Raw genomic sequence first — 68,447 nt, 5'->3', positions numbered from 1 at the left:
ATTAATGTTACGGTAAATTTCCACTAGGGGTGGGTAATACCCCAAAAAAAACTCAAAAATGTATTCCAATCCGATACCAAGTAATACAAGTGCCAGAGTCACCAATATCAATAGCAATACCTGTACTTTTTACTATTAAAAGCAGCTTATTTAGGGATAGCCATGTACTGTAATTTATTAATAGGCAAATTCTGAATACATTATGGGCACTGCTAATTTGACAAACATTAGGCTTTTTACTATGCTGTGGTAATTAATCACATGCCTGTTAAAGCACAAGACAGTTTTTAAACAAATGCTTATTGTGTGAATTCTCTGAACTAATGAGTGTTTAAACGTGGCACAAATGTATTCTTTGTGGTACCAATTATATCAACGCTAGCATTGATACTCAAAACAAGATTTAGTATCAGCAGTATGGCCATCTCTAATCTCCAGGGAATTCAATTGAGTCAATCCACTGCCGCCAATAACAAGTTGTGTGTGAGAGAGAACAAATAACCAGAAAAGGGACAGACAAAAACCCTCCAAAGTGAGGGTCTAGCTGGGATTAGGATTTGGGCTCAGGGTTAATATCAGGATTAGGATTTAGAATTAGGGTTAGGGACAGAATTAGGGACAATCAATAAATGTCCCCACAAGTATAATAATAATACAAACGTGTGTGCAGAGACATAGAGAGAGAGAATTTCATCAGGTGTTATAATACAAGTCTATTCACTCCCTCCTTTCTCTCTCTCTCTCCCTCTCTCTCTTACGCACACACACACACACACACACACACACACACACACACACACACACACACACAAAAGCCCTAATTACAGACATGAATCTCTGAGCTACTCCACAGTAGGAGTAATTAAAGCAGGACTCTCCTCCCGGGAGGGAGGGCGACAGACAGAGAGACAGAGTGAGAGACGCAGTCGTAACACACTCTCAGTGATGTAAGTGAGGAGCGAGGTGCGTTTTGATCATACGCACCGGTGGGGAAACTTCTACGCTGTGCTAACAGAAGTGTAAAAGAAAGAAACTGGAGGTTTCTGTGGTTTTTAAATGGGTTTTGGACACAGCAGGTATGAAAGGACTTGAATATTTCTTTCTTTTTTTGGATCAGCAGTTTAGAAATGTCCTACCATCTGATCAATTAAGTGATATTACTGGTGCTTTGTGAAGAACAAGTTGTGATGACAGATATTGTGATATGAATGATAAGGCTGATGATGACAGTTTGGCATTGAAGCAAATTCAAACCTCATGATTAAAAAAAAAAGTTGTTCTTTTATTGAAATATGAAAACCTGAACTACAATTTAATTTGGGTTAGTTTGAGGTTTTTCTAACTCTCAGAATTGTATTAGAAGGTCTGTTTTAATGCAGATTTCACTCTCATTACAACAAAAATCTCCTCATATGGATCAATGGAACTAAATCTTCAAAAACAGCAAATGGAATTTGAAATGTATAAAACGTTTCCCTGTCTGTAACCTGGCTTTGTAAGCAGCCACCTCACCTGTTCTCCTTTTCTCTCAGAGACAAGCCAATGTGAGCTCAGCTGCCGTCCAGCTCTGTCGTTTTGACTTGGGAACTGTCCCTGCGCCGCTCAGATCGTCCTCTCCGTCCAGTGTTCAGAGCGAGTCCTGTCTGCCTACCACCAGTCAGGTAACACTATATTATCTCTGTGTATTTATTTATTGTGCCACTAAATGCTAAAATCTACAAACATAGATTTAATAATCTAATGATCTAATATTGTTTAAGTTGCTTTTAAAATAGCTCCATTCATAGTCATACTGTGCATATCACCTCCATAAAAGATTTTTCAAGAAGCTGCCATATTTCACTCATTGATAGTGTTGCACCACCATGTAGTCACCTCACAGTGGTGCTATAACTCTACAACTGAGGCCATACAGTCCCCTGAATGAAGTTATTGATGATTTAAAGGGTGATTCAGCTCATAAAAATCAGTGCAGGCTAAATGCAGTGTTCATGCCAGTAAACCCAGAGGCTAATGTAAATCATCATTTAATTGTTTTTAAAAAGCAGATCATGCAGAATACTCCTGTATGTGCAAAGTACTGCAGCATTGCTAGGGAGGAAAATGTTTCACAAAGTGTTTCACGATTTTGCAATGTTAAAAAATATATAGTTGGCTCTATAGAAAGAAGTCAGTGAAACTTCTCCTTTGTTTAAAAACATGTACAGAAGTTACAGTACATAGCTCATACAGTATATATCGGTATATCAGCATATATCACAAATGTTGTTACCAGTTTATTCTTTGCATGCAAGCTTTTTGTTTTATATGCAACAAAGAGTGGTGGAAGAAGTGTTTGGATCCTTTGTTTTTTAACACCACAATGTCAAAATATTCCACTACAAATGAAGCCCAGCATGAAGAAACTTACTTTAGTAAAACTAGAGAAGCGTCATTAACAAAATATGCTCATCATCCAAAATAATGGCCCATGTTTGAGTATATTACAGGACCATTAATACTGATGCATTAATGTGTAAGCAGCATTTTAATATTGTACAGTAGTCAAAGTTAAGTATTTACTGTTGGGTAGTTTCATCTATAACAATCCATGATATTTTATAATCTCATTTGATCATATGGCAAATTATAATCTAAAATAAATCAAGTAAAAGTCTAGTATTTCCCTCTGAAATGTAGTGAAGTAGAAGTATAAAGTGGCATAAAATGATAAAATACGGTACTAAGTTAAATGTATGTAGTTACACCACCACTAACAATCAACAACTTGACCGACCACAACAAATGTATCTTTTATGTTATCTTTTATAAAATGCTGTATGTACTGTTTGTACACACTGTATATTTGCTTTGCTTTGAATGTAAATTTCCAAGCTGGAACTCACATTTCACCTTTATGTCACCAGGATGATCCACACAATCCTGTCCTGGTTACAACGAAATCAAAACATACCGAAAGCATGTCAGTCTGCACATACAAAGCTTCAAAGTCCATTTTTAGTAGCCAGGTGTCACCTAGGAGGAGTCACCTCCCTCTCCCTGCGTATACACTGCCGGTGTATATAATGAAATCATCCATCATTCTCTGCATAGTAAACATTTTCTGATTCTCTCTCTCTCTCTCGTTCAGTTTTCTCCTGTGTTGGTGTAGTCTGATGGATCAGTATGTCTACCACTAATAATATCGCCCAGGCCAGGAAACTGGTGGAACAGCTGAGGATTGAGGCAGGGATTGAACGCATTAAGGTAAGACGGTAGTTTGCTGGCATGTTTGTGTATGTGTAAGTGTGACCCGCCTCTGACTGCTCTGTCCTTATACCTTTCTCTTCCTCCCCCTTCCTCCTCCCTCTCTCATCTACCTCCCTCTCAACTCCCTTTTCTCATGTCCTCCATCTTCCACCATCCTCTTTTTCTTACCCCCTACTTTCTCTCTACATGTTAACTCCCTGCCCTTCTTGTCTCTCTCCCCCCTCTTGGCCTTCCCTCCCCCCTGCCTCCCTCTCTCTCTCCTGTCAGGTGTCTAAAGCAGCTGCAGACCTGATGAGTTACTGTGAGCAGCACGCTCGTAGCGACCCTCTGCTGGTTGGGGTTCCCACCTCCGAAAACCCTTTCAAGGACAAGAAACCCTGCATCATCCTATAGCCGCGCTACGCACCTGCTGCCCTCACACACACACATACAGACACACACTCAAACATACACATTCAGTACTTAAATTGATTCCCAGACACACACATGCAAACACACACTTCAAGCAGCTCATCTAGCACACACACACACTCGTAGAAACACACGCATTCCCAAAATAGCCACTCTGGAAACGCGCCATACCCCGGAGCCACAGCTCGGGGGCAGGTATCTTGTGCTCACAGTGGCTGAGATCAGTATATCACTGAGTATGATCCAAGGTGCTTTGGTAATATTCATATATGCTGGTGAATTAACTACAAGTGTCAGCTTAACTTGAAAAAGGGATTTGGACATTAATAATCAGTAGGAAACCAGGATTTTACCCCTTCTTTTGTCTTGAAATAAGGGGTTGGGTAAAGGATGGACAGCAGTTCCATATAGGCAAACAGTGGGAGGATGCATGTGGGCAACAGAAATGGACGGTAGGCGCTCCTGCCAACCGTGCCAAACACGATCTGGTGTCCCATTAAAAGCTTAATAAATGCTTATTTTTGAGGTAGTTAAAAAAGGTCTGAGAGCTTCGAACCTGCCTGTGCTTAATCATGGCGGGTCATTTTGGAGCGAGTGGCTGAAGCCTTTGCCTTTATTGGGCTAGCATGTTCCCACCCAAACCCGTTTCAACAGACCTTCTCTGCCTGTGGCCTCACTATGGCCGTCTGCAGCCTTTGGCCAAACCTCCAGCTGTGCCAACCTGTACAGAAAGTCGTCTCTAGATGCTGATCTGCTGTCACCGATTCCACTGCAGTTCATTACGGCTGCTGTTTGGTTGAAATCGATGTCTAAGCTGACCTCAGATCTGCACCTATGAGGGGAACATAGTGAACTGCTCTACACAGAACTCAAGCTATTAACCCTGGACGTTTACTGCATTTTTCTTAAGAAATACTTGTTTGTGAAATCAATGTACGTTTTGATATTTTGTTTAAACATTACTTAACAGATAAGATAATACTGTACTTTTTTTTATTTGATTGTTTTGCTTTGACATAGGTGTTGCCCCTGGCTGATCCGGTTACTTTTCCTGTCTGACGTTAAATGCTAATGAAACGACGGAGATCTGGTTGTGAGCCAGAGGTAATACCTAACCAGATACCTGCTAGGATCTTAAACAAAAAGTTTCTACTGTACATCAAGCCTCCCTGTGCTTTACCCTGAGAGAGGGCAAGGTCGCAGACCGACCACACCCGAGAATCAGTCTGCAAGGACTGCAAGGCTGGAGGAGAAAACCCAAACTTAAAAAGTAAAAGTGAAGCTGTCCCAAAAAGTGAAAATGAAGTTCTTCCTTTCCTACCTTCTCCACTCATGTTCGATTCTTTCAATTGGCAGTTTTATAATGTTAATGGTAGGAAAAGAACAGATATATTGCATTGGATAGTGCAAAGATGGAGGTGTTTGTTGTGTTTGCCTCTACAGTAGAGAAGGGGAATACGTCTTGTTTTCATGAATAATAATTTTGGATTTAAATCAGATTAGAATAAATATTACCTGGTTTTACCCGTCTTTAAAGTTCCCAGTCTCCCCAGTAGAAGAGCTTGCTTCAACGTGAGCTGAAACTGGTCAAGGGGCTGGAGTTTCCTCTTTCCTCCTCTCCTCCACAATGCTCCTCCTCTCTGACAAACCAAACTTGATTGTAAAAACTGAAGATGAAGAAGTGAAAAAAAAATGAAGTCAAGAGAAACAAACTAAGTGTATAAACTTTCTTTCAGACGTGCAGAAGTGATAAGTTGAAGAGTAGCTGTTTTGGGTTTATTTTTGAGTTTCTTCTTTCTATGGAGTCCATGGAACCTGGTCAGTTGAGTATTACCCTGTACAGTGTTTGTAAGATACAAAAATCTAAACACAGAATCTCCCCTCTGTGGATGTTGGATTTTTTAGTACTACTTATTCTGTTCTGTCAGTCAGAATCATGTCTGTCTTCATTTATTTTTTTTCTTTTTGTCATTCAGGTTTTAGAGGCTTGTGATAGCGGGGGATGGTTTTAACCACAGATACAAACACAAACACCAGATGAGGATATATCAGAATAATGGAAGATAGAAAGATAAAAGCCCTGTTAGGTTTAGGATCATATCCTGTTAGAGGATGAATCAACATCGGACCTCATTCCAGTGGCCAAAACCAACCTCCTGATCTATCCTGTAACACCAGAGCGGCCCACAACTTTTTCTCAAGTGCTGGTTTTGGTGGGCGACTAGGACAACACACACTTATACACATAACACACACTCTCTCTTGCAGTTGTTAAGGCTCGGGCATTGAGAGCTGCTTTTGACGGTTAATTGCTGAAAGAAGGGAGCTTTGTGCCATCATATTTACATGTGAGCATTTAGCCGAGGCTTTTGTCAGTGACAGAGCAGGGTGGAGTCATTTGGACAGGACTTATGGCTGCTGATGGACTGTCAGGGGAGTTGAACCCACTGCTTTTCTGTTCTCTAATCTCTAGGTCAATATAAGCCACCTGCTACACCGACTTTTGAGAGTCAGGAGTTTTTTTGGAGGTGGTGAACATCCACAGTTTGAAAGGCAGACCGTCCACTGGGGACAATTTGCAAAAATACCCATATTGGAAATTGATTTAGTGTTGTATTTAGTCCTGAATGTGTTTTTTTTTTTTAAAAACATTTAAAGGCCCCCTCGACCAATTTGTCAACTTGTCTTTAAAGGAATAGTTAGCAGCAGGTTAGCTTAGCTTAGCTTAGCTTAACAGCTGGCCTGGCACTGTCCAAGGATATCAAAATCAACCTACCAGCACCTGTAAAGCTCAGTAATTAACATGTTAGATCTAATTTGTTTAATCTGTATGAGGAGTTGAGCTTTAGAGGTGTTGGTAGGCAGATTGTATTATGATTGTAGCCAGGCTATATATTCCCCCCTGTTTCTAGTCTTTATGCAAAGCTAAGCTAACTGGCTGCTGGCTTTAGCTCCATATTTACCATACAGACCCGAGGCTGATCTCAATCTTCTCATCAAGAAAGTGGATAAGCATATTGCCAAAAATGTGTAAACTATTTCTTTCGGGGATAAAACTTTACAATTCAAATCAAGGTTAAATTGCTAATTAACATCACTGCTTGTTCACTGTAGGCGATGGTTTCTGATACAAAGCCCTGCGTCATCTCTCATTTGCCTTTGTTCCAAACAGACAGAGCAGGCCGTTCCCAAAGCACAGAGAGAGCCGGAGCTGGAGAGAGGGCTGAGGGTGTGTGTGTGTGTGTGTGTGTGTGTGTGTGTGTGTGTGTGTGTGTGTGTGTGTGTGTGTGTGTGTGTGTGAGAGAGAGTGTGTGAGAGTGCATGTGCGTGTGTGTGTATGTGTATGGGGGGGGTGTCGGGTGCTAGTGTTAGCTAGTGCCAAAAAGGGTGATTTGGCAGAGCAGTAGGCGGAGAAGAAAAAAAACAAAAAACAGAGGTGCGTGTGTGTGGTCTTTGTGCATTTGTGAGTGTGTATTTGTGGGAGAGACACAGTGTGTAAGAACACACAGTGCCTCCTGTGCTGTGCAGAGTGTCACATAGTAATGTTACAGTACTGCAGCCCCGCAATTCCAGGTCAGGGTGAGTCTGACCGGAGGAGAGGTCATGTGACGCTGTGTGAGTCAGGACAGCGTGTATGGCCTCCACTCTCTCGCTCTTTTTGTCAGGCGGAGGTTAGTGCGCACATTCTGGTGTAAAAAAAGGATCCTGTCACAAGCCAAATTTGTTCAGTTTAAGTGTGGGAAGCTATTTTCATGTGATGACCAATAATAACCCCAACAATAGTCCCAATGCTGACAAATTCACCTTTTGAAATAATTTCTTTTTTCTGTTTAGCTCTATCTGTGCCTGACTCAGCTACATTTTATTAGCTGCAGTTTATTTTCACCACTCATTTAAGCCTTCGAGACCTAAAGGAATAGTTTGACATTTTGGGAAATACGCTTATTCGCTTTTTGAAGAGAGGATCGATACCACTCTCATGTCCTCTCAATACAAAGCTAAAGCCACCAGCTGGTTAGCTTAGCTTAGCTTAGCTTAAAGGCTGAAAAGCTAACCTGGCCAATTAATCCATTACAAGTATTTCCCAAATTGTCAAATTGTTCCTTTTAAATTAAATAAATGATTTCATCTGATCTGTAGAGATAATTGAAGAGATAGTTAGACCTGATTTAGGCTGATATGAAAGGTGATCTTTCATACAAATAAAAATAAGGAACCAGCTGAAGAAATATAATAACTATACAAACAGAAATCTGAGTGCAAACTGCAGTGGCAGGTAGGAAGTAACTCAGAATTACTGATCTGGGATGAGTTTACTTGAGTTTACTTTTTGTAAGATTGATTTAAAAATGGATTCATTGTTAGTGTTTAGGAAAAGGAAAGGCAGTTCCTTGTTTCTTCGTGAGGAGCCGCTAAAGTCAGAGGTTTACAACTGCAAAAGATTCACACAACATAAAATAAGCATGAATACATATCAGCACATACACAGACACACACTGATGTTGTCCTGGAGATGTTTGACAGATGCTATTTTTTAATCATTATTGTTTTTTTCAATCATTCCATAGCTGGTTGGGCTTACAATCAGATACAGCCGGCCTGGATCGCTGGTTTGGCTGACAGTTTGTCTGATTGGTTGGTTGTTAGTTTGCCTTATAGTGGCGTATATTGTGTTAATGCTGGTCTTGGGGTTATCAGATCAACAGAATGAACAGTGTTAAAGTAGAACACACTTGGCTCGAGTTGGAAATCCACTGGTGTTGTGACACAAAGCGAGCCCCGGTGAAAGTAATTTCTGGTCAGGTGGGGAGAGTTGAGGCTCCTCACTGGTGGACTTTGAAATCAAACATCACTGAATCGGCTCTGAGCCCTTCCCGAGACTCATCTTTTGTGTTCTGATCTCCTGTGTATGCATACAGTATATGTATCTTTTTGCCTTGATTGATTATGAAGAAAATATATCTATTTTTTGTAACTGTTCTCTGATGTGCCATAACTCATGTTTTCTTGCACACTGTTAATATTTTGTGGATATTGCTGTTAAAAAGATGATATTGAGAAGTAGATAACATTAATAAAAAGATGATATAATGACACATGCTCTTGTGTAATTTTTATTTTTAGCCATGCTGGCTTTCTGTAGGTCAGTCCGCCGCTTTGGTTCAGACTGAAATCCCTAAACAACTATTGGATGCAATGTCTGAAATACAGTACAGTGTAATTTCCCCTCGGGATTTATGTATTTATGATTATGATTATGATACAGACATGCATGGTTTCCAGAGGATGAATCCCAATGACCTCTGACTTTTCATCTTGCGCCATCATCTGGTCAAAAATGAAATTTGTCCAGTAGTTTATGACCAAATACCTGTAAAACTAATGACACTCCCATCAGCCTCAGCTGTGCTTTGTGTTTACTGCTAATTCGCAGTTGTCAGCATGCTTACATGCTATACAAAGATGGTAAATATTATACCTATTAAACATCAGCATGTTAGCATTGGCCATGTGACTATTAAACTACTGTGCAATGAGAAATCGCCATTCAATTTGGGTTTGGGCGACGACCATTAACTGATGTGAGGTATCCATACTTGTTTGGTTTTCTGGCACTTCCATATTAGTGAGTGCTATGTGTGATATATGATATATCTGAGTTTCCCAGTTGTAGTGTATGACATGGAAGTTGAAGTTAATGCAATTATATAATTCCGATATGACATGAACACGGCATAAGTACAGTCTCACAGAGCCGCCCGCCGGCATGGCTGTATATTTTTCACTCTTGTTAATTATTAATCTGCAGTTTAACGATTTAATTTTCTGTATTTTTGTTTTTGTTTTTGTGCTGTCTGCATAGGAGGGTCTGGCTTTTTCTCACACTGATTGTAAAGATAAAGATACACAACGCACGTGGACACACATGCTGTCTGGCCGAATAGGTGCATGGTGTGCAGTACAAACATGAAAACCTGCTGCACCAAACAGAGTAAACAAAGAGTATACTTGGTAATTTGACAGAAATGTCATTGTTACATTGTCAGAGTCTCTGTGCTCTTTGAAGCACTGCTTCAACAGTCACGAGTCTCCTCCAAGTTTCAAATAATAGCCCCACCTATCCTCCCCTGCAAGTCAAAGCCAATCATATTTAGGGTGGATGATCCACAGCCAATCAGAGGACAGTCCCCTCACCAGTCACTCCCCTGTCCAGCTGATAATAAACAAATGGGAGGTCCATGTGCCTGAATGTTCCCACTCCTCTGCTCTGCAGTCTGAGCTGTGTACAGACATGTGAGAGTGGAGGGTGGAGCTGGGAGCAAAACAGAGTGAAAGGAGGGCAGAGGGGAGGATAAACCACTTGTACCGTGTTGCAGGAACATCTTGCTACCTGATCATGTGGGTGGGGTTACACCAAGACTAATTTGCACATGCTTAGGCTCTGAAACATGCAACTGCAGGTTTAACTGCAAATTGTGACAAAAAAAAAAACATGTACAAAACTAGAATGCAAAGGGCTTGGGAGAAATTAAAAGTTTTAACAGGCAACTTGCATCTTTCCTGCAGCTCCAGCCACCGCCAGCTTCTTGACTTGTATGGACAGTAGGTCTGCATCAGCTTGTTTTGCCTGTTTTTTCCAAACACAAAGAGTTTCTGTTTCCACCCCAGTTTCTCTCTCTGACTGACGTTTAACAACAAGAAAGCTTGCCAGCCAGTTTGAGAGGCCCTGTCACCGACAAAGACTTTGCCCCGAGTGCACGTTTTTTTCCATTACTTCAGCCCAAACGTAAACTGTAGATGCGTCACTCTACTATAGTTCTAGTTCCATGACGCATACAAGGCTTTTGTTTTGAAATGTGTACACAAACGTCTTCATAAAGCCAGTGAGTCAGTTATGAATACAATAATTTATTGACTTAGAGCACAAAATTAGACCATAAATATATGCACAAACAACTGATACAATCAATAAATTACTGCTGTAGTATTGTGGGTTCATATTAGTTTAACAGCATTTCATCAAAAAAGCAGCACTCCTGAAGGCACAAAGATATTAACTGGGGTTTCTTTTGCAGCACAATGAGAATTTACAGCCGAGCCCCCCCCCCCCCGCCTCAATTAGATCAGACAGTTTGTTATGCTGCTCATTCTGTATCCTCCTTTGACCAAAAACATCATGTTCTGCGCCCCTTTTTGCAATTTCCTTTGGCCAATAAATCCTGTGTGACTTTAACTCGAACATCATTTCCATTTCAGTTTCCATGGTGACGATTCCTCCGCAGGTTCAGCTGCTCATTTCAAGAACGCACACGCTGCACGCCCAGTCTTTTTCTAAAGAAAGACCCAAGTATTGTCCACGCATACCACACATTCACACACACCTTCTCTCCAAGGACTCTCCCATGTCAGAATACACAGGAATGTTGGGCATAGTTTCATTACAGCATTCCTGTCCACTTCATAGAAACACACAGGTCTTCCAGGTACAAGTTGGGGTGTGGACATGTTTCTGTTAATGCTACTACTTCTCTTAGGTTGTCACACCCCATAAAAATTGTAAGTAGCCAAACAGAAGCCCAAAATAGAAGCTTAGATCTAGTTTTACTGTAAAATGTAAAAACAATGTGTCCTGGTTGGGGTTGGGAATCTGCTTTTCTGTCTGTATCTTTTGCACAAAACAGATTTTGTAAACCCGTCTCCACTCTGACTGTTTCACTCGTCCCTGAATGGGAGTCCTTGGTCCCTGCTTGGCATCAGTCGGGATACCCCGTCCCAGTTCACTCAGTCGGACCAACCCGGCACGAGCAACAACGGATCCTTCAGTTCATCAGTATCTGAACCCAGAAAGCTCCTGTGTTTGTTGGCGTTAGTGGGTGCCAGACCCTTCAGCGTTCCTGCAGGACCAGTTCAGGCACCCACTGGTTAAGGCGTCGGCTCTCCTGGCAGTAGGTCCCCACCTCTTGTAGCCTGCAGTGGTCGGCCTGGGGGTTCTGCCCGGGAAACAAACACAACATCAAATTCATGTTCAGGCATTCAGGTCAATCTGGTCTGCAGAAAGCTTTTTACAATTCACAAAATAAAATCATGAGAAAGAGTTGAAAAGTGCCATAAGTTCCCTCACATACTGCCAAGAGTGAGAAGCAACATTTTAGCTACTGCATGAAAATAATCTGTAATAATACACTTCCACTTTGGCCTTTCAGTTACATAAGAGAGAGCTGTTGTGCTGAGTCAACACACCGTAACCAGCATGCAGTGGAGGTCTCCGTGCTCTTCCTGGTTTCTGTTGGCATCCACAGCACCCAGCAGCCGCTGGAGCCGCTGAACTCCTGAGACTCGCAGGATGGTAAGGCCGCTGTCGCAGCAGAAGGACTGTAGCAGGGTGAAGTGGATCTGCAGCGCCACGTCGTCTGCATCGTCAGCCGCCAGGACGCACAGGACCACACTGTCTGGGTCTCTGAGGAGGAAAATGAGAAAAGGATGAGTTTTAGGCAGACACTTGTACATGTCTGGGATGGAAGTTATTCTCTGAAATGTGTGTGTGTGTGTGTGTGTGTGTGTGTGTGTGTGTGTGTGTGTTCTAAACTTCTATGGGCATTTGTGAAGCCAAACTTAATAGTTTCAACTCACACATTAAGAAGTTTAGCGGATTCATAGATGCCAACGGTCAGGCAGTCTTGTTTCTGAGCCGTCACCAGCAACTCCTCCAGAGCCAGACCTACAGACTGCATCCTGACAGGGACAGACAGAGCAATTAACCTTTTGCATTCTGAAATTTAAAAATAAAAACTGGTCATGGCATAGATCTGCTGCTGTTCTTTAATAAATGGGTCCATTATTGCATTAATCACTTTAATTAAATGTTGTTAGAACACATCTAAGTAATGCAAAAGTCCAAGAAAAGTCAGATAAAAAGCCATCAGAAGTTATTTATATAATACATCCTCCAGTCACACCAGTTTCAGCAGCTATGTTGCATGTGGACGACTTTGATTAAATACAGAGGAACTATGATTTAAGTCTAATATAAATATATATTGTATTGTCCACATGCAGCCTTCCTGCAGGCTGTGCAACATGCATGCACAGTATTGCTCTTCAAGTCCTATAATAATGAGGAATAATGGAGGTTATGTGTTTTAAAACTCCAAAATTATTTATGCACCACCTTTTAAATTTGAATTATGCATACATGTTGTCAAACTGTTTACAAAGATGGCAGCAGTTCTGGCACTAAGATATCCAGTATTTGGTGGTGAAAACCTCTGCACTCCAGCCGGATAAAGTCGTAAATCCAAGCTCAAAGTGTGGATTTTACTTCATCAGCCTCAGCAGTTCAGGCAATGCAAGGTTCAAAGGACGAAATGCATTCCTGTCCAGCACATGATCTTCATCCACATGGCTCAAGCAGAAACAGAAAACGACCGCTAAACCAGGCAAAGTGCAGAAAAACCGAGCAACAAATCTCACCTGTTCTCGATGGACCCAAAGCTTTCTTCTGGAATCATGTTTGCAGATCAAAAATGAATCCCAGTGAGAGAAGCGTGGTAGCAGTCCGCTGGTTTGCGTCCTCCCTCAGCGTGTCCAGGCTCTGCAGGAGCGTTTGTTGTTGGCAACGTTGCGACACACTCTTTATACCGGAGCTGAGAGGAGGGCGGCACCGAAACTACACGAGTTTTGCAATTGGCTCCAAAGGAATCCAACGTCTCTCTTTGTCGTGTGGACGGCTGGTTTGTTTGTGTGGTTACATGGAGTGATGATTTTACACAACACGAAAGTACATTTGCTTTGTCATTCTGACTGGGTGATCTACGTGACATCACAGTGCATAAAAATATATGATCAATCAAATCAAATCAACCAATCAAAAATAAACCTCTTTAATATGTTGGAGGAGATGCAGCTGAGCAACATGAGCTGCTCATCTTTTCATAACATCCCAAGTTTCTATAACTGAACACAAGCGATTATGAAATTATGACTGACATCTGGTGGCTGACTGGGGGAAAGAAAAGTCTTTAGTACTGTTGTAAAACTGAAAGTTTTAAACAGTCACATGTTCGAGCAGGACGTTCATGCAAGCAAAGACCTTTATTCATTTCTTTTAATTTTGTAACTTTACGACAACAAGAAGTTGTGGTCACATGTGAAAGAGTCAATACATCCAAATGACTGCAACAAGTATGAAAGGTTAGCAAGGTTAATTTAATAGCTGTTCTAGAGCTTTTGATCAAATTACATGATCTTCATCAGCAGATAGAGTTTACCCAGTTGTCGTGGAATTGGAATTGAACCATGCTGAACCATATTCAGTGAATACATTTGATCAACTGACTCATTAGTTAGAATTAGTAAGATTTGGGCGGGTCTGATCATTGGATATGTAGAGCTCCAGCTGATCATTCACCTCCTGCTCCTCAATGACCTGGTTCTCAAAGAAGCTGTCTGCGTAGTTAAGCATCTGGGACACAGCAGTCAACAGCAGTATGTCAGAATCCTGGTCCAGGTCCAGCGCCTCACTGTAGTTCTTCACCGGCAGCACGCAGGACAAGGGGATGCCCAGAGACTCACTCAACTCCCGGGCCTGAAAGACAGCAAAAAAAAAGGTACATGGATGAAGTTATCAATACCTACCTCAGTGATAACAGCATCATTGTTCCCACTATGATTTCCTGTGGAGGTCACATGGGTGTAAAACAAAAAGTCACCTTCTTCTGGATGTAAACGCTGTGGTAAACATTCTTTAGGTCCTCTGCCACCAGGGGACAGGCCTCATCTACTTTAGTCATCAGCAGAATCTGAGGAATTCCTATAAAGGATCAGAAGTGGAGAGAGATCAGAACCAGAACATACATATATGAAAACTAAAAGAAAAAGAAGTATGTATATACGTAACATTCATTTAGCAATTTTTACATATATATAAACCATTCTGAAAATAACATTATTATACTGCTAACCCAGCTGGTTGGCCCTTTTCCGGATGGCGGAGAACTTGTCCAGCATTTTCTGGGAGAGGAGAGAGGCCTTGCAGGTGTCGACCACATAAACCACACAGTGAATCACGTCGTTCAGAGTCACCTGCATCTTATAGCCAGGAGCATCTACCACAAGAGGATTGGAGGGGTTGAACTGAGGAACAAATAAAGCAGGAGGCGGAGTCATTCGTTATTAATCCCTCAATAAAGCAAAATCTTAACACTAAATCAGTTACGTGAAGATGTAATTAAATAGGAGACCTGGTAGCGATCCTTTATGTGACCCTTGTAGATGTTGACCAAGTCCTCAATGTCCAAACCAGCATCGGCTTTTTCTTCCAGCCCCATTGTGTCACACAGGATCAGAGGGACAACTCCTCCGCCTTTCCCTGCCTTGATGGTGTAGGTGCGGTACTAGAGAAGAGACATGAAATGTAATTTACTGGGACAAACTGTATAATCAGAGCATGTGGACAGTTTTATATTCATAGTACAAGCAGGCAAGGACTGGAAACCTTCATATGTCCAGTGGTGGAAGAAGTATTCAGATCCTTTACTTAAGTAAAAGTACCAATACATTAATATAAACACACGTAAACAGTAAAATGTACTTGAAGTATCAAAGTAAAAGTAGTGGTTCTGCAGTAAAATGTACTGATATATGATTCTATGACACCATTAGATTGTTGATACTGATGCATCAATGTGTAAGCAGCGTTTTACTGAAGTAGCAGGTGGAGGTGGAGCTAGTTTTAACTACTTTATATACAGTTAGCTAGTTCAGTCCTGTGCCCCTCCAAAGGGTCACCAGATAAATCAGAGGGGTCATGAGATGATTAATGGGAGAGAAAAGAAGAAAAAAAAAAGTTCTGCTACACTAATCTGTATTCATATTTCTGACTTTTTCTCTAGTCTTTTGTTTGGTGACATGTTGGATTTAAATGAAACCATCTGAAGAGTTTAGAGGGGAAATGTCTCTTGAACTTGACAACAACTCAGAGACATCTGAAACATGACAATGAGACACAACTATACACTGATTTTATGTAACACAGCCAAAAAGGTTGGAAATCACCAGGCTTCATTTTGAACAATGTATCCTATATGCTTACTTATTTTTGTTTTTTATGTAAAATCTTCATCTACTAACCACTGACTAATAATTAAAGCTGTCAAACTAATATAGTGGAGTAAAAAGAACAATATATGCCTCTGAGATGTAGTAGAGTACAAGTATAAAGTAGTACAAAATGGAAATACTCAAGTAAAGTACCTCAAAATTGCACTTGAGTATGCACTTTGCACCACTGCATATGACCTACAAAATGTAAGTTTTTCAAATGTTGTCTTTTTTCATGCTGTTTGGTTGCTGCTAACCCTGGTTGCGATCTGACTTTCAGCAGAGTACCACAGAGAGTCAAACTTGTGCCAGCACCTGAGTGGTCACACTCTTGTCCGCTGTTCCAGCGATGGCCTGGCATGTCATGTTGCCTCGAAACATTGAGTTGATGGAGTTGAAGAAGGTGGACTTGCCGGCCCCGACAGGTCCCACCAACAACACCCGGGCTTGATGAATTGTTTTGATGTCAGGCTTATAGCCCAGAATGACCTTCAGTAACTGCTGCTTTCTCCTGAAGGGAACAGAAACAATATAAACATTTACAGTGACGTCACAATGCACCTACACACCCTGGAGTTCACTTCTACATCACTGCAGCAAGGTGAGCAGTTAAACCACTGGAAGTCAACAACAAGTCCAAAGGTTGCCAAAGATTTCTACATACTCAGGAGTCCACTGGATGTTCCTCCAGGGTTTCTCCAGGAGCTCTCCCAAGCCTGCATGTGGAAAATAAATGCATTGTATGATGACGTCTTATATTATTCTAACATTCAAAATTAATTTACTACAGTCCATTTTAATAAAACTAAGCCATTCTTAGTATAAAAAGACCAATTATGTACTTAAAAGATTGTCTGAAAGTATGTAGATAAAATATAAAACATATAGTTGATGAGATAAAGTGCTTAACATCACACACCTTCAACTCGATACACTTCAAACTCAGTCAGTGCCAGGTCTTCTCCGTGCATCGCTGCAGCCTCGAACTTGAAGCTTGTCCCAGGTTTGGACTGGAACTCAGGTTTGTCCCCATGCAGGAACTCCAAAGCATCATAATTCGGACCGGTGCCTCCATCTATGAAAGCACACTGCTCCGCTGATACCTGCCACCTCAGTGGCTCCTTTCTGTCTGCACTGATGCTGTAGAGGAAGGCCTCCTTGTCGTTGACGCCCTCTCCGCTCTGGGTGTAGTCTTTAGAGGTGTAAGCCCCGAAGACGAACCCAGCAGCGTTGTAGGCGACGATGACGGTGGGCCCCTGTTTGTCACAGTGGCTGTGGAAAGCAGCAGCAGTGAAGTCGTGGACGCTGGCTTTGTAGAGCAGGTGGAGTCTGACATGACCGAGGAGAGACAGCAGCTTCTTCTGCTGATCTTTGGACAGGCTGGATGTGACTGCAGACATGACGGAGGGTGGACTCTCCAAACACACCAGAGGATGCAGCACCATGATTAGATATCATGATAGAGTTTTCTAATAAGGCATACTTGAGTGAAATGTGTTTCAATACAACAACGTAAAAATACTCCATTACAAGTAAAGGTTTTGCATTAAAAATATCATGTAAGTGCAGAAGTATTATCAGCTAAATGTACCTAAACTATCAAAAGTAAGTTCTTCAGAAATAAAGGCACATGCAATTGATATATTATAATATATTACATTATTAGATTGTTAATACTGCTGCAACAATATGTAAGCACCACTTAACTGTTGTTGCTAGTTGAGTAGTAGCTAGTTTTATCTCTTTATATACAGCATGGTAGTGTTCAATTCTTTGGACTTATCTCTAATCTTTGTTCCTTCGTGACATATTAGACATTTTAAGCCTTTAATGGAACCATGTAAGAAGTTTATTAGTCTAACAACTCATAAACAACTCAAAAGTCAGGAGGGGCCCCGACTAGACACAATATTGGGATCCACTGGTTTACAGTTTAATAATGTTTTTCATAAGATCACCATACTATTTTATGTAACATCTTAATGTGAGAAGTAACACGTATCTGTCAGATATTGCAGTAGAGTAAATAGCGCAACATTTCCCTCTGAAATGTAGCAGAGTAGAAATATAAAGTAGCAAAAAATGGAAAATACGAAATACTCTGATCAGATGTCACAAAACATGTGCCTGAATGTGAAACCTTCACATTTAAGATGGTGAGACAAAGTACATGTGATTTATCTTCCAAGGGTTATAAAGAGATTATGAATTGAACCAAGTGGGTTTTCTACTAAAGAGATGCTTTATGGATCAGTAATAAACCATTAATAAAGACAGATTTTGGCTTGCCAGGTTGTGAAAAATCAATTTGCCGCATATCCTAAGTGTATATCCTCCTCCCTCCTTTAGTTCAAATAATCGAAGGGGTTAGTTTCATTTTCACCTCGATGAATAAATGTTTAGAAAACAACACGCATCATGTAAACATCACAGCAAAGACTGTCCACATGAGTCCACATCCAGAACTACCATGTGTCTGATTGTCAAAATCCTGCAAGAAATGTTCTGTCAGATGGAAAAAGCACCGAACAGAAAGCAAAAGTAATCCCTCATGGGCCGGACAAACCTCCCATAAACAGTCGATCGATCATTTTAAACCGGATCTATGACACACAGACATGTTTCATCTGAATACAGTCGATGCAGTTCAATGTTATCAAACTCACCTGCAGTAAAAGAACAAGTGTTGTGTAAAACGCAGCAGCCGCTGTGGCCCACTTCCTCCTTCGAGCTCAAAACAGAAGTGAAAGTGTGTTCGCAAACACGGCCAAAGCGTTTCCACCCAAGTGTTCACTGTGTTTAGGCCTGCATTAGTTAGTGACTGGATAGTAGTGATGTGAGTTTCCTTCCATCATCGGATCATCGCCTACATCTGGGGAATGAAGAAGAAATTGACAACATTAGTTTGTGGAAACTCAATTGAACACAGTTTTATGCGTTGGTTTATTTTAAAATTTTACCATGTGAGCGCAATACTTAAATTAATAAATAGTCATACACTTCAGTGCAACACATACATACATATACATACATACATATACATTGTTATTGTATATATTTTTTTTTACCTCATTGTTCACTTAAATACTGTAAATGTGTATATTTTTTATTTTCTATTTCTTATTTTTAGTTCTAAATTATGCTACTTTACTCTTGAATGGGAGCACCGGTACTGTACAATTTTATAAAGTATTTCTGATTCTGATTCTGATTAAAGGCTTTAACATTAGATTTAAAATCAGCTGCTGTGACCTTAATAGAAGTGTCCACATGTCAAAGAGTCCCTGTTTCCAGCTTTGTGTCAATGCATTTCTTAGATAACCTAATGGATCTTGGAATTATTCATTTATCTTAAGAATTAAGAGATTTTCTCATTCCCATAAAGGAACATTTGATCCTTTAGTTTATTAAAGAAAAAAATCCAAATCACCAAAACTGGAGACACATGGTTTTCACTAGACAGCAGCTTCAATCTTGACTCCACTTCCTGTGTTGACGCCTGTATTTAAATGTCTATAAATAATTTCTGAGATTGTTATCAACATAAAACTCACTGGACATTTCAGTGACACAGTGAGCTGTAAACATTAAATGAGCTTAGTGCCAGAATTCAACTGAAATGAAAAGTGACTTTGGGGATGTTTTGTAAACTGATGATGTATGTTTATTTTAACCTTTTCATTGTGTCATTTTGGCAAATTTAAGTATCCATCAAAATGTTTATGCAGATGAAGAGCTGGTTAACTTGTTTTGAGCTGCAACACATTCATAATTTCATTCAACATCCTTGAGGCAGCATCGCTGATAGATTTGCACGTCCACGACTCTCAACAGACACATTTGAATGGTGATGCACATTCTTTATTCATACATTACTCACGGCCCCGACAACCCACACATTTTGTGACTGTATGCACTTAACAGACAATTACAACATGAAAGGTTCTCAGTGTTCATCCCACCCTCCCGCTCAGCCTCCACTCTCCCACAGTGCTTTGCTCTCTGTCTTCATGAATATCATGAATGAAACAACATACAGTACATACAGTATTTTATACATGCGGGACACATACACGTAGTTACAATTCACTTTGCTACTGCAAGGTTCAAGTAGTTGTTACCCATGATCTAGTTCAACATCATCATTTAATCTGGCAGCCTTTTGTGGAAAAAAGACAGGGGTGTGTACGTTTTCTGGGGGGTGGTCATTAGGGTTGTAATGAATTTGGGTTGGACAACATATGTGACACACGTGATCAAAAAAAAGAAATAATTTCACAAAATAAAACAAATTTTAAGGATATTACAAGTCCATGATAAAAAGTTAAACAGTGCATTTATATAATTACAAAACGTCTTTCAGATCACTTATAGATACTGAATCAAAGTGACATTTTCGTTCTGTATTTGGAGGCGGCATTCAGACGGAGGGGGAAACTGGTCAGTGGTGATCTCATGCTTTGGTAAACTCTGTATGCCACATTCACATTTGTGTGAACTGATCATTTTAAAGGCAAAACAGCAACAGAAATAATCATGATTTATTTACATCTCACCAGAATATGAAATCCGCTCTTTGACATCCAGACGGGGACAAATGGACATAAAGAGGAAAGTCCAGGAAAAATCTATGTAATTTGTTACTAATTACAGATGATGTAGGGTCAAGTTAGTTTAGAGAGTGTAGGACGTTGTATATTTCCAGAAATAAATTAAACCTAAATAAATGTTCATTCATTAGTCATTTACTATTGGAAAACGTACTCTGTCAGTATTTGTTTTCCCTAAAACTATAGTTTCCAGGAAACTTTCTGGGAAATTACGATGAAATTATGGCCCCATAAAATACAGCGTTACTGTGTACTTTAGTCAATTTAATTACAGCAGTTCAGTAGTGTTATCTTTGACGACTTTCAATTTCAGGATGACTTTTTTTCCAAATATAAATAGAATCTGGTTTTAAACGTATTCGTATATACAAAGCACAACTTGTAAAGCTGACGTTACCACCCACTGTGACTACACCATGATTTTACGCTGTGCAAAATGTTTGTCTACAATCAACTGCATGATCATATGCATCATATCCACAATCAAAATACATGTCATCACTTTTAATGTTTAAGATAACGAGTCAACATCTATTTCTACAAAAGCATTTGCTGTCTGACCCCTGATTTGTATGATTTTAAGCACTTGTAAGGGATTACATTTAATTAATAAAATGATTGCTGTAATGCTATTAAATTTAATCTGGTGCTCTAATCCCTGCTGACAGATTTGGCTTTTGCACACTCAGATTCAGTAATCTCAGATGATTTGGCAGGTGGTTATCACTCGCTAACATCCGATACGTCAAATCTGGTCCGTTTGCTCGGCAGAGATCTCGAGGTCAACAGTGAAGCCGCAGTGGCGCGATACTTTTTAAAGCAGTTACAACACACACACACACACACAGCTCACCTCATGTCTGCTTACAGCACTCACAACAAGCACCTGACTGCGAATGTGATTTCATTAAAGGACTTTCTTTTTATGATATAGACTTCTTCGCTAATCAGACAAATATAATTTTAATAAATAAGAGAAATACAATCCGACCGATGCTTTCGTGAAGAAAAGTTTGCACGCTCTTGTCATTTGGGAGTATCGGGAGAAGTTTGATTTGAATAATCTTTTAATTCCTTTAACAGCGACTGGTAAATGATGCATTAAAAGCAGCAAAATGGGCCCTTAAACACAGCACAGACTACTATCACACTTCAGTGCCGGCTGTATTAAGAAAACAAGCCTATACATAGCGCATTTAACCCCATGTATGCTAACTATATTGACTAACCTACAACATCAGCGACCAACATGCTTCTCTTGCAGCCAGTGTGATCTCCTCTCCTGTTTTGCACAGGGTCATAGGTCAAAGAAAAAACATGCAATACTCCCCGCAGGAATGTGTGTTCTCCTTGGACAAAGAGAAATAAGGGCTTTTTGGTGCAAATGTAGCCCACAAATAAGTGATTAACCAGGAGGTGAATGGGTGAACATCCCATGTCATTACCCACTCAGTCGTGTTCGTGCAGAAAGGGGCCATATATTCCCTCTGTTTCTATTTATGTCACTCCTTTACAGGTCTCTTTTTTTTCTCTCTCACAAACATCCTTTACATCCTTCAGCTCATATTCTACCCTCCATCCTCCATCAGCTGCGTCCTCAAAACTCTATCTTGCAGGCAGGAAAGGTCTCATCCTGCATGGCGACAGTGCTGTTGGATCCCAGCACGGTGATGCCCATCTCCCTCTGTCTGTCCAGGGTCTGCTGGTACCACTCCTGCATCGACACGGACTCAAAGGTGGGGATCACTGTAACCTGGAGATCCAGAGAAAAGGATAGGCGAATTAAAAATGATGTTTATAGGAAAATGATCTGCAGAAAAAGTATAGGGGCATCTCAAATATAGCCTAATGGTTCTTCCAGGTTAGCTTCTGTTTCTCCAGCTTTCAGTCAATAATGTATTTTGAAACAGCGGGTCTCTTCTGTGTTTCTGAAAAGCTAAATAACGACACTGGGATTGTTCATAGCATACAACAACTACAGCTCCCATGATTCTTAGCTGTAGCTATGCTATCAAAAGCTAATGGGAGCTGTAGAATGCTAAAAAAGTAACTGTTTAAACCAAGATAAAAGAAAGATTATTTTCTTTCTTCACATTGCTATATAAGACATGTAATACATGGTTCAATGATGAATCCAACTGTGTGAGTGTTTCTACCTGCATGCTGTCGGGCCACAATGTTTTGCCATCCAGGAGTGCGTCCAGCGTATGCCTCAATAGCTCTTCTCTCTCTGGACTGTCGCCACTGATGATGTAACAGGAGGAGCGAACGCATCTGAAGAAGTCCACGCTGACTGTTGCAGAGGAGGCTCCAGAGGGGATGTAGGCCAGGTCCACGTACACACTGACTTCACCAACAGAGGGAGACTTAGAGCCTGTGACAAGAGAGAGAGAGGAGAGACTGCTATATCAAACTGCTGATGGCCAAGGCACCAACAGAAATCAGACGAGAAATTTACAGTATTACTAAATACTGTACAGTATTTTTACAACATTTTACACCTCATACCTGGATTGGGGGATGATTTTGCTGGTGCTGAGCGAGTGCTGGAGGAAGTCGTACGAGTAGAAGAGACATTCCCCTTTGCGACTGCACTTTGGCTCCCTGTCCTGCTTTTCCCTGAGCCTGATCTTGGGGAGGCCTCAATAACCTGGTAACAAAAAAGCAAAAATTGTATGCAAGGTTAAATGTTAGATTTCACTCCAGCCACAATAATAAAAACAATATTTTTCATCCTTCAAATCATAATAACTTAGCAAATATGTGACTGACTATCTGATTTTTATGGATTTTCAAAAAGTATCTCCTTACTTGAAGGAGATTTTTGGAGGGAAAAGTAGTTTTAATGCATAAAATACGTATTTCTTCCAGTATAATAACAGAATGGTTTCACTTTATATCTCATATATTTTCTCTTTTCTATTCTTCATTTAAGTTTTTTGTACTGGAAGCTAATTGTATTTCCTACATTTCTAACTAAAGTAAGGAAAAACATTAATGTGTCAAAATGTCAAATATGTTTTGATGTCATGACAGTGATTCTCATTACCGAAGCTTTTAGTTTTCTAAAATAGATTAAACTTTTCAACCGTGACCTGGACTGAATACTTAAAGAGGACACAGTGCTACACCTTTATGATTCCTGTGCACGTCTGGTACAGCGATGATAAGGCCTGATTGTAGCAACAATGAAAACATATATTAACCAAAATACGTAGCCTAAACCCACATGAACTCATGCATCAAATTACACAGACGTCCTTTTCTGTTTTGCAAATAAGACAAACTCACCACTGGCGTTTTTTTCCCTCGCATGCCAGTGGCTTTTGCTCTCTTCCCGTGAGCATCAGAGTCAGACTGTGGAACGGGCATGGAGGCGTCAGGATGTGGAGGCAGGGGCGGACTGTCCCTCAGCGGGGCTGGAAGAGGGTCCTGGGGCAGAGCCTGACTGGTGCAGAGGTCATGGGGGGAGTTGGACGGCTCAGTACACGACTCATCCTCATCTGAGTCTAGAACTCCATCTGCTGTGGTGGACGGGCAGTCCTCCGTGCAGACGGGGGCGTTTGACTCACTGGGTGACGTGTCCTTGGGGTTGTTGTTGTTGTTGCCGTGATGATGATGTGGAGTGAAGGCTCCTCTGGAGGGCTCGCTCGCACCTGAGCTGGAGTCAGGCGGTTTGAAATGCTTGAACTCACAGGGGGAAACCAGACATAAATCCACATCATGAGCTGATGCCTCAAAGTGAAGTGTGTTAGGAGCTGGAGGCCGCCCCATCTCTGAACACTGCCCTGAAGATCTTGGAGGCTTCTTCATTGGTAAAGACATCCCCACAAAATGGCCTCCATTGGAGTAGGAGTTATGAACACTGTCATCACCCTCTCTCTGGCTCACAGGGGTTGGTCCCTGCTCTAAGGACATGGATAGTGATTCATCTACTTCTGTGGACTGAGGTGAGCTCACCTCTGCCGGCATGGAGTGTGTAGTGGTGGTAGCGACAGAGGGAGAGTGGTCTATAGACCCATCTTTAAATGTACCCAAAGAGAGGAAACTTAGTTGCTTCTCTCTGGGGTTTACGTGGCCCTCTGGAGTGCTGTGGGGCTGGCATAGCTGCCCCTCACTTTGCTTGGATGATCCATTTTGCTGGTTGTCTTCAGCTGACTCTAAGTTACCCATCTGGGCCTGTAACCTGCTGAGAGTAGCCCTGTTGCACCACACATCATCTGGAGACAGACAGTAGGGAGTGTGGCCTGCACTGTTGGGCCGTGAATCGGGGGAGGCATGCTCTATGGTCTCCTCGTCAAGGCTGGTAGGTGCCTGGTTCTCTGGAGAAGATCGCGAAGGAGGGCTGTTTCTCAAAGCCCCGTCCAGGAGCGTGTACTCAGTCGGGGTTAAGTCTAGCAGGCCTGTGCACTCGCTCTTTGGCGCCTTGGTCAAGGAACATGGAAATCCTACAACCTTTACTGGTTTGGCAGCATTTCCAGACTGGTCTACATCAGCTTTCTCTCCAGTCTGAGCCGTATCTTGTGCTCCATTATCACCAATCTCTCCTCCCATTATCCCTGTACCACCTGCTGCTTCTTCCCCTAGTGTGTCAGCAGCTTCATTACTTATCTCTTTGCTCGGACTTCCAAGGCTCTTTTCATTTCCTGACTCACTGCTTTTCTGCTTTCCTTTATCTGCTGTTTCCACCTGTGCCTCTTCTCTTTCAGTTTCCTCCCGGAGCCTGAGAAAATCAGCCGTCATATCCTCAGGGGTAGACATTTTGGAGCCACAGTGGTTCTCTTCAGACTCTTTCTCTAGTTTTTGATTGTGCTGCTCTGTATCAAGACCCTCTGGCTCCTGGATTTCTAACACAGTCCCAGCATCTGGTTTTGTTGAGTTATGTACCCTCTTACCATTATTTGCCTCCTTTCCTGACGTTTTTTTTGTTTTCTTCACCCCTGATTTAGAGTCATTTTTTGCTTCCTTTTTGAGCTTAGTTTTATTTTCATTTTTTGGTTTGGAAGGGAGAACTTCCTTTTTCCCCTGATCATTCCTCACAACAGCGTTCTCCTCTTTATTGCCAGGCTTCTCCTCCTTTTTCCCATCCTTCCCACCTCCTTTCTTTGAAGTGTTCTTCTCTGACGATGTTGCTTTTTGCTTTAGACCTGTCTCTTTGATTCTGGTTTTATCAGCATCTCTTGTAGCAACTCCATTTAATACTTTTCCCTTTTCTCTTCCCAGTACATCCTTTCCCTCTTCTTTAACTCCTCGCTCTTTTCCATGTTTGGCTGTTGACTCCTTCCCTTGTGACCTGCCACTGTCTTGGCTCTCTGTCCTCTTGGTCTTTCTGTCCTCCCCCAGCCTCTCCAGGTCCCCGGTGGTCACCGTGGGCTTCTGGAGGAAGGCCAGCCCCTTCAGCTTCTCCAGCCCCTGCAGCAGCTTTGCCTGTGGGGTAAGACCAGGGAACAGCACCCTCACCACCTTCTCCTGGGGACACGCTGGGTGCCACACAAGCAGGGCAGACACCGAGGCCAGGGCGGTGAGAGGAAGAGTCTGGGATTTGGATGCTGACGACACTGCATCAGGCCAGTTTTGCATGAATGTCTGGTACTCCTGACTGTTTTTGCCAGGGTTGAGGATGTATAAATCTAACTGTCCCACTCCCATCTTCTGGAACAGGGTTTGCGGCTCAATGGGGACCCCTTGCGGTCGAAACAAAGGCTGTGGTCTGATGTCTAACTTCTTTAACAACTGCAGGGTTAGGGCCGCCTGGTGTGTGCTCTTCAGTACATTGTCCACACCTAAAATGAGAAGAATGATAACTTTATTTACTTTATTTGATAGCAGTCACTCACATTAGAAATCCAGCTGGGGTCCCTACATAACTGGTCATTACTCCATGACTAGGGACTAATCAGGTGAGGGTAGCCTGTTGGGTTTTTTCCTTGAGCTACGATTTTTGAGTATTTCGGTGAGTGGTATCCCATTTTCTTTGTATCTCGTGTTCTACTAGCACACACACAAAGACAATCATGTACCTGCTTATGCACACAGGTGAAGCCTTTTTAGACGGTATTAAGAATGAAGTGAAACAAAAAGACAATTCAGTCTGTTTATTAGGCTAGCTGTAATGTGCCAAGTAACATAACAATGCACCATGGAAAAAGAGGCTTGCTTGCTGATGTAACCGTGGATGCAGACTTCAGATTTCAAAATATTTTTAAAATATGTGCAAACTCATCAGCTGAAGAAGACCATGCAGTGCGAGTTAAGATTATTTTGTCAAACTACTATTTCCAAGGGCTAGTAGGAACTTTTCAAGCTCGGCTTTGAAAATACAAGAAAGGAAATGCATTTAGCTTCTTTGTTATGCCTCAAGGAAACACACAATACATTACACAATACACTGAACATAAACATTACTACAGTGTTTGTTTAAAAGAAAATTCATAGGGCACCTTTAACTCTGGGAAAGTCAAACACCAAGAAAAGTAAAGTTCCTCGTGTATCTTCCAAAATACTGCAATGCAAATGTTAATTTCTTGCTCATTTCCCCTGCTCAGTCATATTTCATTTACTAGGTTTTAATGGATCACTCACAAGGCTGTTCGTCAAACTGCAACCTGCTGGGGGCGTTAAAGAACACAACTCCAAGCTCTGGGGAGATGAGCCTCTTAGACGAGTCATCTGTTCAGACAAAAGAATATAAAGACAAAGAGGAACACATAAACAAAAATGAAACAGGTAAAGAGGACTACAGAGAAATCTCTTAACACCATTTCCTCATTATATCATCCTCCTGCAGGAAGATCAGCAACATCACTACCCTTGTTTCTTGGAAGATAGATCCCTCTTCTGCTGCGTTACCTGAGGTTTCTACCTTTTTTTCCATTAAAGTTTTTTTGAGGGGACAATTTTTGGGCTATATGAATAAAACTGACTTTACCTTTGATATCAGAGCTCAGCTCCAACTCAGCTACCTTCCTCTCCAGGAAGGTGTTGACCCCGTGGAGGTTCTCTGTCCCAATGTGCGTCAACAAAACTGCATCAACTCGGTCAAGGTGGCGGACCAGCTTCCAGAAACAGGCCTGAGAGTCCGAGCCGCCGTCCACCAGCACCGTGAACCCATTAACTGCAAAAAAGGCACAGTTGCCGCGGCCGGCGGGGAACACGTAGCAGCAGGGGCGGGACAGCTTGAGAAAACCCACGGTGGTGGGAGGAGGCAGGAGGTCAAAGGGAGATGGAGGGGACAGGGTACCAGAGACGAGGGAGGTGAATTCCCCCAGGGCCTCCATGGCAGGCAGCACCTCTGGGGGATTGATGTGCAGCGTGAAAGGACCCTGCAGAGGCTGGTTTCCCAAGAGAGTTGTCCTCCACTTGCCGATGTTGGGACAGCTGAGGGTCAGAATGAGTTTGGAGGAGGAGCTTTCTTGATCTATGAACTAAAGACAGAGCATTTTCTCAGCATACATCCAACAGATTTGTTTTCTTTTCCAGTACTGTATGTTTTGCAATACAGCCAATATTATCTTATTACAGACATATTGTAACAACAATATTGTAAGTACAAAAAAACGGTATAGTTGAAGTACTTCAGAAAGAGTGTCTACATGTTATGTGTTTTTGTAAATAAATAAATAGAATATCTACTGATATATTGTTATCAGACAATATCTTTGGGTTTTGGACTGTTGGACAATTTAAAGATGTCACATCGGGATTTGGGAAATTGTAATGGGCATTTTTCACTGTTTTCTACCATTTAATAAACCAAACAATCAGGAAAATAATCACCAGATGAAACTATGGTGAAAACAATTGTTAGTTTCAGCTCTAAAATAAGCCTAAATGTATAGATGTTCAAGATTACGTGCACCTAATGAGCTGCTGAAGTAACAAGTGAACATTTATTATAGAAATAAAACTCAGAGAGCGACATTGCCGTACTTGCTCTGTCAGTATTTGTTTCAGCTGGTGAGGTGAGAACAATCCTTTGTGAAACAGCAGGTCTCCGCTTTCCTCCAAACTCTGGCCGGCCAAGATCAACAGCTTATGGGCCGATTCCCTGGACAGCAGAGCAAACACCTGGCCAGGCCGGAGACATGGACAGACTTTATTTCCCCATAATCAAAAGAAAACGATCAGCATTACAGAAAAAAGAAAAAATAATGGGACAGGGGCAAATAATTGACTATTAACTATTTTTTTCATTTTTGTACTCATTTTTGAGTCACTTTTCAAGCCAGAATACCAACCATTTGGTGGCAACAGCTTCTTAAATGTGACTATTTACTGATTTGTCCACTTTATATCGTTGTAAAATGAATATCTTTGGGGCTTTTTGTTTGGACTGTTGGTTGGACAAAACAAGCCACCTGAAGGAATGAGCTCTGGGAAACTGTGATCCATTTTTCATCTTTCTGTTTTTTAGACCAAACAAATAATTTATTAATCATGGAAACAATCGTCAGATTAATCGATAATGAAAATTTGCTGCAGCCGCCATTATAATCATATGAAAATATATTTGTATGACACTACCTGCAATCATATAAAAAATACTGATAGATGTCAAATTCCTGTATGAACTGAATTAAAATAGAAAGTACAACAAAACAATAATTCTCAAATAATATTCCCAAGTTTGTTTCAGATCTCATTTAGAAAAATATTCTAATATAATTTACTTTTGTTATTAAAAACTGTGATAAAAATAAATGAAAAAATAAGAATACTTGCACCACTGCATCATTATAACACCTGGCTTGGTCAACATATCTTTCAAGAACTTGGTGTATCTCTGAAGGAACCAGGATTTCTGCCCCTCACCTCTGAACGAACCTGTTCCTGAGACGGACTGATCAGCACCTGAGTGTCCAACACTCTGGTACTGTGGCGCAGACACTTGTGCCCTGAGGAGGCAGAGAGAAAAACAAAGAATAGAAAGAGAAGGACAGACAGGCAGACAGCCAAGCGGAAGCAAACCAGAGACGGGGAAAGTCAGAGCTGAGGGGAAACAAGCCGTCAGATCTGAGCAGCGAGCGAGAGGCCAGAAGCAAATAGGAAGGGAACTCAAAAAAGTCGATGAGAAAGTGAACTGGGATAACCGGGCGGGTGATTGACTTCCCGAAAGAAAAAGAGGAAGGAAGAAGAGTGGAACAGCTGAGTCAGAGCGACTGTCTGAGGATGAGATGCCAAGTTAACTCAATCTACAGTGAATATCCAGTCTGAGGGGAACTGGATCAACATTTGAGGATACAGAGCTGGACACAGCCAACTGAAAAATAATGACCCAAATAAGTACAAATGTGTCTTTGTCTTTAATTCAAGTTGGAAATGAAAAGAATTATAGCCATTCCTCACTGTCTACTGCACTGAATTACGTTTTTTATGCTTTCCAATCTGTGATACAACGGTAAAGTTCAAATTTGGGAAATAAGATTTATTTGTTTTCTTGCCGAGACTTCAATACCTCTCTCATGTCTGTACGCTAAATATGAAGCTACAGCCAGCAGCCAGTTAAGTTTAGCTTAGCTTAGCATAAAGACTGGAAACATAGTGGGAACAGCTTGTTTTGTTTGTAAGTGTGTGTGAGCCGAAGTAAACTGTTAAACTTTACGGAGTGGTCCTGTGGATTTATTCGATGTGGATTAAAACGAGAGGCATTGATAGAGCGTCAAGCTAAGGCTTCATTCAGACAGTGGAAATCTACAGTTGTTGTCACCGTGAAGTTGCTAGGCAACGAGCAAAGACTTGCCGTTTTAACACTTCGGTTTTTGTACAAATTAAACAAACAAGATGTAACGTGTTAATTACTAAACTTTAGAGGTGCTGGTCAGCTCATTTTCTTACCTCTGGACAGAGCTAGGCTAGCAATTTCCCCCTGTTTCCAGTCTTTATGCTAAGCTAAGCTAACTAGCTGCTTGCTCAAGCTGCATATTCACTGTAAAGGTATTGATCGTCTCATCTAACTCCCAGCAGGAAAACAAACAAGCGTATACCCCAAAATGTCGAACTATTTCTTCAAGTCACTTCTCTTTCTTGTACAAAATGTCAAATCCCTCCATTTTGCAAAACCCTGACATCCAAAATAACATGTAAGCTCTACTTTATTTAAAGAGAATTCACTGTAGTAGTTTTTACCACATACAGGCAACCTTTCTGGCTGCCATTTTGTCCTCCCTAGAACAAGATGTGTCTGTTCTCGTCTGTGTTCATCACCTCACTTCACAGCTCAGCTGCAACTCGACTGTCTGACTGACGTCTGCCTTTCCACCGTTTTCCCTGGCTGTCCTTGGCTGTGCATACTAAAAGGCTGTAACACATACAAAAAGAGAGGTGGCACGGCTTGGTTGCAGGCCTCTATTGTTTTCTGTCCAAAGGGCCCACCCATGTTTGACAATCACCCGACTGCTCCTCCGCCTTCCTTCCTTCCTTCCTCGTTGACCCCAGACCGGCCAAACTGGCGTGTTACCATGGAGACGGGGCTTTCTGTGCGATACAGGGTCAAAGAGTTAGGACGAGGAGTCAAACAAGCACACTGTTACCTACCTGAACCCTTGAAAGACGCCGTATGATGGGAGAGAAATTCTTGCAGATACAGGTTCAGGTTACAGGATTTTAAGTTGACGTCCCATGACCGAATACCTGGAGACATACAGGATGGTCATATAAGTTACATTTGGTCACATGGGGCAACAATTGCTTTTATAAACTCACATAACTGTCCAAATATTCACATAAAAAATGTGTGGAAGTTGTAATGTGCAAATGTATTTGTTGTATGTATTACATTTTAAAAGTCGACTTGTCGTTGTGCATTCATACAAAAAATATTTGTACAAAATAAGATGATGCGTTACATTTTTGATTAAACTAAAATAACAAATTTAAGCATAGGAAATTTTAAATCAGTAGAATCATTTTAAATCATATAGAAACGCCTAAATGGCCCAGGGTATTTACTGATGTTAAAGTGTACAACCAGCTCTAAATCTTTTCAATATGTTAGGGCTAATATATGGAACGTTCTGAAGCTATTACTGTTTTTAAAACAGGTGTAAAAACGTTTTACTTCAAGAAAATGGAAAATGGAGAGTTGGGTGAATGTATTTTGTATTTTAGTAAAAATGTACAACTAAATAAAAATAATAAGAAACATACAGTAGGATTATCACCTTTCCAACAGTGTCAACCAAAACAGAAAATGTAAAGCTTGCATTATAAGGACTGCATTAGATTGTACACGTATAATAACGTAGTGAAAGTGATTTTTACTTTTTAGACTCGCAGACTAGATAAATAAACCATTCAAAAAGACAAACATTGGAATACTTGAAAGATGCACACCACACAGCTGGAAACAGGGCTGTTTTTCTGAGCTTGTGAAAAGCTGACATTTTGGAGGTACATGCAGGAGACAGTGATGAATTGTTGATAGGCCTGATGAAAATGATAAATGTCTCTCTGTATCTGTCTTTCTGTTCCCGTTTCTGCTCCCTTATCTATTTGCACCCTCTAAACTACAGCCTTTTTTATGTAAAGCACTTAAATGTACCTTCCTTATCTACAGCTGTACTCACACTGTGACTGTAATCATTCTAGCATGCCACGCACAGTCTGCTGCCTACAGTCTCCACAGTTGCTGCTGTACATAAACACACACAAGGTTAATGGCACATCGTTTACAAGTGGCTATGTGTTGACTGAATATCCGCCCTGCCAACATTTCCCCCAAAAGCTTCCCCTTATATAACAATATATATATAATAATACTGAGGCGAAAGACAAAACCACCAGCCCCAGACTGCTTTTCATTATAATGTGTCCAGGGGGGGTGAGGTGGTGCTGATGGTGGAGCACCGCCTGGTGACGCATCCTCGGTCAGTAGGGTGGATTAAATTACATAAACACCGCAATGGGGTCAGAGTAGCATCCTCTGTGGTGATTTAGACGACGACAACTCACTTGCAGGCATCTGATTTTATTGATGCGAATATAAAGAATAGCAAAGCGACATGCAGCAGCTGCGAGGGGCGGGTTGAAATAAACGTACCTCGTTCAATCTCCTCGCTGATGTGTCCCGTCTGTCGGAGGTGAGCGGTCCGTCCGATAATGATGAGCAGGGAGTATTTGTGGAGGCAGAAGTCGAGGTTTGCGGTCGCAGCGCGCCTCGGCTCCTCCTGGACCTCCCTCTCCGGCACCCGGCTGGACGCCATGTTGGAAACTTGCAGTTGGATGTGATGTCATTGAAAAAGCCTGACAGCGCCTTTTATTACAGAGAGTTGACAGCTGGTGTGCAGGAATGCGGCCGTGCATTAGTGAAAGTGTAGGAAGAGGCTGAATTATTGATGACACGTGGCAAAAGAAATCAATGTATTTTTCTTAATTGTTATCTCTTAAGTGTTTCAGTCATTTTAATCAAAAGCACATTGCCAACAAGTGATGCTGAAAATCCAGCTGCTAATAGGCAACATGTGAAGAGATTTTATTTTATAATAATACAACAAACAACAGAATATAATTTAGTTGATTTATTGACCTCCTTATTTTACAAATGTGTTTAGAAACAGATGCTAGGGTAGATTTATTTTCTCCCCCTATAACAGGAACAACAACAAACAAAATGACAAGGAAAAACAAGGATTTATGACAAAAACTACATTCAAAGTCTGTCACAAGATGCCACAATCCCACACAAATAGCTCGCCCCCGTTGCGACCATCATAAACTCTGGGGGACAGATGCACACAGACTATTCAAAACATATTCTAACATTCTCCAGTACAGGTTTATAAAAGAAAAAGAAAAGCGTCCTTTATTAATCACATATTACAGCGTGTTTTTATATTTGTCACAAAGAGAATGACAACAGATTTTATCACTCCAACCCCCCCTGAACTCTTTCCTGTGTTTCTTTGCATTTTTGTTATTATCTTCTTCCTTCACAAACATTTGAGAACATAAAAGTTACAGGAAGTCCCCCGGGGACAGCTGCACAGCGTGCCGATACGCGCGCCTTTACGCACGGCGCACGGCTCCCCTGCGTCACACTGGAATGATAAAAACATGAATTCATGAAAATGCCGATATAGGCTGTAGACTTATTGCTCAAAGTCATAGTCAGAAAGATGACATGCAATGAATGCATATGCTTTGATTTCCAAGTTCAAAAGCTTATTACAAAATATTCCAAACATTCTTCTACCTTAGCATATTTCAAAATATTATAAAATCGTAGAAAGACTGTCAATAAGATAAGCCATTCCCTGTCCGGAATAATTTGGTGTACATACCGAAGGCAGCCAGCCAAGCTTTTTCTCTAAGGGCATCTCTTTGCTCCTCAGCTTCTCCAGAACTTCTTGCAGCGCGTCAATCTGCATAGAAATAAAATGCCAAAACAGTTAAATCGTCATAAAATAAATGATGCTATTAAAACATGACATGACGTGTCCATTTTGGGGTAAACTCATTATCTTAGCTGAAGTTAAAAGCTCAACAACTCAGGCAGTAACTTTCTATCCTTCCTTATCGACAGTCGTACAAAGCGCCAACAACTGACACATTTCACACCCATGCCACTTATAAAACCTCTCACCAGGTCTTTCTCCTGTTGGGTTTTCAGGGGGAAATCCAACGAGCGCGTCTCCAGTGAGGAGTCCTCTGCACGAGCCAGCCACAGGTAGGCGCAGCAGCAGGTGGCCGCGAGGAGGAGAGTCCGAGCGCTGACCATGGTGCTGAAACAAACGCAGGCGGAGTCCTTCTCTTCGGCGGGTGGACAGAAGTGTGAAGTCTGGGCTCCCTGGACGTGTGGAGGGTTTGGAGGTCTCCTGTACAGAGGACCCCCCTCTTTATAGGCGCTTTACAGCTGCTGTTGACATCAGCCTCTGAAATATTCATGAACATTTTTGACACGGGGGATACTGCTCAGCACCTTTGTATCTTTGGATGATCACAGGAAGGGACCTGACCTGATAAAGATGGATTTACATTTCATAAAACATATTTGATAAAGTAATCTAGCGGCTGAATGGGGATCAAACTCATTTTCCTTCTAAATGGGTCTGTTTTTAAAATCGTAACCTGGCCTGTTGGAGGCAAATTAAGCCTTTTCGGTTGAACACATATCTGACTCATTAATGAGTCATTTTGATGTGTCAGAATCAGGCTGAGAACTCACCACATACAGTACATACAACCATCACTGAACAAAACTGTGAATCTGAATCAGGAACTGTCAAATCCAAATGAGAAAGGATACTACACAGTTAAGTTTTATCTGAAACATGATACCATACTCTTAACTAACTCTTATGGAGTGTAATTTCTGTAAACACAAACCCTTTCCCTCCACATTTGGCTGCTAATCTATTCTGCTCATCCTCTCCTGTCGTCTCTGTTCAATAAAGCTGACATCAGACCTCAGGTTAACCCACATTGACACCAATCTGTAATCAGGATCCAATTTCCTTTTGTAGGAATAACCTTAACACACCTCCTAAGCAATATAAGTGTCTGTGTGTGGCTGGCAGGCTTATGTTTACAAACCATCCCTGTCAGAGACCCCATGTCACTGACAATTCCTGTTACCCCTGAGAGGCCATTCCTCCCCCATGTTGATCATGATCTCCTCCGCGGTCTCCTGAAAGAGACAAGATCTAAAGCAGACAGCAGAATGAGGGCAGTGGTCAATACATGAAGGCTATGACTCATTCAGGTTGGATAACTGCAATGGAAAAACATACATTTTAAGGTCTGGTTTTGGGGTGTTTGTGTACACACAAAAACAAGCTATTTTAACATGTTCATACACTTACAGATACATGAATATTCTGACATGTATGTGTGTGTGTGTGTGTGTGTGTGTTTGTTTTCCTTTCAGCACATTAAATCACACTGTCATGACAGACATTTTGGGATCACATCACAGGACTATACCATATCCAAGACACCAATCACTCACTTGCTCACTCAGTGACATGAGGTGTAGCAAAGACACAACAAAAGAATGAAATGTTGACAGTCTGAAAGAGGAAATAGGAAATGATTTAAACCATGTGTATAAAAGTGTATAAAATGATGCACATGGCATCTAGAGTTTCTATGTACTGTAAGGTGCAGCCATTAAAAATGACATTGAATATTGATATAAATGTGATGTGGGTTCATTGAAGTTGGAACTGAATGTGATTTTTTATAATAGTAACATTAGGTTTCAAGCGGTTAATGGTTTAAAATGATAAGTAACGGACAAAAACACAGTAATGTACATAGAGATTTGGCATGAATAAAGATTCTTAAAATATTATTTTACCTGTTTTATGTGTATGTATGTATGTATTTACGTATGGAACTGAACATGTATGTGCACGTAATATTACTGTCACTTGTGTTTGATTTGTTTATCCAAATACATAAAATATAAACAAACATAAGAGTTTTAATGTGATTCTTTTCCTCTAAAAGTTCTTATATTTGTATTATTCCATTGCTTTCCACAGCAGCTCATAAAGGAGATCCTACCCATTGATCAATATTAGACCATGGTGTGTCCATCTTCCAGAATATCAAAATCAAAGGACAAACTGTCAATATTAACGTAAACACAGACGAGACAACACTTCTAATAGTTTTTTACTTTTTAAAAAAAGGATTATTTTTACTGTCCTGTAATTGTCTCTATCTATCTTAGCATGTCCTTGTCCTCCTGTATGATAGTGTTTCATGCGTTCAGTCATTTTCTTTCGGCTGTAGTACTCTCTCCTTCCGCAGGGGGCAGCAGCACACTTTGAAGCACAGGAAACTATAATGAGACAACCGGAAGTTAGAGTGTGGTTTCCAAGCAGCTATCTTGAGCAGTGTTGTGGATATAGTCTTAATCGAATCATTCCAACGTTTCATTCTCCTCGTTGGGTTTCCAGCAAAAGTAAAAAATGTCCGAAAGAAAAGTATTGAATGTAAGTATGAGGACGCTAACGATGTGACTTTGTTAGGAACGTTTAAAATGGTTATCCGTGACGTATGAGCTGTATAAGAAACCAAGCAGGCTAACGTTAGCTTTGAAGCTACGTGTGGATTTGTCTGCGATGATAACAACATTTCATGGGGAACTGTGTGTTGGATGTGTTGTAATTGCTCATTTGTACATGATGTATTAGCTATGATTACTTTCTGTAGAAACGCAATTCCATTATTACTAATATCTAAATTACTACATTTCTGTAGTTTCATTACAAGTTCAGACCTTTCACTAAGTCACATCTGTTTTGTCTGTGTTTTGTCCTCCACAGAAATACTACCCCCCGGATTTTGATCCATCCAAAATCCCAAAACTTAAACTCCCAAAAGATCGTCAGTATGTGGTCAGATTGATGGCTCCGTTTAATATGAGGTATGTCTGTTTGAGCCATGTGTGTTTAAGACACAATGTTTACTCATCTTATATCATGCTGAAGTTCCACTTTCGTTTATTGCCACACAGTTGGAGTGATAGATGATGGCGTTTTCACTTCAGGGTTAAAGGAGCTGTTTTCAGTTCGCAAATGTAAACAACATCGTGCAGTTGTCATATATTTACTTTTAGGGTCTCTGTAGACATTTGAATTGAAAAGTAGTTTAAAGGAAAGGAGAAGGGGACAGGCTTAAAGAGTAGAATCTGCTATTCTTGATCACTTGGGAAAACAAGCTTTCATTCGTCTTCCCACTCAGGGATATGTCTCTGAAAGCAGGTGTTAGAAAAGAAGGTGAGCTGGGTGAGGCAGTTCTTTTTGACTATTTTATTTGGTCCCAGAATTGTATACGGGTCACGCATTTTGACTGTTAAAAAGTCATGTTCTCAGGCTCTGATAGTGTTTCCATGTGCAGTGGTACAACGCTGAATAGACCCCCACCAAAACTTGATTCTTGAGGTTTTGAGGCCAATGCCAATATTTAAGTATTTGAGAGTTTTATTGGCCATTATTGGTTTTTAAATATAAACACGAAATAAACAAGCATTTATTATAAGGATTCCTTAAATTTGGTTTTTGAAAGAATTGTGACCAAGAATAAACTTATAATAATAAAACTTACCAGTGAGATAACTAGATAATGGGGACACCACTTCTAAATTACCTCAAACATGTCTTTCGCATTTCCGTGCGGCCATTTCTTGTTACTCATCGGCCAACATGTACAAACACTCTGATATATCTGTCACAAGCTGTAATTGGTCAGTAATATCAGCCATACTGATATTTTTGTTCTGGCTGTAATTCTGGATATAGTTTTAACCACCCACTGGTTATAATAAAAGGAGGTTGTAACTAGTAGTTTTTTATGTTTCTGTTGTCTGAGAAAGTAAGCCTCCTGTTGAGCTCTCTTGGTAAATGGACAATGTCTTATTTCAGGTTATCACTGGCTGTCAATCAGAGTGGGAATCTTGGCTGATTTGTTTCATTTGAAGGCAAATGCAGTTTTTTATGTTCCCAAAAATGTATGACAAGGTAGCACATCTCAAATTTCCAGATCTGCAATATTGGGTTTTGGGTCCAGCACACTGATAATCCCATTGTTGAAGCACAACCTCCTTTTCACAGTTACCAGCTATATTAAACAGTTTTTTTATATTTTCATTGTATTTACAGTAGGACCAGGCTACACCTTAGTGACAAGGACTTTCTGGCCTGTGTAAGTGAGTCCTGTGACTGTGGTGTCTTTAACATTGCCTCTCTGGTTGTTTGCAGGTGTAAAACATGTGGCGAGTACATCTACAAGGGGAAGAAGTTCAATGCACGCAAAGAGACTGTTCAGAATGAGCTCTACATGGGACTGCCAATCTTCCGTTTCTACATCAAATGCACTCGGTGTCTTGCTGAGATTACATTTAAGGTGAGAGTATTTAAATTTTCTGATTATCACACTGATATTTATTGAAATATTGTTTTATTGAGACAAAGCAAGTACTATAAAGATAAATCTCCAACTGTGTTTGTGTCATTTTCCGAAAGAGATGTTTCCAGCATTAAACACAAAATAATTGCTCATGTTGTGACTATAGACTGACCCAGAGAACACGGACTACGCAATGGAGCACGGTGCAACACGAAACTTCCAGGCTGAGAAACTGATTGAGGAGGAGGAGAAGAGAGTCCAACTGGAGAGGGAAGAAGAGGAACTGAACAACCCCATGAAGGTCGGTGTTTAAATGACATTTACTGTTGTTATTTTGAACCTGCAATAGGAATGAAGAGTTGATGATTTCCCAATCCTCTACTAGGTGTTGGAGAACCGCACAAAGGACTCCAAGATGGAGATGGAGGTTCTGGAGAACCTCCAGGAGCTGAAGGAGCTGAACCAGAGGCAGGCTCAGGTGGACTTCGAGGGAATGATCGACCGGTACAGAGAGCTGGAGAAGAGAGAGAAAGAAAGGGAGAAAGAAGAGGATGAGCGGGAGACAAAGTGAGTGAGGAAGATTTATAAACGATGGGTAGTTAAACCAAGGTAAAACATACAGTGTACTACAGATTTAAGTAAACTCTAAACACTACATAACTAATATTAGAGATAAATAGGAACTTAATATCTGCCTATGTGTCTGAATAAGTTTTGTCATGTATATTCTTCTTATAATCAGTGTGAACTCCGAGCAATAGTCATTAAAAATCCAATTAAATCTGAATCTTAAATCTCTATTGTTTCTCAGGGAGATGTTGGATCGTGCCCTCGTGAAAAGACTCAGAGACTCTGACTCAGAGGAGGAGGAGAAGGAGGAGGAGGAGGAGGGCAGCAGCAGCAGCAGCAGGAGCTCACAGTCAAAGAAATCCAGCACAGACAAACCAACAGACATCCTCACCACTGACAAACCCACAGAGGCACCGGTATGTAAGAATCACTCACATTCAACAAAGTGTGTGTCCCATTCGGTGCCTTGCAACTTATTTGGTTCAAATGACATTTGCAAATATTTGTCATGGTTTGTTTTACTCTATTTAAAGTTCTAATCTTCAAGATTTCAGTCCTGTTTCCTGTAACTCTTCATCTAACAGCTCATTGTGCTCGCTCTCTCACTGCTCCTTCTTGTTTCTGCAATATTTCAAACTGATCGGCTGTCAAACAACACCTGAATAGGACCATGTCTTGTTTAGTAGACTGTGAACTCCTTGACAAATACATTGTATTTCCATCTTTATAACTTGATATGTTCAATATAGGCCCATATATACCCATAATTTTTTCCACAAAAGAGGACAAAATCCTTGCAGGACGACTAACATATGCATATTAATTGTTCTGTCATAGAGGCTTCCCATTTGGTGTAGCTTTTTTTTCTTATATGGTTTTTAGCATGGTATTGCCAGCTTTATGATTTTTATAAATTGATCTTAAATGCAGTTCAAAGTGTAAAAGTAAAATTTAGATGATGCAAATACTAAAAGAAACTCGACTGGAAGAAGCCATCATGTAAGCAGGAAATAGTGGATTGTCTCATGCTGTGTGTTTCCACAGGGAACCTCAGCTGGAGGAGTGAAGAGGGCCAAGGTGGAGAGCTGGGAGAGGAGTGTGGGGACACTGGGTGGTGGAGGGGCACTGGGGTCCCTGGTGGTGCGAAAGAAACAAGCAGCAGCTTTCAAAAAACCGAGTCCAGTGGCGTCGGCCGCAGCTCCCACTTCACAAACAGGTAACACATAATTTATCCCTCGTGTTCTTATGAGCAGACATGTGATTTTTGCATGTTTAGGATTTCTATTTTCTTGGACACACTTTTGTCATCTTTTGACATCCTTTGTCAAAAGTTTGCGTATGATTTGGAAGGCACAATCATTGTGTATCTTGTTTTACAGAGTCAAAGGCATCTACGGCCGACTCCAAGAACGCCTCCAAGCCCGTTGCCACACAAAATGGGTCGTCATCTCTCAGCCTGCTGGGAGCGTATTCAGACAGTGACAGCAATGACAGCGAATGAAAAGAAGATGCTTGGGATGGATTTTGATTTGAGTGATTGACACACAATTGCATAAATGATGCAGAAAGGAATTTAATGATATGGACCTTTTTGTAATGCTGCACAGAAATCAAAATCATATGTGTTCGTGGGTCTCGCCTATGAAAGCCTTTCTATAAAGGCTGATAATAAGTCGGTGTGTTGGTGGGCCATCATTAGCAGGAATTGTACTCTTCCTTAGCTGATCCACTGGTTCAGGGGCCTGTTGTTAAAAATGGTAATGTTTGAATTTTTGTGATGCAATTTGTCCCTTTGAGAATATCAGGTGTATATTTTAGTGTTTATTAAAATCTGTTTAACTTCAACTCTGTTTTTGACATGATTTGACATCCTGCAATGTCTCTCTTTTAATATCTTAAATGTTAATGTGGGATCACAATATTTAGTTCTTGTAGTTCTGTGCTGCCAATCAGATATGAATTTATGTAGATCAGAAAAACTAGAATATGTATATATAAAGTGTTAACTACAAACCTGCCATAATATTTCACTGAGTTCATAGTGTTGCTTTTATGTAATTCAGCATTTGTTTGGACAGTAAATATTAATGTGATTTCATTATTCATAGGGCGAAGGTAAATGTCATGTTATAATGTTTCAGAATCAGAAATACTTTATTGATCCTGTTAGAGCTGGGAGATATACTGGTATTTATTTAACAATGATTTTAATATAGCTGGTATTTTGGTGAACTCAATATTATGATAGCTTTAATGTGGATCTTTACAATTCATTATTGACCTTGGAAACAGCAGGTGTCAAAAGAATCTCAACTCAAGGTCCACTTACTGACTTGTCCTGGAGCTTTGATCACACTGTCTTCATATTATTAATATTTACATTAATCCTGTTCTGTATTGTCCTGTTGTCAGAGGCTCTCTTACAACTAAGAGCTTTTATAAACCAGGTCTACTGTTTTAGCTGCGCCATCCTTGCCATGTCAATAGGACTTGCTGCTATTGACATTAAAATGAATGCCTTTTACCTGTTTGCCATCATATCCTCATCACTATTTGTATTTTGTCAGCGTGCCTTATAACCCACCCCTAGTTTAGTCTGAATACAATATGAAAGCAGCAATATCCATATCCTAAATGTTGTTGCTTAAAAGATCTGAGTCAAAAAAGAGAGCTCTGAGTGGCATTTGATATTGAAAATATGTCCCAGCTTTGTCCCCAAGGAGACACTTAAGTCTTAAAGGCAGACAAGAGCTCTTGAAAAAAACAACAATCTACATAGTTTTGAGAGTATATAAACAGATACTGTCCACATTACTGGAACTGCATCTGTGAGACAAAGGATTGTATCGGTGGATTTATCAGCAGTCATGATGCTAACTACATGTCTGAAGCTTTCGTGTCGACCAACCAAAAACATCTCGCTACTCCCCTTTAAGCCCGTCCACCGTGCCAGTGTTGTGTCGGAGGAGACTGTCTGCTCCACGGTCTGATCTGGTCCTGCTAACATTAGCTGACTGACCTGCTTGGCTCAGAAGCTGGACTCGGATTTCACGGATAACACAATGTTTTATTTTTAGGCCTGATAACGTTAAGACGAGACGCTGGATGGTAACCGGGGAGACATAACTGGAACGGGAAGCCGTCAATGCCAAGAAAGAGGGTGAGTTTAAAGAAGTAATGTTAGCAGTTAGCTAGTTAACGGCTTCGGACGCTTCGACGTTAGCTGCTAACTTAGCTAACTTAGCTTTGGCATATTTACAGAGCGGTGACACCAGTTGTACGACTCACATCACTTTAACCTTTTACTTTTTATAATGGATAACACAACATCAAGATTAGTCAACTACTTATTTTGGTGCTAATAGTTTTGAAGGAAATGCTGTCCTTAATCTATTGTTATGAGTAAGTGATTGATTGGAATCCTCTAATTTACCCTTAATGCTAACTAGCTATTGTCAAGGGCTCCTGTGATTTGCTGACTTAGCAAGATGGCTATCGTTGATCTATGCCATCGAAACTAACGCTCTGCTTCACTTTGTCAATGTTAACCTTGCGGTGCTGGGAATCTTATTTTCGCTGGACCTGTTGATTGATGTCAACACCTTTCTCCTTCAGGGCACGGTCAGTTGATGGGGGATTTAACAGCTCCAGCGAAGTTAATTTTGGCTAACGTAAACAAAAACCTCGTGGTGATTATGAGCCTGCTTTACTTAAAAGACTTAACAGGGCCAACACAAGGTTATAGTTTTGTCATTTGGCTGGTATTGCATTACTTTTTCTCTGTGATGCATATCTGCTTAACTGCAGTAACTACTGCTTGGGCCACACACTAAAATTATGTCAACGAGTGTCTTTTATAGCTCTCTATGATCGCCTGTGGTCATTTGCCATTAAAGCCTGTCCAGTTTATAATATGAAAAACTTTTTGTTTGGCATGTATAATTAAGATTTTATTGATTCCCAGATGGGAAATATGTGTGTCACAGCAGCACAAGAAATAGTCTGAAGATGTAGGAAACATAACTAACCCAAGATCTATTTGCTTATTGACTGAAGTGTAAAAATGAATAAACATCATCATGGTATCACTTTCTTTTTTATCTATCATTTCAGCATTTTGTCATCCTGAATTATCCCAAGTCATATGATTTCCACTTCATTCCCAGATCCATGGCAAAGTGGCTGAAGGACTACCTAAACTTTGGCACCAGGCGTGACCCTCCACAGCCCCCGAGGCCAGATTACAGCGAGAGTGAGATTTTGAGGGCTTACAGAGCTCAGAAGGAGCTGGATTTCGAGGACCCGTACCAGCACTCTGACAAGGAGCATCAGAATGGCGGTTTCAGCCCCTGTAGTGCCACAGTGAGCCTTCCCTCTTTCCCTGCGTTTGGTTCAGTGCTGCCGAATGGTGTGGAGGTATGACATACATGTTTTTACAGTCATGTACGTCAATAAAGATTTTCTTATTGTATACCAGGTACCGTGTCTCGCTAGATAGATGTACCCTTGAATAATATAGACTGTCTTTTCTCCTTGATCTCCCATTGACATTGGTCATTAAAGGAATTTGTAAATCAACATTGAAAGTTTTGTTTACATTTGATATGTTCCAGGTGAAAGTGGTGTCTCCCAAGCACAGACTAATTAAAGTGGACTCTCAGGAGTTTGGCCGCTGTAAAGTCCCCCTGAGTCCTGTGACTGTTCAAGAGGAACCTGTAAGAACTGTTTTTATTTGTGTTCTGCTTCATTCATCCTTTTCTAATGCAAATATTCTCTCGGACACACAGTTATATTTCTAGCTCTCTTATTTGTGCAATGCTCTCTCTCTCTCTCTCTCTCTCTCTCTCTCTCTCTCTCTCTCTCTCTCTCTACCAAGGTGGTTCCTTCTGCCCCAGCAGCGTTGGAAACTGACACAGACTACTCTGATCCGTTTGATGTCCGTCCAGACCCAAGGGGCAGACAAAACTGGGAGCCCAAATCTGCACCAACAGACTGCTGCAGCTACATGGAGCCATTCGAGGCACAGCGGATCATCTCAGGTTTGTTATGGGATCTTTTTCTTGCACTAGTCAGTTGGGCTTTTAATAAAAGGTATTACATAGAGAGTCAAACTGTAGCATATTGTACACTTAACACAGCTACCATTAATTGCTGGCCCTTTGCCCAATGAAGTCAAAGTAAACAGGCTATCTCGTGTGTGTGTGTGTGTGTGTGTGTGTGTGTGTGTGTGTGTGTGTGTGTGTGTGATATTCACTGTACATTTGAATGGTGGACTATTTTACATATCTTCCATAAGTTAAGTGCTAAGGTGCCCTCAAGTGCATACTGTCACATGGATGCAGCTGGCAGTTTACCAACAAGATTCACTTTTCATCTTGACTATAGACAGGAAGGATATGAGTCAGCATCATCTGGCCAACAGCCAGCACTTGTTCAAGTCACTGTTAGGGTGGGAAAATCATTTCTTGCTGAATAAAAAAAAAGAACAACAATTAACAAAAGAGATAACAAACAAGGATCTAAAACACTTGTGCAATAGATTTAACTTGACTTGTACGTACCTCAGTGCTCCAAATGTAAATTTTCTGGCTCTATATTTTCAGTTTTAGGCACATTTTGATCAGCATAGTCACACTGTTTGCCTGCTTGTGACTTTAAATGCTGTCATTTACCCTCTGTGTTTACTGTGCAGAACTGCAGCGCAGCGTGATGACTAACAGGTCTGGAAGTGGAGACGGCGGGCAGTTATATGATAACCCGTACGAAGAGAGGACTCGTCACCACCACCACCGAGCTGCTCCACCAGCACAACTACAAACTCAGAGGGTTGAGGGCGGACTTGCCCAGATAGACAGCAGGGAGAGCAGGCTGCCTCAGGATGACGAGAGGCCAGCTGATGAGTACGACCAGCCCTGGGAGTGGAAGAAGGACAACATCTCTAAAGCTCTAGCAGGTAACGGGCAATCTCAGTATTTACATTTCAAATGTCTCGATTGGGTGTTTTATTTTTAAACTAAGCTACTGTATCTTTCTGTCTGGCCATAGTTCAGTTTGAAGGTGCAGAACGGGAGCGCTCGAGAGCTCAGACAGAGCAGACCAGACTCACCAAGGCGGGCACTACATCTGTCACAGCTGACTCAAGTACGCTCCGTCTGGTTGGTGACACCCCCCCTCTGCTGGGAGAGAGAGTGGATCCATGTATGCCACTGGAGAAACAAGTGTGAGTGGACATCTGCAATTTTAAAAGATAGTGCCAGTGTTGATAATCTCCTAATTCAGTGTATGTTCCTTGCAGGTAGAATAACTCCCAAAAATGTAAAGACTTGAAAATTTTTCCCCCCTAGGTAAAAAACGTATTCCATACATGTTATTAGCTTTCAAGGCTAATACGCTTACTCCGATTATCAACAGCAGTTCATGTGTATACCACCTTTCAATCAAAGAGGAAATTCCTTTACTTAATATGAGGAATGCATTAGAATGACACTTCAAAACAGAATAAAAGGGAAAAGGAACTCTTTTAAATTTACAGTCTGATATTGATCAAAACAAAATGTCAGGTTTAATTTCTTTTGGGATTGCACATGTGAAGGCAGTGCTTCATTATAGAATTGACTGTAAGCATTATTTATATTAAAGGAAGCTGACGCAGCAGTCTCAGATGAAACAATTGCTTCACAGATGATTTCACTGTAGACATGAATCACCACTTTCACCCCCCAAATGGCAAAATGCCACAGTCAGCCTGCCATTTTAGCATTTACAAAGAAAACAACATTTAAATCACTACTAGAAATGACAGATCGAATAAGTATCTTGGACTTAAACCGTTCACTGAGTTATGGACAAGCAAGAATTGTAAAGTTGATTCTGTGAGAAACTGGTAGCCAACACACATTTCTCTGTTGCTATTTTCATTTATGTAGCTAGCTATATAGGAAGATGAGGTCACCATCCCTAATCCTGCCAAACACTCTGATTGGTCAGTAGTTTCTCTAACCGGGTGGAAACAGCCTTCAATGGGCACGACCTCAGACCTATTTTAGCCAGCCGTTCAGCCACTTTGCAGCTGCAAAATAGAACAATCCTTGTCTTTTTTTTCTGTGTTGTGTTGCATCGATGTGGCTAGCCAATCATAGCCCAGCCTGAAACTAAATCAGGTAGTGTTTTTCATATTCAAGTAAAATTTATGGATTGTTAAATCACTTTGACTTGCTGTTCGTAGTGTGTTTCAGCCACAGATGTCTGGGTGTAGAGTAAAGAAGCACCATGAAGCGATAAATTGTAAGGGACTGTGTAACGCTACCTACGGTTCGAGACAGGTTGAAGAGGGACTCGGACAGACAGATTAAGTAAAACTCCTGTGAACCTGCAGGTGGTACCATGGAACCCTGAGCCGTTTGGAGGCAGAGACTCTACTGACTCTGTGCAAGGAGAGCTCTTACCTGGTGAGGAACAGCCAGACCTGCCGGAACGACTACTCACTTTCACTCAGGTAGACACTTACACTCGGACCCCAGCTGCATTACAAGCATTAGCATCCCACATGTGCCCATTAAGAGTTATTTACTGCACATCTGGGCTTGTCCCATCTTTGTGCCAGTTGTAGCAGCTTTCTTGAAGCTGTACTAAACCCCCACAAATCCTCCTCATACTGCCTTAATGTGAAACATCATTGCACTCTGTCTTAAAGGGGAATTCTACCCCAGTGTACCACACTGCACTGTGCTGTTTCCAAAATTATCTGATCCAGTTTTTACCTCATTTGGGTATTGTTATTGTCTGTGGGTGGTGAGAGAATCTCTTCAGATTTGAGCCCTGAGGCAACTTTTAATTTTTCACCATTTTTCCATTATCTCTCTTCCCACCCAGTGTTGCTCTTTCCTTCCCCCATCCCCCCCTTTCCTCTCGGCAAATGTGTTTTCAGCCTGTATGAATAATCAGCTGTTTTGCAAGTGATCATCTGCATATGGGAATTGCTCCTAATGTCATATCTGTGCGCCAGTAGCTATCAACAAATAGCCACCAACCAAAAACATGTATGATATGAGGAGATTTACGAGTGGAGACAAAAAATAGACACTTATTTCAAACCCATCGACCAACAAGGGAGAGGGAAAGATGTTTGGCGTTTTAACCCCTAAGCCACTGAGAAGATTAATTTTAAGTGAAAAGAAATGTCATAGCTTTTATTCATTAGTTTATGAGTAGTAAAAGTGAAGGATTTTACTTTTCTAGATAGATGCTATTTAAAGTTTAAAAGACAGTTCTCTCAATTGTCTACAGTACAGTGTTACAGTACTTCCTTTTTCGTGTGTCTTTGTCTTTGATTATAAAGTTTGAAACACTGCTGCAATTATAAAAAGTGCATAGAAATTTGTGGCATGAACGTACCAACTTTTTATTTCCTCACATTTATTCCTAGAATTGTGTGCCCCAATTATTTTCAGAGACATGTTTCTTCCAGGTTACTCACTCACTGCAGGGCATTTTTGTCTCGTTGTGAATGTTTGGTCTGAAATAGCTTCACGATTCCCACACTTCACGTTCAGTCTTGTTCTGTAAATGTCGCAACAGTCAACAGAGTGTTGATTGAATTCAACAAGCTGAAGGTGAATCTTTCCTTCCTTCCTTCTCTGTCAGGAGCTGTAAGGGCTTCATGCATATGAAGTTCACTCAGTCTGCAGAGGGGCGTTACGTGCTCGGGGAGAACAGCCCTCCTTTCTCCACCATCCCCGAGGTCATCCATTACTACACCACACACAAGCTGCCAATCAGAGGAGCTGAGCATATGTCCCTACTGTATCCCGTCATCGTGCAGACCCTCTGACACTGACGCACGTGCTACTGAATACCATATATACTCAACATTTACCTATTTCCGGCCCCTTTCCTACCTGCCTTTTTTCACTACAATTCTACCTGCACTGCTCACAAGAGATTGGACTGTTTGGTGCCATCTTTTCCCTTTATCATAACCCCAGTAACTACACTGGCAGCTTAAAAAGAGAGCTCAGTGGCTCATGAACCTCCGCCTGTGAACTGGTATTGTCACTGAAATCCCTTTTAATACCATGGACTCCTGAAAATCAGCCTTCATTGATATTATGATATAGCTGAGTACTTTTAGGTAAAAGATGAAAAGACAAACTCTCGTCTTGAGGTGACAGTAGAATCTACGTAATATTGCATGAAGATTTGTCTCTTTTACTGTATTGCAGAGATAGACTGTCCTACCAGGTCGCTTAAAGGGTAATAGTGGTGTTTTCTTTTGGTGTGTGCCAATCATCCAGGTTGACTTTTCAACCAAGCCAGCAGTTACAAAACAAATCTAACAAGTTGATGGATATTGGGCGTGGCGATTCAAACTAGATGTAGAAAGTAGAAAATGCTGTTTTTAAAAAAGTTCTGTAACTGCAAACAACACTGTTATTATCCTTTAAGTGTTGGTTACAACATCAACCAAACACTACATATTTAACTCTGGCCATCTGCTGCCTCTGGGTTTCTCTGTGTGTTTCAGAGGCCTGTGAATGTCATATGATGCAGTGTCCTCCTCAGTTCATGTTATGTGTGAACAACACAAAGTGACAGTATAATGTCACAGACGTGATCTGTTAACGTCACACTCCTGTGATACTAGTTTAGAGAATAATAACTTCAGTATTACATTGAAAGCTTGTGGTTGTGATCATGACTATTAAAGAAGCTTTGGTAGATTATTTACTGTGCTGTTTTATAAGATTTTAAATGTCTGTTGAAAATAAAGGTGTTGTCTGTTTTTAAGTTGTCTGTGCGTTGCTTAATTTTGTGATCTATGTCAGTCTGTGAATTGTGAAATGGGCGTTTCACAGCATGGGCTTCATAATACATGTCATAGAAACAGATTGTTGTGGCCAAATTGAACATTTTAGGTCCTTTTTCTTCATGTTCTTTTCTTTTCATGATTAAAAATTAAATTAAAGGTAAGTTAAACGTGCTGCTCCTGAATGTTTTCTTTTTTTACTGCAGTTTGGGATCGTCCTCTCAGACAACATGTCTGCGTCATCAAATAATAACTACTGTAAATGTAATAGTTACAGCCACGGAAAGATATTGTGTATTGTAGATTCATTGCTTCTATCTTTCTTCTCCTGTTTGTTTCCCTCTGTAATTTGTGATTGATGGAAACTACCTTTTAGTTTATCTTCTTTTAGGAATTGGATTTAAAGTGGAATTTGATGGAATAAACTGCAGCAGGAAAGTTGGATTTCTTTAGCTGGTTTTAAAATTGTAATTGAGTCCACCATCGACTATCCCTGTACCTGCAATGGTTAGATCTGGTTTAAGTAAATAATAACAACTTTAATAGCACCTTTCAAACCAAAGTTACAAAGTGCTTTACAGGAAAAACAAAGAATGGAAGTAAATAAAATCTGCAACATGAAATATAAAATGAGTGATATAATTGTATTGTATTGCTTTGATGCTCAACTTTGCCATCCATCCTTGTCTGTTAGTCACAGTTTTGTAAGTTGTAATATTTGTCTAAATGTTGGGATTTTTTTTTTTGCTCCAAAAAAAGTTGAATGAATGAATTAACATTTCAGCCAACATTTCCCTAGAACTGTTATCTCTAGATGAGTCAACTGAGAGCAGTAAAGGAGAGAGTTCACTCCGCTTTCAGTGAGAGAGCGTGAATATTTATCATCCCTCATCGTGGGAGCTTGTATGTCTTTCACCGTTAAGTGTTAGTTGGGAAATACCTGCCAGCACGACGCGGCAAAGCAGAGTTGACCATCTTGACTCGCCCTTAACATACACGATCTTCGGTGTACTGTACCCCCACCAGCGTCACCTGATCCCCTAGCAACCAGCAGGTGTCTGTGTCACCGCGAGAGAACGAGCGGCTCCAGGTGTATTACAGGTAAACATTAATGTGGCTTTAAGTAATAAGTTGAAAGATAAACACTTCTGATGGATGGATACTGTTACAGCTAAAGCTTAAATTCATTGTGTTGGTTTCTGCTGTTCATGTGAGGGTGTAACATGCATTTAGAAAGAATTAGTGGATAAACCAAAGATTGTGACGGTGTAAACCACTTGTGAGACGTTGTATTACAACATGGGAGCATTTTATAATTGCAAATCATTATTTTCACGATAAATCAATCCATTGCTTGTGACAGAAAGCAGTAAAAATGGCCATCACAGTTACCCAAGGTCACTTCTTCAAATTGTTTGTTTTGTGTGGCCAACAGTTCAAAGCTCAGTGTGACATAAATCAACAAAAAGCAACAAATCTTCACATTTTGAGAGCCTGAAAGCAGCTCATGTTTTGAATTAATAAATGACTTCGATGATGTCTTAAAACATACAAAAATACTCTGCTTTGAATAATAATCAGATTTTTGTGGGTTTTTTCCACTAAAAAAAGTTTCCATTACCTTCAAAATTACATCTCCCTTTTCCCACATTAAAAAAAGGTTTCCAAGTGAAGTAACAATAAAAAGTAATACACACTTGGACTTAAATCCATTATCAAAATTGCAGCCAATACATTTTCTGTCTTAAATCATATTCTCTCCTTTTATAAGCTTTAAAGCTTCAAAACAATTACACAAATGTAAAAGTAAGCCAGCTGCATTAAACTTTTGTGATGCAAATACCGTAGGCATACGTTCATTTGTCCCCGCATGTGTGAAACAAAACACTCTTTTTATAGTCGTGTTTGTGAAGGTCGTTGGCATTGTGATATTGGTTGGATGATGGGATAATTTTAGCAGCAATGTGCTCTGTTGCCCCATCAGCTTCGACTGTCCCCATGGCAACTCGGACACAGAAGCTCGCTCAACCGAAACCCAACCGACTGAGATATCCGGACCGGTAGGTGACTGACCCCCTCCATCTCTCTCTGTCTCCATCTTTCTCTGACGAGGCCTCTTTTTTTTTTCCATTTTCCAGTCGTTCTGTTTACTGGCTGGATGAGCTGCCACCAGAGACTGGATCCACCACCAAAACTGGTACGTCTCTCACTCTCTCTCCACTTTTCTCTTCGGCTTACAAACCTGCCCTGTTTTTTTTTGGTGACGACATGCACAATTGTTTTTCTTTGTAGAGTTAACCCCCTGCTGGTCGGAGCTGTGTAGAAGTAAAAAGTTCTGCACTCAAGTCGCGTAAATATAATTCGTTTTACTTACTATGATACCACTAATGTCTAACTAACCCACCACTACATGAACTGAAAATATGTTTTGATTGTACATACGAGTCAGTTTTCTAGTTCTTTAGTTCCCAGCTTGTAATGCCTCAAATAGTGGCCTGGGGCCTTTATTTACCTCAGTGGCAGGTAGATATCAAAGTCTTTATTTCCAGTTTCCCCTGTCCCCCAGTTAATGAAAACGCCGTCCATGTTTGCCTTTTGTTTTGATAAAGTCACTAATATGTCAACTTCCGCTACACTAATTCCATCAGTACAGCAAGAGTCATGTCAGGTGTTAAGTTACCGTGAATGAAACTCAACACTTCCTTCAGAATTTTCATATTAAATGTCTTGCAGATTTCCCATTATAGATAAGCTTTTAATGTGAAGTGTCGAGTTTTGCTGGCGGTAGCTTGACATCGATCAAGAGAACGGCAAAGACGAAGCGAGTCTAACGAGTTTTTGTACTGATGGAATTAGTGCTGTGTAAATGTGGATTATACTACATTTACTATGTGAGCTGTTGTAGTAGGCTACAGGTAATCTGGCCTTTATTTGAGACTTGTCCATAATTTAAATACCTACTTGCAATGTATTTATGAGCGGGTCCTCGTCTCGTTTGTTCGACACAACACACATTCCCGCCAATGGTTTCACACTATTCCACTGATCTACAGGTGGCAATTAAGTGCTAAGATACACATTAACGCGCCAGCAAAAGGAGGAAGGAAGAACTGCAAGCTAGCAAAAGTATTTTAGTCAAGTGGACTTGAACAAATGTTTCATGAGGAAAGTTTGTTGACAATGAACCTCCACAGGGAACCTTTAACATCATTCTAAACTCTATTTTTTATCCTCCTCCTGTGTCTTTTGCTCTCATCTACCACCCTGCCCACTTCCTTCCCTCCTCTTTCCTGTTTCCTCATCTTCCTCTGTTACTGTGGCTACCTTTTCATCTCTCCTTCACATCTAACGCTCCTCTTTGTCTTCTCTTGTTCATGCTCTCATTTGCCCACGTCTACTCCTCTTCCTTTCTTCTCCTCTACCTCCTCCGGCCTCCTCTGCCCATCTATTGTATCCTTCCCCAGACTTTCTCCCATATGGGAGGTGAGTGAATGGGCTCTCAGGGCCGTTGCATCCGATCGGCTGTGTAGTCTGGCTCAGCCTCGGGCCCCTGCAGCTGGCTGGCAGCCGAACCGCCCGCTACTGGCCCCTGTGAGTAACACACACTCACGCATTTCTTTAAAAACTTCTGGGCATGTAGTAGATCATGAGGAAGCTGGAAGTTTTCCAAGAATGCCACAAGGCATTTTAAACTATGTTAGTAAGGCCAGGATGTCAGGTAGAAAGTCTGACAACTGAACTTAAAGGGCTTAAGTTTTGTCTTTGAGTCGGTCTTAGTTGCTTTTTAGTGGTGCAGTAGGTTTGTTTTTTTTTAGCTTTTACCTCTGTGGTTTCACTGGTTTCATATTTTCCAGCTGTTTTTGTAGTCTTTAAAGGGACAGTTCACCCCACAATCAAAAATACAGATTTTTCCTCTTACCTGTAGTGCTATTTCTCCATCTAGATTGTTTTGGTGTGAGCAGTTTCATGTGGGAACTATTTTCTCTCTAACAAACTGCACCGACAGAGATGGAAGCATGCATCTCTAACGTTAGCTAGCTCACAACTGAGCTATGAGTAGATGCACGCTTCCTTCTGCGCGGTAACAAAGAAAATAGTTCCTACATGAAACTGCTCACAAGAAGGTCTGTGGATTGTCCTGATTAGCCGGGTCATGATTTCTGTAAAAGAAACATTGCTGTTGAGATTTCAAATGTATTTTTTGAAGTACCATCTAGTTCCATTATGTTTGAGAGAAGGCAGACATCTCTTGGGCCGAGATCTCCAAAACTCAGCAACCCAAAAGTTTCATTTGTTTAACTGATTCTGATGAGCTCATGTCTGATATTTTTTTTGTGTGTGTGTTTCATATTATCTCGTCCGTGACCTGAACTGTGATTGTAGTTGAACAGAGCGACGCAGACGTCAGTCGCCACCACACGAATTTGCCAGCTTGCACAACCAAAAAGAAGGCTGGTTCTGGAGGGTCCTGGCCACAAATCTAAACCTGTACCAGTGACCCACATACCCTGCAAAGCATCTGCACACATAGAGCTGCTTGCTAGTAAGTCTGTCTTTCCAGCATGCATCTTTCTCCATTGTGGCATCTTTTTAATCACATTGCTTTCCTTGCTACTTGACGTGATTACTTTTATCTTCGCAGCCCCTAAGCATGACCACCCAAAGTTTGAAGGAGAGCACTCGGCGTGCTGGCTCGTCTCCAGAGCAGCGAGAAACTATTCAGCCAGCCAGAGACTTCTTGAGCTGTCCAGTCCCAAAGAGAGGAAGGCCCTGTTTGAGGGATACGACCCGTACATAGTTAGCCGGGCAGCCCACTCTGCCAGCCCCTCGCCTCGGATACAGCAGCTGTGTCTGCCTCTGCCTCGCAAATGTAGCTCAAACTAGGAGGGGTGAGGTCTGGGTCCCCGGAGAAGTGTCGATTGTTCTCCTTTTCCTCATTGTGATAAAGTTGTGTGCATGGAAAATCATAACAAAAGGCCTATTTTCTGCTCCGTAACATGATTGTACACATGCGTAGAACAGTACAAAAGCATCCTACTGAATATCACCTTGTTTACTGGACCCTGAAAACTACAAGATCTTCTTCTTCTTCTTCTTCTTCTTCTTCTTCTCGACTGTGCTAAAGAGCAACCCTTCAGAGTATTCTTCAGAGTATTTTTCAAACAACAACTTGTCAGGATGTCATTTTAAGGATAAAGCTAATGTTAAGTTAAAGTATGAAGTTGATTAGAGCAGCACTGGTTTCGGGGCATCAATCAAAATCTGTTGAATGTTGTCACACATGTATTTACACACACCGGTGTTATGTATGTGTGTGATGCATTTTTAATAGCTGCCGTGCTCATGTGTGCCATTAGTCATTCAAGACAGCCTGCGTAACTGCAGGACCGTCACTGTTAGATATGAAATCAAACAAAACAATCAGGTCGATATTGTTTTGGGACGTGCTGCAGCTGCACAGCTCTCCTTCACTTCTTAATTGTTTTCTTTGTTATCATTAACACAACGTGGAGAGCGAGTGAGTCAGCGCTGCAGTGAGATGTAGAAATATGAATAATACATTTACCATGACTGCTTTTGCACAGATAAAAAATAAGAAGATCCTAAATCCAGATGAGTCCGTGGAGCATCATTAGAGACGTTGTCTCTCTAAACTGTCTGAAAGTGAAACCGGCTTCCTGTTCGATGGGTTTACTTTCGTTGTTTAGTTGTGTAAATGTCAGGCGGATTAAAGAGTCCTGGAGTCAAATCCTCATTTTCGGATCTCCCCGGAAAGCTTTCCACGACCCCCCAGGGGACCACGAACCCCACATTTGACACTAGACCGGGGCAGTGACGAACAGCTGGGCGGACCAGATGTGTTCACTACAAGCTGAGAGGCTGCCGCTCTTGCGTAACAGCTGCAGATGGACTCGGCGACGGGGACGTGGACGTGGTTTTGGCTCAAACCTTCTCCAGTCATGTTTTTCAGATAGCGCTCGAGTCTCTGAACTTTACCGCGCGACTTAAACTGAAACTCGTGCACTTGTTGGACCAGGTCCAGGAGGATGTGTACTATCTGTAGCTCGTGAGATGATTAACTCTTCAGCAAATAAACAAAGGTGGAAAGTTCCTACTTGACAGGTGCGTATTCTTAATAACTTTATTATTCCGAATAGTATCTATGGTCTTTCCACTATAGCTTAATATGTAATTAAACCATTCAGCCATAAACACTAAACATGCATATTTATTCCAATAATTGTTTTGTAGGGAATTAATGGCTTAAAAAACGAATATTGAAGTTGATTTGTTTTAGTTTTACTACTAAATGTGTATATATTTTGTTTTTTAGAGTTTCCATTAACTGTAACTAGAGCCGAAGCATTAGTCATTAATTGATTAGCTGACTGACAGAAAATTATTCTGCAACAATTTTGATAATCGATTGGCGGCAGGATGCTTTGAAGATGAATAATTTGAAGATATCACCTTTAAGACAAGGAGGTTGTGAACGGCACCTTTACCTTTTTCTGACATTTCAAAGACTAAACGAGGCATTAATTAAGCTAATTGAGAAAACAGTTAATAAATGCCCTTAATGTAACTATTATAATAAGAGCAGTTCTTTAGAAAAAAAAAACTGCAGAGTGACTGACCTCAGCAGCTCTGTGGGACTTTGTCAGTGGACAAATACTGTGTTGCCAGTTTATTAGTTTACAATCAAATGTAATTTATTACAGCAGCCCCAAGAAATACAAATTTGAGGTACTTGAGTATTTCTATTTTATGCTGCTTTACACTTCCACATATGTACTTTTTACTCCATTACATTTATTTGATGGTTGTAGTTATTTTGAAAATCAGTATTTAAATTACAAAGCACGTACACTGATTCTAATGTATGATGTACTGCTGGAGATTGAAGTACCTGACAGTTCATGAGATAGTTAAACATCACCTCACTGCTGATGTTGATGCATCAGTAGTAATAATCCAATGATATGATACTTTAGCCTACTTAACGTACATTTTGCACCGGATATTTCTGTACTTTTACTTTGTAAAATTATAAACATTATAAACAAAATAACATTGTGGAATTTCTATTCTTACTCAAATAAAATATCTCGATATTTCTCCCTCCACTGCAGAAAGTTATACATTTATGAAGCTTGTAGTGTCAAAGAGGCATTGATTCAACTCTTTAGTCATTTTTACTGGCGGTTCATTATATTGAAAGTTGTTTCTAGCATTTTTGTCAATTAATCAATTTCCAATTGCATACAAGGGGACACTTTAAATCCCCCCTAATAACATTTATCAGAACCATATAATAAATGGTTTATAACACTATAATGTAGTTCTACTCAGCTGTAGGGACGTTTTATGAGTGTTTATTAGAGAACTTTTCCTATGAGGATATATTTTATACTATTACCACAGTGTTTTACTGTATCGTCATCTGTTTATACAGCAGCCTCCACCACTGTGTCCCTCACAGGAGGAGAGAGAGTTGTTAACAAATACATTAATAAATACTTATATCTACTCATACCTACATTATAGTGTGTTATAAACCACTTATTGTGTGTTTACACACTGCTTATAAATGCTTAATAGTCCAGTACAACCAACAGTTCCAAAAATGAGTTGAATCTTACTTCAAAAGCTATACAAAGACTGGATGTATTGCAGAGATTTTACTTCAGGTGTATCTAACAGTACACATGTTCCTGAGTTTCACACTCTGGCTTTAGATAAATGGAAGATCTAGAGCTGCTCCCTCGTGTTTGTGGCACCAACATGATGAGTCTGAGCTAACATTTAAAGGTCAGACCTGAAATTCTGTCTTTATTTTGAAGAAACCGTGACAGTCCACACATTTGCACACCCACTTCAGCAAGTCAGATTGTCTCTGCTTGAACTAACTTCTGTATTTCTGCATTTCATTATGGCTGAAACCCATGTTGCAATGAAACTTTTACTACACAGGAAGCCATTCCAAAATGGTGAAATGTGACCTCTCACTCTGGGGCATCCTGTGCCGTCACTCAGACTTTGACAGTGTGAAAAGACAATGTGAGCTCCTTTTCATGTTTAACTGTTTGGAGTGCAGGCTCCTCGAGCTGAGTCGCAGGTAGTGTGCCAGTGAGCAGGGCTGCAAGGCCAGGAGAGACCAGCAGGTGTTCCTGGAGCGGAGCCTGGCTATGGTGTGGACTTGCCTGCTGGGGGTCGGACTTGCCCTGGGTACGTACCCCCCCCTTTGTAATCCAGAGCAGACCCAGTGTGGTGATATGTGCTGTTAATGGTTGGGGGATACAAACCGTCATTGGACAGAGATGATGATTTGTTATATAGATTAGATGTCACCAAGCAGGAGAAAGTTAGACACAGCTTATCACCATGTGGTTTAACCGGTTTTGATGGATACAACACATCCATAGGTCTGATACGTATCAGTACTTGTGTATGTGGTTCTGACAGATACAGTACATCAGTAGTATCGTTAGCAATATGTGTCAAACGTATGTGTGCTGTTCAACTTATTGTGGAGTTCTGTGCCCAAAGTTGCCCCAAAAAATTAAATTAGGTCTGCTTGTAAGAGACAATTAAATCTTGAGAGCCAAAATGAGCTCTTTATTTCTCAACCTTTAACAGCAAAAATCTTTACAAATGATGAAAAAGACAAAACGGCAAATGATAGCAAAAACAGGAACAAATATTGAACCAGCAACATTGTGACACAGTTAAAGTTAAGCTCCTACAAATGTTCTGGAAAGGTTCCTGAAAAAGGCAGCGACATATATATTAAAAAGAAGGCACGCTATGTAAGATCTAGTATGATCATGTTGATTATCCCCACACATGCCCAGCGGCCAGTCGTGGAAGTCAGATCTCCTGTTAAAACCTCAGACCAAACAGCAATTGCAGCCTCACATATAAATATTTGACAAGATAAATAATGTGCATCTTACATGGTTTAATTGGCTTCCGATATGATTCTCCTAAGGGCTGTTTTAATAAGTTCCTCAAGAAAGATTTAAGTGCTGACGTGTGGCAACAGTTGGCTCATAACAGATTTACTAATTTCCTTACTGCTAATCTGTCCCACATTCCTTCTTTTTTTTATTCTTTCCAAAAATCTATTTCCTAGTTAAAAGCATATTCTGCACACAGATTGCATCTATGATGTCTTTTCCATAAAAACACCTGTTTTTTTCTTTAGCCTGAAGATAACTTCATAACAAACCAAAAAGTCCAAACTTCCTTTTGGAGGACTTGCAGCCCCTCCATGCCGTTAACTCCCGCCTCTCTCCTTCAGCCTTCTCCTTCTCCATTACAACCTCCACGGCTGCCCCCCGACCCCCGCGGCTAATTGGCTGTGTGTTCCTGAATCGGGCTAACGTCACCTGCCGCTGGGAGGCTGGGGACACCCCAGTGACACACTACACTCTGCAAGTTCAAAGGATGTCTCGGTGAGACAAAACATTCCTTTAATATGCCAGAAGTCGTGCTCGAACACATCCAACAAGTACATGAAGCGTGCTTCAGCTTCAGTTCGTCCAGGTTTTGTGGCACACTTTGTATAGTTTGTTATATTGTTTGGGTGATTCAGAGGTCTTTCACAACACTTCACTGAAAAAAGGCATATTTTTATTTGTGTAGTCAATGTTTGACTTGGATTTAATAATTCTAGAGTTTATTCTCCCATTTGAAGGAGATTCAGTATACAGTTAGATTTACAGATGGGTGACAAATTAAAGGGAAAAACAGCATAAAGTGTATTGTTAGGCCACCACAAGCCTCCATAACAGCTGTAGTCGCCCCTGTTATAGATTGTCCAAGTCTCTGGTACTCTACTGGAGAGATGAACACCATTCTTACGAAAGATATGACGGTGGTGGAGACGCAGATGCAAATACTAAACAAATCTCCAGTTGTTGTTCAACTGGGATCTCGTGACTGTGGAGGTTATGATTACAGCTTATGATTTACATCATTTCCATACACATCACCCACTCAGTGAGCCCTTGTGCCCTGTATGGAAGCATTTGCATCTAGTGTTTCTCCACTCCTTTTGTTTTCTTTAAAGGATGGGGCTGGTGTTAATCTATAATTTCCTTATTGTCAACAAATTGTATGAAAAGTCAATACTTTCTGACCCTACTGTTTCTGTGGCACTCAGCCCGAAGCCCATTTGTTCCTTCTGAAGACGTAAATCTTTTAAAAATGTGTCACAAATATGTAGTTTCATTTTTTACAAAAGGATCAGTTATTTTCTCAAACTTCTGGGCGCTCTAGACTTTAGCGAACGTTATTCAACCTTAACTTCATAGTGAGTGTTAACGGCAGCAGGACGAGTGTTGTGGGATTGACAAAAAATAAACTACAGTGCCCATGTTTGTCATAATAAAAGACAACAATGCAGCTCTACAACACAGACAATATTTGTTGACATTATGAAACATATAGAGTAATGCTTGCCTTATTCTTTAATTTGTCTCCTGTATGTATTTTATATATATTTTTTGGAAAATAAATCAGTAGTAATAATTACTATAGATATCTAAATAACAGAACATTCACTCTGTGAATGCAACACACTTAAAAGTATTTCTAACCCTTCAGGAATTCCTTAATTTGTTTAAAATTTGTGCAAAATCATTTTGTAGGAGTTTGTGCAACAAGTACAAAATCAGTTGTTATTAGTAATAAGTTGGAACAGAGGATACAGTTATTAGAGAGAGGATGACAAACAGTTTGAATTTACTCTTTTTATTACATTTGTTGAGAAACAGTCATTTCCATCCATTTCAGAAGGAAAATGAAATGTTCCACTGTGTGGCTGCCAAGCAGGAAACAAAAATAATCTCAGATTTATTTTATCTAATATCTGATATGTTATGTTCAATTTCTTATACACTTGGAAGGTTTTACACATTCCCTCTGAATGCCCGGCAGTACTATACCCCCAAAAAGCAAATTTGCACTTTGGATGGTTTCTTTGAAGTGTTGTTGAAAAGTTGTTCACCAACTAACATTTATTTGTATAGAGATTAAAAATGATCCAGTCTAAATGGATTAGCCAAGTCCCTGTTCAGCAATAGCAAACTGTTGTCTTTTTGCATGTGGACGTGTTTGCAAGTGTGTGCCAGCATCATTGTTTGCTGTTTTAATTCTGTGTGCTTTATGCAAATGCTTTGGTTTGTAATCAGCTTTGAATCTCACATTCGTGTGAGGCTTTGATGGCGTGTTTGATACACTGAGTCACGCAGCTTCCACCTCACGATCTGTTAGTTGGGTAATATTGCACAGCATGTATGGTTAGTCTTGTGGTGTGTGTGTGTGTGTGTGTGTGTGTGTGTGTGTGTGTGTGTGTGTGTGTGTGTGTGTGCGCGCGCGTGTGTGTGTGTGTGTGTGTGTGCGTGTGTGTGTGCGCGTGTGTGCGCGTGTGTGTGTGTGCGTGTGTGTGTGTGCATGTATTTATGTGTGTGTGTGTGTGTGTGTGTGCGTGTGTGTGTGTGTGTATGTGTGTGTTTGTTTATGTGTGTGTGTTTCTATGTTTATGTGCATTTGGGGATTCACAGAGCTGAGGCCTCAACAACGAACAGCTATCAGAATACGTTCACCTGCAACACGTCTGACACCAGCTGCACGGCGATTAGTGGCTCATCCGTGAGGTTTACCTTCTGCATCACCGTCACAGCACACGGCCACAGCGGGTACAGGATAAAGTCACAACGTCGGTGTCAGCCTGGTAGGACTGAAGGTGAGGCCTTTGTCCTTCTCCTACTTGCACCCTTATTGTCCCTCTCTTAGGTCTTTCTCACTCTTCTCTCCTTGTCTTTCTCAGTGATATTACCTCCATCGACTTTGAACAGTGTAAAGCCCGTCGCTGGGAGACCGCAGTGTCTGAATGTCGTCTGGAGACGCAAATTGGCTGAATTCCCTGTGTCTGATCCTGAAATCAAAGCAGGAAACCTGGTATCCCAAATTGAGTTCACAGCACAGGGACAGGTCTGCCACTCCCAAATATGCCCAAACACAAAACCACACCACACCCCTGCATGAAAGAGCACATTCATTCATAAAGCATTTATCCTGTTTCTCAGAATTAAGAACACACCTTTTTAACACTTTGTAATGTTAAAGTGGCACACAATGTAAAACGTTAACTTTCTCTTTCCTGTACAGCTCGATGTTCAGGTCAACAATGTGACGGTGACAGACTACAGCTTCCTGGTTTGTCTCTTCAGACCGGACACCTCATACACCGTCCGGCTTCGTCACAGCTACCAGGGCCCAGAGAGTCCCTGGAGCCGGTGGAGCAACGCCTGCCAGGGGAGGACAGCAGAGGACGGTGAGAGGAAACAGACGAACTTGTGCATTGTGCTTGTTGAAAGTTTCAGTCACTAGAGTCCTACTTAACAATGAAACTGGTGCTGGTTCACAGCAGTGATGATAAGAAGACGATACAAATTCAATATTCTCAAGCAGCCCCACTGAGGTGCCCTTCAGCAAGACACAGCATCGTTTAGGCTGCCCTGTTGACCTTTCTGTGGAAGCAAGGAAGCAGACAGGCAGCTATAAGTAATCTTTCTCCAACCATAATTAAACTGCAGTGTATGAACCTGAACCTACAAAACATCTCCACCTCATGCTTTCACTGTAAGCACCACTGCTGTAGAAGGCATGTGAATGTTTTTCTGGTTTTCCCTGCTGGCTCACTAAAAGTATGCTTACCACTTGTCATTGTGTTCCCTCAACATGTTCAGCTTCATCTCCTTCAAATTATTTGTCATATTTATCTCCTTCTTCCATCTACCAGCTCCATCCGCAGCACCGGCCTTCTGGAGGCGAGTGAACCAAACAGACCAGGATGGTTGGAGACACATCTCACTGCTCTGGAAGGTGTGTGTGTGTCGAATTGTGTGTGAGTCTGAGTCACGAGTGCTCACTTTGAGCTTTAGAGTTTTACAGTTTAATAACTTTTGGATCTGATTAGTTTTTAATCAGCATCTCCTCACTGACTGTCCCTAATTTATTTTTATATCTCCCTGAAATCATTTATTTATTGCGTTATTGTAATTCAAGTGGTGAAAGAGAAAAATTTCATAACGTTTTTATGAATTGATGTAATATGACTGAAACCTCGCCTCACAGCGGCTCACTTCTGTTTTCTCTCATGTTTACACCGTTCAGCCCTTGCCTCGCTTTCTAGCCCACGGCAGAGTTCTCTTCTTCAATGTGACTTGTCAGACAGAAAGCGCTCAGGTACTGAACGATCGCGGCAGCTGCAGAGATTTGCCCCACACAAGCACTTCCTGTGACTTGCGCCTCCCGGCTGGACGATGCTCCTGCGCTCTGACGGCCTCCACCTCTGCAGGGACCTCGCCAGAGGCCCGAATGTGGCTCCTTGGAACTTCTGAGACAGGTAGGGTCTCACTTTATTCCTGCATGGGTCATGACATTAAGGTGCAGTCACGGACACTTTGCGTCAACATCACCAGACTCAAATTCTACACCTGAACTTAGTTACTTTGATCAGTTTAAACAGGTTCCAATATAAAACAAGTGGTTGCCGCTGCAGCTGCCGTCTGTTCATTGATCTATGTTTTGAATTGCCACCCCAGCTCCAGGCACCACATCCTGCTGCTGCTATACACCTACTGTAATCACATTATGCTGCGCAACAGAGCAGGTTGTAGCTTGAAATAGAGGAAAGGTTTTGCAACATGACACGAGACTGCAAAGACACACAAAAGACAAAACATTTTTGTCTTTAGATGTCGTTGGATGATACTTAGTATGAACTAGTTCTTTTCAAGCATACTGCACCCTGATTCACATCAAACCATGTAGTGACCCTTCAGGCTCTGTATGGAAGCATCTGCGTTTGTTATGTTTCTCCACTTATTTATTCAAGTGTTTCCTTTCATTTGTCCCCCGTCTGTATATTCCTATTCAACAGATGTTTTTTTCCTCTTTTATGAGGACACCGCTCCCTGCAGTTTAAATAATAAAGAGAGACCCTGAAAGTATAACAACATGTTTGTGCTGCAAAGGTTTACCGTTGGTTCATTGTGACAACAGAGACCAGAAAATTAAAAACATTAAACATACAGTAATATATGCATTTGATGTTTGCAGAAAATAGAAGAAATACTGAAATCACAATATTAAACTTCTCAAATCAGGAATTTGTTTTTGCTGTACATAATCCGATGCCTACAAACGTATTTCTCTTCGTCATTTCTCTTCAGAGCCGCCGCCCCCGAGCCAATTCACTGTAAGTCCTCTTAATGTCAGTGGCCTGGATGTTCGTTGGGCGGCTCCAGCTGATTGGTCAACCAGCAGCTTTGTGGTAGAGTGGAGTGCCGTCAGTGAGAAAAACAGCAGCGTCCTACACTGGGAAAGGCTGAATAGTTCCTGTACAGCGCTGGTCATCACAGGTGATCCAACAGCTAAATGTGTAAAATATCATGTTCCTTTTGCCTATTTAGAGCTGAAATTATGTAGCCGTGGAACAGAAAACACATTCTTTTGATTCATCAAGTAGAATTCCCAATCGTATTTATTTGGACAGTGATATGTACTTTCATCTTTGTGTTGTTTTAGAGGGAGTGAAGCCGATGGAGCGTTACGTTGTTTCTGTCAAAGCGCTGTATGGAGAACGAGGGGCAGGACAGAACAGCACGGTCCACATTTACACACGACAAGGAGGTACGTGGTCTCCACGGTGTATGTATTATCTCATGCCTTTAAAAGTAACTTCAGAATCATCAAATGATTATTTAGTTAGAACTGGGTGTGTGATTGTTGTGTGAAGCATGTATTTACTTAAAAGGATGACTTCCCTACCCAGAGTGGCCCTCAGCCACAAGCCCAATCATTCCTACCAAAGATGTAGGTACATCTAGAAAAAACAGGTCACAAATATATTCTTTTATTTTGAAAAAAGGTTGAAAATACTCCACTACAAGTAAAAGACCTGCATTCAAAACCTTATGTCAGCCATAAGATTAAGATGTTAATCCTTGTTCAGGGCCATGTATAGTTTAAAAAAAAACTTAACCTAATCCACCTGGTTTCATGTTGCTTCCCGTAGTGAGCTGGGTCATAACACCTTACTTAAGTAAAAGTATGTAAAAGTATTATCAGCAATATTTATAAGTATTGGAAGTTAAAGTACTCATACCATGGTCCCTGTCAATGTTTTACTATTATATACTACTATACTACTTTACTACTTTTTAAATAGTTTATTTAGCCGAAGAAGCAGGAGGATTTTCTCAACACATAAAGGAACTTAATCCTTCAGTTTATCAGGAAAAAAACATCCCAAAATGTGGAGATCCAGCAACATGTCTTGTGGCTGATCCTCATCGCCCCCTCCTGGTCTTATCACTCTGCCCGTACAGCCCCCTCAGCTGGTCCTATAGTGGAGGTGCGGCAGATCTCCAGCAGCACGGTGGAGCTCATCTGGGGTCCTGTACCTGTGGAGCTGCTTCATGGCTTCCTCCGCAACTACACACTCTGCTACAAACCAGCAAACCAACCAGCCAGGAGTGAGTGGCTTTTAGTTAAGTGTCTCAACAACTATTGGTTGGATTTTCGTGAAATGTGGCACAGATGTCCATGTTGCACAGAGGATGAATCCTAATGACTCTGGTGATCCTCTCTAGCGCCAATATCTCTAGCGATCAAACAGCCTAACATCGCTGTTAGCATGTCTGCAGACTCTTTGTCCAGTTTACTTGGTGCACAGGTCCAACGTCAGAAATACTAAATCGTAAATACTACATGTAAAACACTTAAACTGTAGTTCTGTTGGAATATTAACCCTGAAATAAAACCTGATTAGATTCTGACCGTTACCCTAAACTTGTTTTAAAATGTTTTTAAAACCAATACTCTATATACTTTGTCAAAGGCACTGAGGGCCAATAAATCCTCAGGTCACAACAGTTTCCTTATCTTTGTATCCTATAATCCTACTTACAGAGAGCAAGAGAGGTCAAGCTTATAAACAGCTTATTTCAGTTCTTTTATTATATCAATTTTTTTGTATTTTTCCCTTTGTTTTTGTTTTTATCCATACTTTTATTACCTCATCACATTGTGTCCATGTTGTACCTGTTCTCGTTTATTCAGGAGTGTTTGTGTCGGGTCACGCTCACCGTTACACTCTGGAGAACCTGTCGCCTGGCAACTACGACATCTCCATGCAGGCCAACACTGACGCTGGAGCCGGAGCTGCTGGGCCCACCGTTAATGTGCACATAGGTGAGGACTGGACAAACACACGCTGAAAGTAAAAACAATATATTGCTGTATCTTTAACCTAACGTTGTCTGTGTGTGTGTGAAGGCTCTGAGGAAATCTCGATAGTGATGTGTGTCCTCCTTCCTATCATGTTGCCTTCAGTGGCGCTGGGGCTGATGGGCTGCCTGGCACAGAGTAAGATGTAAGATCTCTTCCTTGCCTCAATGACACCCCACACGAAACAACACAAGCACAAAAACACAAACCTACTCAAAGCTCAGTGTCCTGCTTTGCACAAAACGGCATGACTGAAAATGTCTGTTTGGAATGAGTTAATAATTTTTATGAAAAACATTTTCTCATTTTGTGACGTTTATCCTGACAAATAACCTTGTAGGGTGAAACAGAAGCTGTGTCAGGACGTCCCTGATCCTTCAAAAAGCAGCTTGGCCCACTGGACCCCAAAAACTGCCTCGGAGGTAGATTCCTTTGGTTTTTTGTTACCTAACGCAGTGGTTCCCAGTCTTTTTCTGAAGGGACCTCTGTTGTACTATTGTATATACACTGACGACCCCCACCACACCGACTCACATACAATAAAAAAAAGTAGCCTACTTCTTTTTAAATATCTTTATGTATATTTCATTATATTCATTGCATAAAAAACAATAACAGCACAGAACAATTAACTGTACAATTAACCTAAATAGTGAACTTAATACCTGCAGGAGGTTTGTCTAAAATTAGCAAAATCTAATTTCCTTTGTATATTGAAATGTATCAGATGATTTTTCCACATATTTTTAGGAACACAATTCTATGACCGTATGATTTTCTTTTAATTTCACTATCATACATACGTTTTAATAGTCCAAGCACCTTGGGTTTATAATAAATAAATACATAAAAATATAAACTTCTAAAATAAATGTAGTCACATATATTTATTACATGCATTTATATTATACTTTATATATGTATATAAATTCTTACACCCTGAAAATCACGACCCCCCTGTGGAGCTTTGGCGACCCCTGGTGGGGCTCAGGACCTCCAGGTTGGGAACCACTGACCTAGAGGATTACAAACCAGCAGGTTTGGTACATGTCAGCGCTCGCACATGACTTGTAGATATTAAAGTAGGAAAACAACTGGAAACAGTTAAACTCTGTCACACTTTTGACAACAGGCTACCTCTAATCTCAGAACAGGAATTTTAATAGTCTGTATCAGTATCAGGCAATCCGCAATCAGCAAGGTTCAAATTTCAACCACTAGATGGCAGAAAAAGCAAGCAATTTTCAGCCCTTAAATATTTCCATTTGGTGGACAGGTGCTGCCATAAAAAACATCTTATAATGCTGTCAGACAGCGTGGAATAAGATGAGTTTTATTCAGCCTTAAAGTAGCTATAATCAATATTTTTATGATAATGTATCTAAAGACAAAACCTACACAGAATTATCACCTGAATCTGTGGCTCCCCTCGGCTTTACGGAGGTTTATAGAGTTTCAGCTCATTGTTTAGCTGTCTGACCTGCAACTTTACAGTTTTGGTTCCCTACCACCGTTTCTGGCCACTGCAGACAGCTGTTATCAGTGAATAAGCAATAAAATAACGCACTGTACACAATCTGCTCAACATCAAACGGCAGACAGACATAGTAAGCGACTAGCTGGTGATGAAAAGTGGAGGATTTAGCAGCTAAAGAGCCACATGATTCCCTCAGCAGTTGATAGAGACCAAAAACAGAGCTAAAAGAGAGTGCAGGTGGCAGGAAACACACCTCCAAATTAATACAAATTTGCTCTGTATCAGCTGGATGTGTAAATAAGCTACTTTTAAATCAAAAAGGTGCTCGAAATACGTTAAAGTGGAAAACTGTATTTTATTTTGAATGATGAAGATTTTAAAAAAATATCCTGAAACTAAATTTTTATTTTTGTTTTGCACCTCAGAGTATGAAGCGACCTGCAACAACAGAGAAGACTGAAATCAAATACAATAAGGTTATCTTGCTTGGTGAAAGTGAGCTGCTGAACCCAGATCAGGACCTCCTCTATCAAAGCGTCTGTAATCTCCAGATACATTCCTCTCCCCGCTACTCTCCGCTCTCAGGGCCTCAGACGAGCAAGAAGAGCACCAAAAGTTCAACCAGAGCCAAGACGACCTCCAAAACTGATCTCTCCTCCATCTACTCTAATGTCCACTTCTCTCAGACTCTCAAAAGTCCTCCTACACCCCTCCTATCCCCCTCCCATCTCCAGCCCAACGACTGGCAGCACGGCACTGTCAGCGTTAATGACGTTAAGCTCCAGCTAGGTGGAGAAAGTGAGGCGGCTCTGCAGTGCAGGAGCGCCACAAGATCAGATTCACCTCTTTCCGAAGCAGATAAACTGAAAAACCTCCATCTTTTTCTGAGACGGCATCAAAGCCCTGTCTCCTGCTCTGACTTCAGCAGCATCTATCGTTCGGCCGCCTTGCTTTCTTACCCGGCTGAGGTCACGTCACCCTATCACCCTTTTTCTCAAAGCCTCTGTAACTTGGTCCCGTCGATCCAGCACAATACTACTCTTTCTGACACTTTTACTACATTGTTGGAGCCTTTTCCTCAATCTGTTTTTGTGGATTTCTCCTACTGTCCTGTGGAGTGTGATCCTTATATTTCAGCTGCTGTTTAGTTTCATGCCCAGGAAGTAAAACGTTGATTGGTTTCATTACGGTGTCCCTAACAAATATGCACGCCCCCTTTTACTTTTAGTAGAAGTATTTTTTTCCCCACAGATTGTCAATAATAAACTAATTTTTTACTTGTTTTGTAAAGCTAAATAAGAGGTGATCAAGAAATTTGTTTTTTTCTGACATTTTCTAAATGTCAGGATCTGGAGCCATCAGCTAGTTAGCTTAGCCTAGCATAAAGACTGGAAACAAGGGGAAACAGTTAGCCTGGCTCTGTCCAAAGCTCTGTCCAGACATCAGAGTGGTATCAGTCTTCTCATCTAACTCCCTGCAAGAAAGTTTATTTCTCAAAACATCGAAGTATTACTTTGTTTTAACTTGACAAAACATGAAAAAGTCCAAACGGGATGATGAATACTTTTTAAAGACACTGTATTCTTTGTGATTGATGTATTATATTTTTGTACATGTTTGATCCATTGTGAAGGTTTTATGATGTGTTTCTGATGAAGTTGTTTGAGCCTTGACTTAAATACTGTGGAATGTAAATAACAAAACGCTGCCTGCAGCACCGTCTTCTGTACATACTCTACACACTGACGTTTGATGCTCTTTTCTTTGTTCTGTGCAGCTCTGTTTATGATACTATTGTACGGCTGAAACCACTTTAAGATATTCGTGAAAGCTCTACTTTTGGGTTTTATGAAAAGACAACTGTAGTTTAGAAATGAACACTGCAAAGACATTTCTGGTCTTCTTGCATACTTCCCATATCCATCACATCCCTGCTGGTCAGTCTCTCCTGGTGGCAGCTGTTTCTCTTTGTTGATGCAGTTTGTCTCGACTCTTCCCCTCCACATTTTAAATATTACATATTTTTTCAGTTACGCACTTGCACTTTCAGACTTCTGTTAGTTGCCTC

At 40.9% G+C, this 68,447-nt stretch overlaps 9 protein-coding genes across 9 annotated transcripts; 5 read left to right on the top strand and 4 right to left on the bottom strand.

Annotated features, from left to right (window-relative positions):
- The first annotated feature begins 3,153 nt into the window (after positions 1-3,153).
- gng7 (guanine nucleotide binding protein (G protein), gamma 7) lies at positions 3,154-3,642 on the top strand. The gene is made up of 2 exons (XM_070920022.1): positions 3,154-3,246; positions 3,517-3,642. The coding sequence occupies exons 1-2, from the start codon at positions 3,166-3,168 to the stop codon at positions 3,640-3,642; spliced, it is 207 nt and encodes a 68-aa protein (XP_070776123.1). The 5' UTR covers positions 3,154-3,165.
- Positions 3,643-10,553: 6,911 nt separating this feature from the next.
- On the bottom strand, positions 10,554-13,251 carry LOC139297290 (growth arrest and DNA damage-inducible protein GADD45 beta-like). Its single transcript, XM_070919893.1, has 4 exons — positions 13,132-13,251; positions 12,292-12,393; positions 11,902-12,118; positions 10,554-11,651 (listed from the first exon to the last, which is right to left on the bottom strand). The coding sequence occupies exons 1-4, from the start codon at positions 13,167-13,169 to the stop codon at positions 11,547-11,549; spliced, it is 462 nt and encodes a 153-aa protein (XP_070775994.1). The 5' UTR covers positions 13,170-13,251; the 3' UTR covers positions 10,554-11,546.
- A 274-nt stretch (positions 13,252-13,525) lies between these two features.
- On the bottom strand, positions 13,526-18,501 carry ifi44c2 (interferon induced protein 44c2). The gene is made up of 8 exons (XM_070919962.1): positions 18,426-18,501; positions 16,679-17,174; positions 16,424-16,475; positions 16,075-16,270; positions 14,901-15,053; positions 14,622-14,793; positions 14,370-14,470; positions 13,526-14,245 (listed from the first exon to the last, which is right to left on the bottom strand). Exons 2-8 carry the CDS (start codon positions 17,157-17,159, stop codon positions 14,000-14,002), a joined length of 1,401 nt encoding a protein of 466 aa, XP_070776063.1. The 5' UTR covers positions 17,160-17,174; positions 18,426-18,501; the 3' UTR covers positions 13,526-13,999.
- Positions 18,502-21,966: 3,465 nt separating this feature from the next.
- LOC139297928 (microtubule-associated protein 1S-like) lies at positions 21,967-32,569 on the bottom strand. Its single transcript, XM_070920738.1, has 10 exons — positions 32,407-32,569; positions 30,903-30,998; positions 29,181-29,263; positions 28,299-28,436; positions 27,298-27,793; positions 26,952-27,038; positions 23,661-26,152; positions 22,878-23,019; positions 22,526-22,743; positions 21,967-22,122 (listed from the first exon to the last, which is right to left on the bottom strand). Exons 1-10 carry the CDS (start codon positions 32,567-32,569, stop codon positions 21,967-21,969), a joined length of 4,071 nt encoding a protein of 1,356 aa, XP_070776839.1.
- A 726-nt stretch (positions 32,570-33,295) lies between these two features.
- On the bottom strand, positions 33,296-34,083 carry LOC139297997 (cocaine- and amphetamine-regulated transcript protein-like). The gene is made up of 3 exons (XM_070920814.1): positions 33,949-34,083; positions 33,647-33,727; positions 33,296-33,403 (listed from the first exon to the last, which is right to left on the bottom strand). Exons 1-3 carry the CDS (start codon positions 34,081-34,083, stop codon positions 33,296-33,298), a joined length of 324 nt encoding a protein of 107 aa, XP_070776915.1.
- A 2,110-nt stretch (positions 34,084-36,193) lies between these two features.
- yju2 (YJU2 splicing factor homolog) lies at positions 36,194-40,637 on the top strand. Its single transcript, XM_070920806.1, has 8 exons — positions 36,194-36,307; positions 36,641-36,741; positions 38,075-38,219; positions 38,389-38,523; positions 38,608-38,789; positions 39,034-39,208; positions 39,837-40,008; positions 40,172-40,637. Exons 1-8 carry the CDS (start codon positions 36,284-36,286, stop codon positions 40,291-40,293), a joined length of 1,056 nt encoding a protein of 351 aa, XP_070776907.1. The 5' UTR covers positions 36,194-36,283; the 3' UTR covers positions 40,294-40,637.
- Positions 40,638-42,958: 2,321 nt separating this feature from the next.
- LOC139297592 (SH2 domain-containing adapter protein F-like) lies at positions 42,959-48,684 on the top strand. Its single transcript, XM_070920337.1, has 7 exons — positions 42,959-43,208; positions 43,406-43,507; positions 43,669-43,831; positions 44,485-44,745; positions 44,838-45,012; positions 46,168-46,287; positions 47,436-48,684. The coding sequence occupies exons 1-7, from the start codon at positions 42,963-42,965 to the stop codon at positions 47,620-47,622; spliced, it is 1,254 nt and encodes a 417-aa protein (XP_070776438.1). The 5' UTR covers positions 42,959-42,962; the 3' UTR covers positions 47,623-48,684.
- Positions 48,685-50,595: 1,911 nt separating this feature from the next.
- spmap2 (sperm microtubule associated protein 2) lies at positions 50,596-53,481 on the top strand. The gene is made up of 6 exons (XM_070920736.1): positions 50,596-50,657; positions 50,736-50,794; positions 50,890-50,947; positions 52,062-52,188; positions 52,981-53,140; positions 53,240-53,481. Exons 1-6 carry the CDS (start codon positions 50,596-50,598, stop codon positions 53,479-53,481), a joined length of 708 nt encoding a protein of 235 aa, XP_070776837.1.
- Positions 53,482-57,425: 3,944 nt separating this feature from the next.
- Positions 57,426-67,527, top strand: LOC139297925 (interleukin-6 receptor subunit beta-like). The gene is made up of 14 exons (XM_070920735.1): positions 57,426-57,467; positions 57,856-58,055; positions 60,168-60,349; positions 60,434-60,597; positions 60,775-60,940; positions 61,409-61,491; positions 61,783-62,014; positions 62,844-63,032; positions 63,199-63,303; positions 64,002-64,148; positions 64,735-64,866; positions 64,951-65,047; positions 65,243-65,324; positions 66,805-67,527. Exons 1-14 carry the CDS (start codon positions 57,426-57,428, stop codon positions 67,525-67,527), a joined length of 2,544 nt encoding a protein of 847 aa, XP_070776836.1.
- Positions 67,528-68,447: the final 920 nt, after the last annotated feature.

The sequence above is a fragment of the Enoplosus armatus genome, chromosome 15 (assembly GCF_043641665.1).
Source record: "Enoplosus armatus isolate fEnoArm2 chromosome 15, fEnoArm2.hap1, whole genome shotgun sequence".
Lineage (NCBI taxonomy): Eukaryota > Metazoa > Chordata > Actinopteri > Centrarchiformes > Enoplosidae > Enoplosus > Enoplosus armatus.
Note: the sequence above shows the minus strand (reverse complement) of the source record. Positions and strands in the feature narration are given on the sequence as shown.

What these genes read in the sequence shown, in the direction of transcription:
- LOC139297997 (XM_070920814.1), bottom strand. Translation starts at nt 34,083, where the DNA reads ATGGTCAGCGCTCGGACTCTCCTCCTCGCGGCCACCTGCTGCTGCGCC. An exon ending in CCCAACAGGAGAAAGACCTG is followed by an intron (nt 33,728 to 33,948) that starts GTGAGAGGTTTT and finishes ATTTCTATGCAG; the next exon opens with ATTGACGCGCTGCAAGAAGT. An exon ending in AGCTTGGCTGGCTGCCTTCG is followed by an intron (nt 33,404 to 33,646) that starts GTATGTACACCA and finishes TTATCATTCCAG; the next exon opens with TGTGACGCAGGGGAGCCGTG.
- spmap2 (XM_070920736.1), top strand. Translation starts at nt 50,596, where the DNA reads ATGGCAACTCGGACACAGAAGCTCGCTCAACCGAAACCCAACCGACTG. An exon ending in TGGATCCACCACCAAAACTG is followed by an intron (nt 50,795 to 50,889) that starts GTACGTCTCTCA and finishes TTTTCTTTGTAG; the next exon opens with AGTTAACCCCCTGCTGGTCG. An exon ending in AAGTTCTGCACTCAAGTCGC is followed by an intron (nt 50,948 to 52,061) that starts GTAAATATAATT and finishes ATCCTTCCCCAG; the next exon opens with ACTTTCTCCCATATGGGAGG.
- LOC139297290 (XM_070919893.1), bottom strand. Translation starts at nt 13,169, where the DNA reads ATGATTCCAGAAGAAAGCTTTGGGTCCATCGAGAACAG. An exon ending in TTTGGGTCCATCGAGAACAG is followed by an intron (nt 12,394 to 13,131) that starts GTGAGATTTGTT and finishes TGTCCCTGTCAG; the next exon opens with GATGCAGTCTGTAGGTCTGG. An exon ending in TCCGCTAAACTTCTTAATGT is followed by an intron (nt 12,119 to 12,291) that starts GTGAGTTGAAAC and finishes TTTCCTCCTCAG; the next exon opens with AGACCCAGACAGTGTGGTCC.
- LOC139297928 (XM_070920738.1), bottom strand. Translation starts at nt 32,569, where the DNA reads ATGGCGTCCAGCCGGGTGCCGGAGAGGGAGGTCCAGGAGGAGCCGAGG. An exon ending in AACAAATACTGACAGAGCAA is followed by an intron (nt 27,794 to 28,298) that starts GTACGGCAATGT and finishes CTCTGTCTTTAG; the next exon opens with TTCATAGATCAAGAAAGCTC. An exon ending in GCTGAGCTCTGATATCAAAG is followed by an intron (nt 27,039 to 27,297) that starts GTAAAGTCAGTT and finishes TTGTCTGAACAG; the next exon opens with ATGACTCGTCTAAGAGGCTC.
- yju2 (XM_070920806.1), top strand. Translation starts at nt 36,284, where the DNA reads ATGTCCGAAAGAAAAGTATTGAAT. An exon ending in CCGAAAGAAAAGTATTGAAT is followed by an intron (nt 36,308 to 36,640) that starts GTAAGTATGAGG and finishes TGTCCTCCACAG; the next exon opens with AAATACTACCCCCCGGATTT. An exon ending in TTGCTGAGATTACATTTAAG is followed by an intron (nt 38,220 to 38,388) that starts GTGAGAGTATTT and finishes TTGTGACTATAG; the next exon opens with ACTGACCCAGAGAACACGGA.
- gng7 (XM_070920022.1), top strand. Translation starts at nt 3,166, where the DNA reads ATGTCTACCACTAATAATATCGCCCAGGCCAGGAAACTGGTGGAACAG. An exon ending in CAGGGATTGAACGCATTAAG is followed by an intron (nt 3,247 to 3,516) that starts GTAAGACGGTAG and finishes CTCTCCTGTCAG; the next exon opens with GTGTCTAAAGCAGCTGCAGA.
- LOC139297592 (XM_070920337.1), top strand. Translation starts at nt 42,963, where the DNA reads ATGGCAAAGTGGCTGAAGGACTACCTAAACTTTGGCACCAGGCGTGAC. An exon ending in ATGCCACTGGAGAAACAAGT is followed by an intron (nt 45,013 to 46,167) that starts GTGAGTGGACAT and finishes GTGAACCTGCAG; the next exon opens with GTGGTACCATGGAACCCTGA. An exon ending in GACTACTCACTTTCACTCAG is followed by an intron (nt 46,288 to 47,435) that starts GTAGACACTTAC and finishes CTTCTCTGTCAG; the next exon opens with GAGCTGTAAGGGCTTCATGC.
- LOC139297925 (XM_070920735.1), top strand. Translation starts at nt 57,426, where the DNA reads ATGTTGATTATCCCCACACATGCCCAGCGGCCAGTCGTGGAA. An exon ending in AGTTCACAGCACAGGGACAG is followed by an intron (nt 60,598 to 60,774) that starts GTCTGCCACTCC and finishes TTTCCTGTACAG; the next exon opens with CTCGATGTTCAGGTCAACAA. An exon ending in CCCCAAAAACTGCCTCGGAG is followed by an intron (nt 65,325 to 66,804) that starts GTAGATTCCTTT and finishes TTTGCACCTCAG; the next exon opens with AGTATGAAGCGACCTGCAAC.
- ifi44c2 (XM_070919962.1), bottom strand. Translation starts at nt 17,159, where the DNA reads ATGTCTGCAGTCACATCCAGCCTGTCCAAAGATCAGCAGAAGAAGCTG. An exon ending in AACATCCAGTGGACTCCTGA is followed by an intron (nt 16,271 to 16,423) that starts GTATGTAGAAAT and finishes TGTTCCCTTCAG; the next exon opens with GAGAAAGCAGCAGTTACTGA. An exon ending in ACATAAAGGATCGCTACCAG is followed by an intron (nt 14,794 to 14,900) that starts GTCTCCTATTTA and finishes TTTGTTCCTCAG; the next exon opens with TTCAACCCCTCCAATCCTCT.